The sequence below is a fragment of the Megascapheus bottae genome, chromosome 20 (genome assembly GCF_031878675.1).
Source record: "Megascapheus bottae isolate mThoBot1 chromosome 20, mThoBot2.hap1, whole genome shotgun sequence".
Classification (NCBI taxonomy): domain Eukaryota; kingdom Metazoa; phylum Chordata; class Mammalia; order Rodentia; family Geomyidae; genus Megascapheus; species Megascapheus bottae.
Genome location: NC_143528.1, coordinates 43,823,810 through 43,883,371, shown reverse-complemented (window position 1 = coordinate 43,883,371; position 59,562 = coordinate 43,823,810). Strand labels below are relative to the sequence as shown.

The 59,562-nt window shown below is 42.5% G+C and overlaps 2 protein-coding genes and 1 pseudogene across 5 annotated transcripts; 2 read left to right on the top strand and 1 right to left on the bottom strand.

Annotated features, from left to right (window-relative positions):
- Positions 1-3,144: 3,144 nt before the first annotated feature.
- On the top strand, positions 3,145-31,232 carry Fbxo25 (F-box protein 25). 4 transcript variants are annotated; one of them, XM_090353718.1, is made up of 11 exons: positions 3,145-3,242; positions 5,791-5,928; positions 9,414-9,514; positions 10,519-10,568; positions 13,153-13,245; positions 13,635-13,728; positions 14,892-15,076; positions 19,875-20,054; positions 24,864-25,007; positions 29,233-29,259; positions 30,128-31,232. In XM_090353718.1, the coding sequence occupies exons 2-11, from the start codon at positions 5,795-5,797 to the stop codon at positions 30,215-30,217; spliced, it is 1,098 nt and encodes a 365-aa protein (XP_090209844.1). In that variant the 5' UTR covers positions 3,145-3,242; positions 5,791-5,794; the 3' UTR covers positions 30,218-31,232. The 4 variants fall into 4 exon arrangements, with proteins under 4 accessions (XP_090209844.1, XP_090209843.1, XP_090209845.1 ...); XM_090353717.1 differs by having other exon boundaries at positions 19,872-20,054; XM_090353719.1 differs by lacking the exon at positions 29,233-29,259 and having other exon boundaries at positions 19,872-20,054.
- Positions 15,242-18,536, top strand: LOC150049524 (small ribosomal subunit protein eS24 pseudogene; annotated as a pseudogene).
- A 7,578-nt stretch (positions 31,233-38,810) lies between the features above and the next one.
- Positions 38,811-53,214, bottom strand: Tdrp (testis development related protein). Its single transcript, XM_090353716.1, has 3 exons — positions 52,998-53,214; positions 44,093-44,196; positions 38,811-41,748 (listed from the first exon to the last, which is right to left on the bottom strand). Exons 1-3 carry the CDS (start codon positions 53,109-53,111, stop codon positions 41,391-41,393), a joined length of 576 nt encoding a protein of 191 aa, XP_090209842.1. The 5' UTR covers positions 53,112-53,214; the 3' UTR covers positions 38,811-41,390.
- Positions 53,215-59,562: the final 6,348 nt, after the last annotated feature.

The window sequence follows — 59,562 nt, the reverse complement described above, 5'->3', positions numbered from 1 at the left end:
TTGTGGCTCAAGGGGTAGGGGCGGTAGCCTTGAGCTGAAGAGCTCAGGGACAGTGTCTAGGCCCAGAGTTTAAGCCCCATGACCCACCAAAAAAAAGGGGCAGGGAGTTTGACCTAGTGGTAGAGTGCTTGCCTACCATGCACAAAGACCGGGCTTTGATTCCTCCGGACCACATAGATAGGGGGGGTGGGCCGGGGCCTACCGGCTAGCAAATTGGGGTTCCTGAAATAGGGGGCAGGGACTGGAAAAAATAGAAGAGAGACAAACACATCGGGTCCAGGAGGTCTGCAGCCCAGGCAAAAAACTGCAGCGCCTCAAAGCTTATATCCCTCCTTGAGACCAGGGGCACTGCCAGGTGTTACATCCAGATGGTTAATCAGGGAACTGTTGGGGGGTTACATTCATATGGTAAATCTCAGATCAATTGAACAGGAGAAGGCCAAAAACAATAAGACAATCAAGCAATTATCTGATGCAAATCAAAGTACAGTTTGATTCCACTCTTGCTCCCGACGGGGGGGGGGGGGGGGGGTGGGGGGGGGGGGAAGCTGAAAGTGGTGCTGAGACTCAAGTGGTAGAGCTCTAGCCTTGAGAAAGTCCAAGGACAGTGCTCAGGCCCTAAGTTCAAGCCCAGGACTGCAAAAAAAAAAAAAAAAGAATGTGAAAAGAAGACTAGCTTGCATTCTCCTGCTGTCTTCCTGCCTCCTCCTTCTTTCCCACATTCTGACCTCATCCATATTTGTACAATTTATACTCTGGAAAAGGAATAAGAAAATCTTAAAGAATGTTATGCAAGGGCCAGGAGTGTAGCCTCATGGTAGTGTGCTCGCCTAGCTTGGCAAGAAAGCCCTGGGGTCAATTCCTTGGTACCACATACTCAGAAAAAGATGGAAGTGGTGCTGTGGCTGGGCAGAGCACTTACCTTGAGCAAAATGTGTCTAAGGACAGTGGATTATTTAAGGAGGAAAACCTATGGATGTGCCACTTCACACAATTCCACAAATGGTGTTTACATGCCACACTAGCATTTCCCACGTAAACAGCAGAGGGCACCCTAGGACTTGGGGGCACGACCACAGAGCCCCAATCTGGCTCTGTGGGATAACATCCACAGGTTCCTACTGATAAGTTTCTTGTCTGCCTTCTCATTAAATCATTAAAAATCATTCTACAGAAGGTCATTTAGCACAGGGAAGGGCACAAAAAATTGCAGAAATACCTAGAAGTGGAATGACAGCGTCATAGTTAAGACATCTGCTGTTTGATGATTCTTCTACAATGGCTTCTCCTACAGTGGCTTCTCATTTTGTGTGCCCACAATGTATACAAAACAACTCTCTGTCTGAACTGAGAATAGGGAAATGAAATGAACATAAAATTCATTAACAATGGACTTGGTTAGCATGTGTGAGGAGCCTGGGTCCCATACCCAACCCAAATATAGTAAGTAGTTCAGAATATGGAAATGGTAGATAAATGTAAACCTATTGTGCATTTTCTGTCTCTCTGTCTCTGCCTCCTCTTCCCTCCCCCTCCCCCCTCCCCCCTCTCCCTCCCTCCCCCTCCCTCCCTCCCTCCCTCCCTCCCTCTCCCTCCTCTCTCTCTCTCTCCTCTCTCTTCTCTTCTCTCTCTCCTTCCTCTCTCTCCCCTCTCTCATCTTCTCCGGCTCTCTCTCTCTCTCTCTCTCTCTCTCCTCTCTCTCTCTCTCTCTCTCTTCTCTCTCTCTCTCTCTCTCTCTCCTCTCCTCTCTCTCTCTCTCTCTCTCTTTCTCTCTCCCTCTCTCTCTCTCTCTCTCTCTCTCTCCTCTCTCTCTCCCCTCTCTCCTCTCTCTCTCCTCTCCTCCTCTCTCTCTCTCTCTCTCTCTCTCTCTCTCTCTCTCTCTCTCTCTCTCTCTCTCTCTCTCTCTCTCTCTCTCTCTCTCATCCTGGGGCCTGAGCACCACCCTTAAGCTTTCTTAAGGCTAGTGCTCTACCTCTTATGGCACAGCACTATTTATTTCTAGCTTTTCTGTTTATGTGGTAGGGGGAATTAAACCCAGGGTTTTGTGCATCGCAATTTATCCATGCTTCCAGCCTGGCAGAATAATTTCTAACAGAACAATGAAAAGCTATAAAATTAGATTAAAAGTAATATATTCGGTGCTCCTCAATTTACACTGCATGAAGCCATACTCATACAACTATTCTGTTTCATTTTCAGTACAGTCCACATATATTCATGATATTCAACAATTTTTAGTAAAATATGGTTAGATTTTTTAAAACCAAATTATAGGTTCATGTCCAATATTTTGAGCATGTTTACGATATTTGGTAAGTTAGGTGTATTAAGTGTATTTTTGACTTACGATAGCTTCAAATTTCAATGGTTTATCGGGAGAAATCAAACTACAAACACTTGAGAACCGTCTGTGTTTTATGGCCCCCATGTGATGTGATCTTGCCTTAGCAATATGGAACAAAATTCCAGAAGCAGTTGATCTGTAGTCTTAATTATGCTTGCGAATACCTTCGCCCCATTCAATAAACAAAGCACGATTGTCTAAACTGGAGTTGTACTACAGCTCACGATATATATGTTGGCATTATTTTAGTGTATTAAACGTCTAAACATTAGATAAAGGTCCTCACATTTACGAAGTAAACCAGTCACTTAAACGCAGCAGATGGCAGAACTGAGCACGTTTGCACATTTGCATCCGTTACCTCATGCCCACGGCCATCCCTTCCGCGTGGTGCCGGCGAGGGGCCTGCACAGGCATCTGCACCGCCCCGCTCTGAGACCCGAGGTGGCCTGGCTGCCTCTGACCTCCCCCCCCCCACGCTCGGGCCCCTCAGGAAGCATCCCGGCCCGCGGGGTGCTACTCGGACGTCACTCGGGTCGGTGGGGTGGGGGCGGGGATGGGTGGACGGCCGGGCGAGCGCTAGGACGCCCGTCTGTCTCTCCGCTCCTAAGCGGGCGTCTGCGCGCGAGCCACAAGGCGCTTCCGCGTTGGCAGCCACAGCCGTGCGGGGCAGCCTCGGCGTCCCGGGAGGGGCGTTCACTGCGCACGCGCCAGCCAGACCGGGTAGCAACACAGCCACGCGGCGCCACTCCAGCCAATCAGCGAGGGAGGGGGCGGGGCTTTCCCGGCGCGCCCGGGGGCGGCGGGGCACTTCCGGCAATAATCCACACCGCCGGTCTGGCGCGCGCGCGAGGCCCTTGCCCTTCAGGTGGGGCCGCCAGGTGACCGGGGCCGTCAGGTGAGAAGGCCCTCGGGCTGGCCAGGTGGGAGCGGCGGCGGGCGTCCCTCGGGGGAAGGGCCGGCGGGATGTGGGCGTGCGGCGGGCCTGCCCGCGGGGCCTGCCCGCGGGGCCTCGGCCTAAGGCGGCTCCGCGTCCCCGCCCGCCCGCCCGCCGCCCCCCGCGTCTTCCCCTCCCCTCCCGGGACGGCCAGCCGGCTCCCTCCCGCCAGCGCCTCGCCTGCCCCGGGGGAGGGGCGGGGGACAGGGGGGCGCGGCTCCCACGGGAGGCTCCCGTTAACCTTTCTTCCCGCAGGGTCCGCTCCAGTTCCGGGCCCGTCCAGTCTCCCTTCCAGCCAGCCCGCCGCCGGAGACCTGTCTTCTCCACCAGGCCTTCTTTCCTTTCCCTCCCCTACTCCATTTTCTCCTCACCCCTTTGCATGTTTTCCTTTCCCTTGAAACATCTGTAACTGTCTCCTTGAAGTAAATCCCATGTCTGACTTGCAGCTTGCGATTTGCAGCTTTGAGTGTCCTTTCCCCACACAAACCCACTCGCAGAGGCCCCTGTTGCTTCAGATACTGGAAATGATGTAAGAAAAGGAGGGCAACAAGGAAAACTCATTGCTTAGCAGATTGAAGACCGATGATTATTTCCTTTTCCAGACAAATTTTCCCTCAAATTTTATAATAAAAATATAAGGACGTGGAACTATGGCTCTAAGTGGTAGAGTGGTGCCAGCATTGAGCTGCAGAGCTCAGGGACAGCGCCCAGGCTCAGAGTTCAAGCTCCAGAGCCGACAAAACAAACAAAAAAATTATAGTTAAAAGAGAAACGTAATTTCCAGACAAACTTTTTTCTGTATTTGAAGCTTTCCTGCCATTATTTTTGTTGTTGTTTTAAGTAGCATAGATCATGCCTCATGCCCACAGTTTTTATTTTGAACTTCAACTGTTGTTTAGTACTTTTGATTTCATATCTTTTCATCTAACATAAAAAACCAATAGTAAAACACATATAAGAGTAAAAAAAATCCTTAAAACTTTATGGCATTGCTTTAATAAAGTGTTCAAGGACTACAATAAACAAAGACGTTATGAGCATGGATTCTGGAGTACAAGTACATACTCTGGATTTTCTAAACCTGTAAAATGAGATAATTCCTATTTTGTAGAATAACCAGGCATTAATAAAGGTTTTTCATTGCTATTTTTAATACTAATTAAAAGATTAAAGGAAGGTTTAGGTTCTTTCATGGCCAGGAGTTTCAAAATGAAATGAATGTCATAAAGTCCTTGTATAGTACACAATATGTCCTTCCTGCCATGTAGAGTAGAAACAAAGCAAAATATAGTTACAATGTAGTTTAGCTCCATATGATCTTTGACATTACTTTTAGCATACAATGTACCTAAAAATTGTACTTTATAAAACATATGTAGTAACTCACTAGGCTCCCCTTGTGAGTTTTATTACGTTTATTAATTTTGAAGAGTAATTTTCCAGTATTCTGTACTTAAATGTTTGTAACAAAACTAATTTAATAATAACACTTTCATAAAATACTGCGAAATCATGTCTTTCAGCAGATTTTTCTTTTACAGTGTAGCAAGCCATCCTTGTGAAAGTAACATTGTTTTCTGATTTATAAAATCAGATACTCACTTTGGAACTATTTTTGAAAACTTGAGACATGGGCTTTTTAAATTGCAATTTTTTGGTTGCTTGTTTTCTTTATTTGGTTTGGTTTACTTTTTTCAGATAAGATATTTAAGCATATCCTAGGCTAATCTTGAACTTTCAACTCTTGTTTTACTCTGCTTTGTGCTGGGATTATAGGCATGCACCTTCACACCTCATGCCATTGTTTTTTTAGTTACTTTTTAAATCTGCTCTTAGGGTCTGTGCCATTGTTTATGGACTTCATGGCTTATATTTTCAATCATAAACCATTGTGACCCCAGATCATGCCATAGCAAGTCTAGTAAATATACCCATTGGCAAACCACCCCTTTCTCCTTATAGAAAAATATAGGATGGTAGCTGACTTATTTCCATGTTCCATTAGCATTTCACTCTTGCCACTCATTATGTCTGACAAAATCACTTGTCTAAGACCCTTTCTTGACCCCGCCTGCTCTTAGAATGAAACCCACTTCCATTATCTCATGCAGCCATTGTACCTTCTCCCAGTTTGACTGTGAGTGACAATCTATGCTATCACTCATGCCAACTTCCCTGGAATGGGTCCACACTAGCCTGGTGCAGATGGTATTGCACCTGACTGCTATTCCCTCACCTTTGCAGGTGTGAGCTCAGGAGTCCCCTGGGATGATACACACATTATTGAATTTGAAAATCCACCTGATCACTTTAGTACTGTATAGCTGAAGTACTGTTATTGTCACTGCTTTGTCACAATGGCTACCTAGCATGAAATGATGAGTAGGCATTTAAATGTTAAGTAATAATTTGTTCTTTATAATCAAAGAGCAAATGGAACTCCTCTCTCTGTGTATGTATGTACATACATACACACAAAACACGTTTAATCTAAACTAACTTTTTACAGAACAATGCCATTTCTGGGTCAGGATTGGAGATCTCCTGGATGGAGCTGGATTAAAACTGAGGATGGTTGGAAAAGATGTGACTCCTGCAGCCCTGAGCTTGGAAGCGAGAATAGACAATATACTGTCAATCACAGCATGTAAGTATTGGCCAGGCAGAGCCTACCACCTGCTTACTTAGCTAGCACTTGTAGTCTTCTGCTTTTCAAGTAACAGCAGAGCTACATAACTTCTAATTTTGCTGAGAATTGCCCACACAGAAGGTTGGCATGAGAAAAATGTGTTATTTTGCCAAGGAATGAATGTAGATTGCTTAGCATCTACACATGAATTTTTTTTATTATTTAAAACATAGGAATTGCTGTTAACTGGATATGAGACCATGAAAAGACAGGTTAGGGAACAAGTGTGAAGGACCAAAGTTTCTGTTTTATATTCAGAATGTGCATTGATATAGTGACTTTGCTCAGTGATAAGTGACACACTGCCATTCTGAGTCTGCAGCCTTACCTTCATAGTCCTATCATTGTTACCCACCACATCTGCATTCTGATTGGTAGAACACTTAAAGTATTTCTGCACTTTGTAAACACAACCTACAGTTAATCAATCATGACTGCCATTACCTTATTGGCTGGAGGTGCTGAGTGCAAGATGTAAGGCTGTAGTCTGTCTTACCTGTGGACACATGTACTGATAGTCTTGAAATGGCATGTGTGCAAGAATATAGAGAGCTGCGGTATAATTACCAGCAATTCTGCTCAGTGTTGATAATGTGGAGGCTTACTGCTGTCTAGGGTCATCATTCTCTGGAGTGTCATGGGTCTAACATTGATTTTATTGCACACTTTTATGAAACATTTCATAAATGTACACAACTCTGACATTGGGTAGTATCGTCATCAGGGTCCTTCTCGGATGTTTGGGAGGGGGATGAAATGGCGATGGAGCCCACAAATAATCCTGGGAACACAGACTCCAGAGACCAGACTCAAGCTGCAGATCTAACTTTATTTAAAAAATGTGGTCACTTATATACTGCACATCATCCAATGGCAGCCACCTCATACCACAAGCAGCAAATAGGGCCTTCCTGTTGGAACTATCAGCCAATGGTGTCGTGAGACACGCACCCTTTCCAGGAGCTCCTGGTTACAGCAGAAGTGCCCTTAGGTTCCAGACTGCCCACCTCACTGGGCATTCCCAGGGGTGTACATGCCTGAAGGCACAGGGTCACCAGGTGTTCCCAGGGATGTACGTTGTCTGGTGGCACAGAGTCACAGAAGCAGAGAGCAATCTAGGCTTCTAAGCCACCAGCTAGGAGGCCCCACAGGGTAGCATTAGACCAAAGATTAATGTTTGCAGTATTTAGAGATAATTTTATGTTAAGTCGAAGGATAGGTTATAAAATGACAGCTTAAAAGAAGCTTTAATTGAAATAGTGTTGCAGCTAGTTTCTATGTATGACAATTTTCCTTTCCCTTACATAGGATTGGAGAATACAATCCGAACATGTTAGTAGCTCAGGGTCTCAAGTGTCTTTGCTGAAAACTCACCCATCTACCCTCTTCTGACTTACAAACAAATCCTTTGAAATAGTCATCACTGTGCAGGGTGGGAAGGCATTATATTTTTACTAAGACAGCAAGTATTGTACACTAAGACAGCAAGTATTGTACACTAACCACACTGCCTGTACTGGGATGGAAGAAAGGAGCCATTTTGCACTATGGTCGTTGTTGTTCTGCAGGGTTTGAGGTCATGAGGCTTGAACTCTGGGCCTCAACACTATCCCTGAGCTCTTCAGTTCAAGGCAAGCATTCTACCACTTGAGCTACAGCACAACTTCTGGTTTTCTGGGCTTAATTGGAGTTAAGAGTCTCATGGACTTTAGTGCCCGGGCTGGCTTTGAACTGCAGTCCTCAGATCTCAGCCCCCTGAGTAGCTAGGATTACAGGTGTGAGCGACCAGCACCTGGAATTTTCACTGTCTTTTTGAGCCAAGTGATAGGTATTTTGTTCAGGACACTGAAGGATATTTTAAAAAGAAAAACAAAAAGGAAAGTGTAGACATGAAAGGTGGTTGACTGAAAGTTTACATAAATGCAAAATAGACTTGTGTAAATAGTACGTACTATTTTTTAACACATACATATTGAAAATAGACTTGTGTAAATAATATGTACTATTTATTAATACATACATATTGAATTGTAATTTTGAAAGTATTTCTTCTTTTCCACTTGTGCATACCTTTATAGTATAAAAACCACTACAAAAAATTACGATTTTTCTTTTTTAAAATACTTCGTAAAAAGAGCAATTAAGTTTAATAGTTTCTACAAAGTAGCCATTTTCCATTATTTATGTGGAACTGTCCAGGGCCTAAATCTCAAGTCCTATGCATCCCATGGAGCCTGTACAAGTCCAGGCAGTCCACCAGTACAGAGATGGACCCTATAGCCAGTGGTGGATCTCCAACTAGGCCTACAGAAGACATGTTCACTGCAGGTAGCCTGCTCAGAGTTCAGCTGAGAGCAGTACAAGTCTGCTTCTACAGGGTGGAAACAACTGAATGTGTACTGCCTCCTTTGGGCAGAGTAGAAGTGTCCAAGAACATTCACCTGTCTTGTCATTTGCCTCACACTGGCCATGCAAGATGTTTCCCCCTGATTAGTGGAGCAGATCAGCCAACCTTGTTTTCTTTCTTCTTTTTTTTTTCTTTGTTGGTTTTAGGACTTGAACTTGGGTCCTGGACTCTGTCCCTGAGCCCTTTTGCTTATGGTTAATGCTGTACTACTTTGAGCCATAGCGCTACTTCCCATTTTCTCCATTTAATTGGAAATAAGAATATCATGGACTTTCCTGTCCATATTGGCTTCAAACAGTGATCCTCTGATCTCAGTATCCTCAATTGCTAGAAATAGAGGTGTGAGCCACCAGGCACCCAGTTCCTGTTTATGGATTTTTCTTATAATAAGAGACTTCATTTTAAAAAAGGAAAAGTATTTGAGGTTTTATTACTTTGCCTATGAATTCCTAATCTTATTTAAAAAATTAGAAAACTTTACATATGTTCAAATGGTAAAAATATAAGCTTCCTTCATCAGGTTCCATTAAGTGCCTTAACTATTTGATTGACAATTATTTTGAGAAATTAGCTGAAATTAGCTGAAATTGAATATTTGAAAATATGGAGGATCATGGAAATGTTAAAGTGCTTGCTCAGCTTTGGATCAGGGATTCTTATTGTCCGATGTCATTGAGTAACATATTGACACTAGAATTTTTCCCCCAGAGCTTTTTATAGTTTTGCTTACACTCTCCATGTTTTGGGAAAGCATTTTGTTGTCTTTTGATGTTTGACTGAGCAAGTTGTAATCATTGGGAAGTCTATAGGACTTTTTGGGGTAAGATTCTCAAAAGAATGAGGATAAGCTCAAAATTCTCAAAATGAAAAAACATATAAGTTACCTTTGGGAATTAAGCTTGTGATCTCTGAAAATTGACTCACACTTTCTAATGTAGCATTTTTTTACATAAAATATTTATTAGATTCTCTAACAAAAGCCAAATGAAGTTCTCCCTGGGGAAAAATGTTTTACAAAAGTATGTTTTTATTTTAGTATATTAAATAGTGGAGAAGAAATATTCAATAATGAAGAATGTGAATATGCATCCAAAAAAAGGAAAAAGGACCATTCTGGAAATGATACAAATGCTCAAAGTAAGACCATTTTCACTAATAATCCTGTATTTTCGTTGTGGAATATGTCAGTATGCTAAATTGTTTTGCTAGTGCTATTTTATGATATAAAAGGAGATGCAGGTATTTAAATAATCACCATGTCCAGTATTGCCCACTGTGTTAATGATCACATTTTTTCCAACTAAACCATTTGAACTGGTAAGATGTTCACAAACAGGAGACCTACAGCTCTGTCAATTTGTCCTCTGAATGGCCAAATGCTATTCTGAACTCAGTCTATTCCTGAGAGGGATGAGGACTTAGGACTTATATATATATATAAGCAGGAGTCAGGGGAGGAGCTAAAGATCGGTATGCAAGATGTCATGCAGGTTGAAGGGCATAGAGTAGGGGCTCTCACAGATGCCTACTGCAGTGTGGATTAATAACATCTAAAAAGGTGTGAAGAAGGCAAGGTCACATGGAGAACCTTTGTGATCAGGAAGCATGGACTCTCATAAAGGGCAGTTAAAAGAGCAGAAGTTTGTATTAGAGCAACTAAAATGCACATATCCATTTAATTGAATTTTTGGAGTATTTATGTTTTGATATGACTGTGGTCATTAATAATTTCTTCTAAGTTAACTAATAATTTTCTTCTAAGTTAACTAAGACAGGGTACTTTTTTTTACTTAAAAAATCATCTTTACTTACACAAAGAAATTTCATTTCAACATGTTAGTTGGTACATATGATGCATTTTGAGCAATGTAACTCCTTCCATTGTTCTCCCCCCATCTCTCCCAACCACAAAGGTTGACATGTTATTTTCTTAAATAATTTTCTCAAGTGGTAGTGTGGCAGCTCTTCTTTACTGCTATCAGGAAAGAAAGCATTTCTTTTTACATTTAACTAACCAAAAGCATCTCTCACTGATAAAATAAGTCCTAATTTTTATTAGCATATTCAATTATTGACATTCTTTTAAATCTTCATTTCGAGATGATCTCTCATATTTTAAAATTATCTTACTTTTATTCTAGGTTTTTATCGTGAAAAATGGATCTATGTCCATAAAGAAAGCACAAAAGAAGTAAGTGTTAGTAGAAATAAGAGCATATTTAAATAAGAGTATACCATATAGTTCCTTTTGGTTATATCATGTTAAATCATTTCTTTTGCAATATCAGATCTGTGGTTCACACTGTAACAGATAAATATATGTAAGAGCTTTTGAAGCAATGAGTACAATTGTGATGGCATGTGTTTGAGTATGTAGTTATGTTGTGCGCATGTATATGGTATATGCTGTTGATGTTTGTGTTTGAGTATGTAGTTAAGTTGTGTGCGTGTGTATGGTATATGCTATTGATGTTTGAGGTATGATATGTGTGACACTGGTATGTGTGTCTTATGTGATACATGCATTTAATGTATGGTATGTGTGGCAAATGGTATCTGTAGTATGTTTATGTAGAGTTTTGTGCATGTTGCTGTGTGCTGTATGTGGCATGCACATGTGTATGGCGCATGGCATGTGCATATATGGGGCATGTGTGGTTTTTATGTGCATATGTGTAGTGTGCTTATGGTATGTGTGTACATATGTGCTGTTTGGTATCATATTTGCATGTATATATAATATGAATAGCTGTGATGTTTTGTATCTGTGGTGTATTTGTGCATGCGATGCACACATATGTATTATGTGTTATATGTGTAGTGCAGGCATATGTATATTTGCATATCTGCCATGTGCATGATATGCATGTGTATGGTATATGTAGATGGAATTGTGTGGGTAGTGCTTTGTGGATATGCGTGGTATATACTTGCATTTGGTATATAGTATATATGATGTGTTTATATGTATGCTTATGAGCACTGTATATGGCATATGTTGTACATATATATGCACTGTATGTCCCCTACACATCTCCGAGACAGCAGGTCTACTTTAGAAGAGTAGACATTCCTAGAGGGGTGATATGTGTCATTTAGCATGAGCTGGAGCTGTTAGTATGGGTTTTCTTTACTTGGTATCATGTATTTTGGAGTATCTTTGAGCCCCTAATTTCATGTTGAGTGTGGGTTATAGGAAACTGTTTATTGGGGTTGGGCTTGCCTACAGAACAGTTTAAATAGTCTCTGTCATTGATTTTCCACCTGCTTAAAGCACTCTTTTGATGGCTTTGATCAGACAAACCATTCTGTTACCCATTTTTGTATTCTTTTTATAGCTGTGAAAATACATATTTGCTGCATTTCACAGCTATTAGAGAAAATAACTCAGGGAGCTATTGTTCATTACATATTTATTAGATTAGGATAAGTTAAATACTCCAGGAACATTAATAATTTATATCCTTAAACAAGCCCATTTTTCTAGAAGGGATTACATTCTAAGAAAGAAAACTTACTCAACCCTAGTTGGTAATGGATAATATGGTGAATGGAGTGTAACATTACTCTGATTCTTGCCATACACTCTTAAGTCACTATTGAAAGATTGACAAAACTTAGTGTATAAAAAGGAAAAGCAGCAAAGCTTGAGCTTATAAAAGACTATTCATTACTTCATCTATTCTGTGTCATCACGCAGATTGGCTGGTATAAACAACATGAGAAATTCAATGAAAAATTGAAGAAATGTCCCATGAATCCTTGGGACAAAGCACTGATGGGCTCAGTAAAGTCGTATAACTATTACTGGTCTGCATTCCATCAGAGCCATTCTGCTTGCACCTGGTATAGACCAGCTGGACAAGGGAGGCAGACGCATTTAAGTGATACACTCCAGTCAGATCCAGTTCTCGGTTTGAGATGATGGCTACCTTGACTATCAGAGAAGAAATTAAACTGAGTCTTGACTGGGATGATTTCAGATTGCCTCAGTATCCTTTGCTTCCCCACAAACCCAGATGCACACCCACGCCCTGTACATAGCAGTCACTTACTTAATGGGAGTGTTGATGTTTCATGTGAGCATGTGATGTTTCTGCACACATTAGGACTGTTCTTTAGGTTAAACATTAGGACCAGGCAAGTCTCCCTAATTTATCTATGGAGGCTAGCACTGCTACCCTTCTTTCCCTGATCAGTCCTACTCACCTGTTTGAAATTCATGGAATTATTTTCTACTCAGTCTCCTATTGATTGCCTATCAGATTAACTGGCCCTTCAACTCTGCCTTGAAAATCTGTTTATAGAGTGTAGTATTTCAAGTGCAGAAGCTAGGTCCCGAGACTGAAGTGTAGGGATATATTGGAGAAGGAATACCTCCAAGGTAGGACAGCAAAATCTTTCATAGTTGATCCTTGGACTTGTGCCTTTCATTAGTAGCTATAGTACAGACCCTCAGCAGAGAAATTCTTCCCAGTATGTATATAACACCAGCATCCCTGGCCTTGTGTTTACTCCACATCAACTCCAGCAGAAGAAACACAACTTCTCTGTTGTTACAACAGCAGTAGTATAAAAAAATGTCAATGTACCATGTCTCATTTACACATAAATGGCTGAAATCTAGTATTACTGTAATATTACTGGCACAATCTAGAGGTAAATCTTCAGAATGGAAACAGATGCCCTTTGCCCTTTATCAGAACTGTAGGAAGTGTTCACATAACCTAATTGACGTCACTGTCAACTTTCAAGGCTCCTCCACTTCCTTTCAGAGACATGGCTACTGTACCCTGGGAGAAGCCTTCAATCGGCTGGACTTCTCCAGTGCTATTCAGGATATCCGAAGGTTTACTTATGTGGTCAAAGTAAGTATTTGATTTAAAAAAAAAAACAAAACTTTAAAGACCCTTGAGAAATGTTTGTGTCTGTGACTGTGTATATTAGTTATAAGTGTGTTTCATTGCAACAAAACCTGTTTTACTTTTCTATTATCCATTTATTTCATTTCTGGGCTTTACCATGAGATTTTACATATGCATGTACATATGCACGTCAGATTTACCTCTTGCTATCTCTTTCACTGCCCTGCTACAGCCTTATTCAGTATCTTTATTCCACCTTTTTATGTAGATATATGTATTTGAATGTTATTACTCTGCCATCCTTTTTTCCCCCTCTCATTCCCCTCATCCCCCCAAACATAGTAAATAGATTTATACACTGCTTACCTTTTGTTTTTCGTCATTCCTTTAAGCTACTACAACTCATTGCAAAATCCCAGTTAACTTCATTGAGTGGTGTGGCACAGAAGAATTACTTCAACATTTTGGATAAAATCGTTCAAAAGGGTAAGTTGATCACTGGAATTTTGACTAATTTAAATCTAAATTGAAAATTTGGCTTATCTTCTCTCCCCCTCTTCTCCTCCTGGTATATATGCAGTCAAAAATAATAATGTGAGTTCTATAACAACAACAGGCTCCAGGAAGATGAATCTTCCAGTTCTAGAGTCTTTGTGTATCTGCCATTTACTTTTGCATACAGAGGGCTCACCATGACAGAAGAGAGAGCCAATCCTAGAGACACTCCCTCCTAAAAGCCATTTTGCCGGTCACATTCATTGGAGCTAGGTAGTTCTACAGTTTTGCAAGATTATGTGTATTCACTTAAACATCCAGTAAACAAATTATGTAATTTAGTCCAGTGATTGTAGTTCATGCCTGTAATTTCAGCAACTTGTGAGGATAAGATCTGGAGAAATACCATTTGACACCAGCCTTAGTAGACAGGTCTGAAACATTCTACCTCCCAAATAACCAACAGAAAGCAAATCTAGAGACACTGGTGGCTCAAATGGTAGAGTACTAGCTGGACAATCAAGCCATGCAAGGGCAGGGCCCTGGGTACAAGTTCGGGTACTTCCAAAAGAAAAAGAAAAAAATTATTTAATAAGCTTACATTAATAAATAAGTGACTATTAGTAAACTAAATTTTGCACACTTAACTTACACACATAGAATTTTTAGCATGTATAAACCATTTACAAGTATTCTCTTTATGACAAATTCAAAAGAAAACATGTACTAACAAATTTAAAGGAAAATCATAGATACAACAAAAATTTTCCATCAGGTAAAATTAAAGGTTTGAACCTCTCATCATTATTTGTAAAACCTAAAAACTAAAGCCACTTTGGGGTTGTAGTGAAATTAGATCCTTGCTTTTCCCTGAGGTAAAACAAATATAACTCATATTTACCTGTTTTTAAAATTTATTATTATTATTATTAGCAATCCTGGGATTTGAATTTAGGGCCTTGCACTTGCTATGAAAGTGTTCTATCACTTGAGCTATCCTTCTAACCCAAAAGTTAGGATTATCATCCATGTAAATGTGTGTCACAATTTCCCTTTTTAATATTCCATTACATATGGGGACAGCATTTTGTGCATCTATCAGTAGACACTTGTGAAACTCTTTCAATCCACAGTTTCCTTTTTCTTTATTCCAGTTCTTGATGACCACCAGAATCCTCGCCTAATAAAAGACCTTCTCCAAGACCTGAGCTCTACCCTCTGCATCCTTGTAAGAGGAGTAGGAAAGTCAGTGTTGGTAGGAAACATCAATATTTGGATTTGCCGCTTAGAAACTGTTCTTAGTTGGCAGCAGCAGCTACAGAATCTTCAGATGACAAAGGTATGGATTTCTTTCTTTTTTCAAATATTTCTTATGCTCAGTCAGCTTGCAGTGAATTGTACAATGTGACACTTCAGTGTACAGTGTATAATATGTCAGGGTAATTAGCATGGCCCAACTTGGACATTCATTATTTCTTTGTGTTAAGTACATTCAAAGTCTTCTACTGTCTTTTTGGAAATACTAAATTAATTATCAATCATAGTTTCTCTACTATACTTTGCAACAGTAGAAATTATTCCTCGTGTCCAACTACGTCTGTGAACACATCAACCATCCTTCTTCATTCCTCTCTCTCCATACCTTCCCCAGGCTCTGATAACCACTATTCTACTCTCTACTTTGAGATGATCTTTTTAGCTTCTACAGAAGTGAGGTAATGCTATATTTGTCTTTCTGTGCCTGGCTTCTCTAACTTAATATAATATTGAAAGTAATTAAAGTAAAAAAGAACACTTCTGGAGGTATCATACCACCAGACTTCAAATTATACTACAGAGCCATAGTACAAGAAAAAAAAGTTGATATAAGCACAGAAATAGACCTAATGACCAAGGGAACAGTATAGAAGATCCAGCAATAAAACCACACATCTACCTACAGTCAGCTAATTTTTGACAGCGCATCCAAAAATTTTTAATGGAGAAAAGACAACTTCTTTAATAAATAGTTCTGGGAAAATTTAAATAGATTCTACTTGCAAGAGACTGAAACTGGACCTCTATCTCTGATCCTGTACAAAAATTAACTCCAGATGTATGGAAAAACTCAAAGCAAAATCTGAAACTTTAAACTCTAAGGAAACCTAGAGAAAACCCCATAAGTCATAGCACAGGTAAATAGTTTCTTAATAGGACTCCAGTTGCCCAGAGGATGGTAGCAAAAATGAGGGTAATCAAATTAAAGAAGTTTTATCCAGCAGCCATCACCAGAACCAAGAGACAGCCCACAGAATGGAAGAAGCTCTTCACCGGCTATTCAACAGATAAAGAATAAATATGTAGCATATATGAAAAGGTTAAAAAAAAGCAAAGAAAAATCCAGCTAATAAATGGACAATCAACAAATATTGCAGTGCTCAGGATACTCTGTGGAAGTCTTCTTGACTCAGAGTAAGGAAGCTTGGTTTCAAAAGAAATTGCAGGAGGTGGTAAACCAGTCTTAAATTTGTAGCAAGTTCTGATGAAGATCAGTCACTGCTTCTTCTGTGATCTTTTCAGGTGAATATAGGATCTAAAACATATCTCCATGATCTAGGAAGACTTTCCTTAAGCAGGATGGTAGAAGGAAAAGGTGATAACCCTACTGGCATCAACTAAGTAGTTATATGACGTGGCAATGGGTGTGAACTAAGCTTTATAGGAGAGATTAATAGGAAGGTAGAATGTGCTACATGGGAAAAAAAATTAGTTTACATTGGGATAGAGATGGGGCAAGTAAAGTGAGGAGAGTTGAATAGGGGAGTTGGGTTAGGTATATACATGCATGCACATACATACACAAAAGACTCAAGGCAAGTCGCACAAAAGAAATTGATGTTCATGTTCACATGAGTAATTTACTAGGTAAGGAAGAAGAGTTGGGAATAAGGGAGCATGAATGAAAGTAAGTATGAGTGCAAAGAAATGTACTTGTATAAAAGGAAGGTATATGTGGGGAAGAAGATAAAAAATAGGATTTGAAAGAGAATACTACAAGTCCGGTATTAGGATTCATGTATGATGACTTTAGAGATGAGAAAGAGAGAGAAGCACAATACAAAGTTAAAGGGAGAGTGGAAAATGTCTGTAATAAAAAGTAAAAGTTAAGGGATACACGCATGGGGCCGAGAGTTTGGCCTAGTGGACCAAGGACAGTGCTCAGTCCCTGAGCTCAAGCCCAGGACTGGCAAAAAAAAAAAAAAAAGAGAGAGAGAGATACATAGCTTACGGAAAAGCAGCTCTCTGGCAGTCTGAAGGTCTGCCACCATCATGAATGGCACAGTAACTATCTTGACCAGTAGGTTCATGACCAACCGACTACTTCAGAGGAAGCAGATGGTTATTGATGTCCTTCACCCTGAAAAGGCAACAGTGCCCAAGACAGAAATAAAAAAAAAAACCTTGTCAAAATGTACAAGACCACACCTGATGTCATCTTTGTATTTGGATTCAGACCCCATTTTGGTGGTGGAAAGACAATTGGCTTTGGCATGATTTATGATTCCTTGAATTATACAAAGCAAAACGAACCCAAACACAGACCTACAAGACATGCCTATATGAAAAGAAAAAGACCTCAAGAAAACATTGAAAGGAACACATAAACAGAATGGAAAAAGTCAGAAGTACTGCAAAGGCCAGTGTTGGAGCTGGCAAAAAGCCAAAGGAGTGAATATCCTACAGTGACTTGACCCGCAGTGATGATGGATTTTTCACAGAGGGATTAATAAACTATAAAAACTTGAAGAAAAGAAAAGCACACAGTTAAGCTCAGAAAACAAAACAAAAACAACTTACATAAAAATATGAATTTTCCCATTGTTCTTTTAAATATATCAATTTATATATAGATTTCTCTGCATGGTACAAGAGACTGCTTAGTTCTAGATGTAAGGATTTATTTTTTCCATCAGCAGATCTTACATTGAGTCCAGACTGGCCCTTCATAGTTTTAGCTGCCACTGACAGCTGGTACCTCTGAGGCTGATGTCTGTATTGGTTGACACTGGAGGATACTGGCTGCTTCACTGCCAGTTTTCTGGAGAGGCTGCCTTTAATGACGTATTTTGCATACTTTTTCAACTGCCTCTTCATTTTCTTCTGCTGCACAAACTATGGTCACCAGCTTAAGGTTGCTGGGTCCCAGGCTTCTAAGATGGCAGTGTAGCTTCTAACAGCTTGAACTTTTCTGCTGGTTCCTGTTGGAATTTCTGCCCTCTCTTCACAAACCCATTTTAGCTGATTTATAACCAACTTCTGTGGCATTCCACATGACACTGTAAAATGTTAAGTGCTGATTGTTCCTGGTCTCAGGGATCCCAGAGAAATGTCTTCAAGATGCAGGCTCTGTCAGTATCTGGGATACAGGAGAACACAGAATGTGTTAGTTCTCTAGTTTAGCCTCTCACAGGAAATTAACCACTGTCTCCTAGGGCCAAGGTTTGTCACATGTATATGCTTTTCCTTCAGCCAAAGTTGACAATCCCTCAATGGGATCATCTGATTTTTACTTGGTGTTTCTTTATTTTGTTTCCCTACCCAGAGAGCCAGGAGCCAGCTCCAAATCATCACAGCTTTTTGTGTGCTGTGATTATGTTTCTATGATTTTCTGTCTCTCTGCTACTTCCTCTTTAGCTTCTTCTTTCTTCTACTTCCTCAGAACCTGGCCTTTTTAGCATCACTGGACTCATCTCTTTCATAGCAATAGTGACAGTCATTTCCTATTTACCATCTTGCTCTACTTCCGTAATCAGGGAACATTCTTCATCCCATGTTCATACTGTAGATAGATAGATTTATTTCTGAGACCACCATTCTTTTGTGGTGGCCTATGTGTCTGTTTTAAGCCATGAGTATGATGTTTTGTTATTACTGCCTTACTACTTCAGTTCAACTTATGGCTTTAAACAGCCTTCACGACTCTTGCCTTGTCCTGGAACATTGACCCTGTCTTCACTGAGGGCCTGATAAAGTGTATTTATTCTTTGTCTTGCAGGAGGAAGGAATAGTTAATATGGCTGAAGTCATGTCAGTCAGCAGTTAGGAGTCAGTGAGGTGCTGGTGAAGTATATGTAGTCTCAGGTTTGTGAGTTGACTGGGGATGGAGATAGAATTGTACATCTCGTGGCTGTGATTAACAGTGAGACATGGATTACTTCAGAAATGCTGGGGGAGTAGATCTTATTGCTCAAGGTGATGAATGTGTTACTGAGCAGGGTGATGGTGACCATGTCACTGTGTGCATGTGTATCATATGTACTGCTATACACCATAAATAATTACAGCTTTTGTCAGTTGCTGCAATAAAAATTTAAATTAGGGGCCTAGTGGTAGAGTGTTTGCCTAGGATGCACAAAGACCAGGGTTCGATTCGTCGGTACCACATACATAGAAAAAGCCAGAGGTGGTACTATAGCTCAAGTGATAGAGCTCTAGCCTTGAGAAGTCCAAGGACAGTGCTCAGACCCTGAGTTCAAGCTCCAGGACTGACAAAAAAATAACATTGAACATAAAATATTAAAATGTATAAAACAAATAAGCATATAATATGAACATAAAATATTTAAATATGTAAGCATGTTAAATATGTGAGAATATTTAAAGATTAAAATTAAAAATAGATATAAGTAAAGCGAGAAGGAGTTTAAAGATGATAGGCACCACCCCACCCCCCCTCCTTCCCAAATCCTGATCTTCTACCCTTGGTTGGGCTGAAGCATAGTATTCATGCTGTCCTGTATCTGGTAGTGAGGCCAGATCTGGGGCTCTTGCATTAACCCAGCAAGGCCTCATCCATGTCCCTCACTCACTACACATATCTTTATTGCCCTCATGAAGCATGGCTGATTGAATCAACTGATCCAAATGTTAGAGCCCACCATTTTCCAGGTATCTTTCTAAACAGGATAGTACAGCTTTTGCTTCCTTGCATTGGAGTGGAGGTGGCACATGTGTAGCCTTCCAAGCTTGGGCAAATCACCATCTGTATATAAGCCTTGAGGTCAGGGCACCTTTACTGTAGCAATACTGTGAAGTGTGTGTTTCAGGCTGGCCATCAGGTGTTTGAGTGATACACTACCTGTGTTTCCTTTCAGCAGGTGAATACTGGCCTCACACTCAGTGACCTGCCTTTGCACATGCTAAACAACATCTTGTACCGCTTCTCAGATGGGTGGGACATTGTCACCCTGGGTCAGGTAACACCTACCCTGTACATGCTGAGTGAGGACAGGAGGCTATGGAAGAAGCTGTGTCAGTACCACTTTGCTGAGAAGCAGGTGAGTGTCCTGCATTGCTTTGGGGTGCAGAGCTGACAGGTCTCATGAATGCTCTAGACCAATGAGTGCTTCACTTCCAGAGGCACCAGATAGTCCTAGACTCCTGAGGTTGCTTCAGTTCTCTCTTTTCTTTTCTAAAAGTTGCAAGGCTTTTCATATTCAGAAACAACTGTGATTCTAGAAATAGCCTAGAATCAATTAGCACAGCCAGAGTGGAGTCCTGTCCAACTTCCTAGTGACAGGATTGCCAAGGTTCCTTTACCTGACAAGTTAATTCCAGCTCTGTTCTCTCTGCCAGTGGTGGTCCTAGAATAGTCTGGCTCTACGCCCTTGGAAGCACCATCTCCAAGATCCTCCAGACCACATGCTGCCCACTGGTGACTTTCCTGGGTCTGCACTCTCCTCCTCCAAGGAGAGATGATGATATCCTTGTTCTTTCTACTTCTTTTCAGAGCCTGGTGTCCCTTACCATGCTTAGAGCCAGGGAGGGCAGATGGCATGTCACATACCTCATAGACATAGGTCTGATTGATCTGTAGGAACACTGTGAAGGTGTGGATGGAATTGTTTCACAGTCATGGTGAGCATGGCTGTGAACAGGTTTAGACACAGGAGAGCATTGTTTGTGTGAAGAGGGAAATGAAGTAGAAGCTGAACCATGCCAAGGGTCCTTGTCCTCATCTAGTGAGCTCAAAACAGACAACAGAGCATTTGGAACATTGGGCGACTTTTTACATTTTTTTCTTTTTGTTGGTCATGGGGCTTGAACTCAGTCTGGGTGTTGTCCCTGAGCTCTTCAGCTCAAGGCTACTTCCCTACCCCTTGAGCCACAGCACCACTTCCAGTTTTCAGATGATTAATTGGAGATAAGAGTTTCATGGACTTTTATGCCCAGACTGGCTTTGGACTGTGATCCTCAGATCTCAGCTTCTTAAGTAGCTAGGATTACAGATATGAGCCACTGCACCTGGCAATTTTTTAAATTTATTATTATTATTATTATTATTATTATTATTATTATTATTATTATAAAGGTGATGTACAGGGCCGGGAGTTTGGCCTAGTGGTAGAGTGCTTGCCTAGCATGCACAAAGACCCGGGTTCGATGCCTCGGTACCACATACGTAGCAAAAAGCCAGAAGCGGTGCTGTGGCCCAAGTGGTAGATCCCTAGCCTTGAGAAAATCCAGGGACACTGCTCAGGCCGTGAGCCCAAGCCCAGGACTGGCAAAAAAAAAGGTGATGTACAGAGGAGTTGCAGGTATGTGTAATGAGTACATTTCTTTTTAGACAATGTCACACTTTCCCTCACTCTCTCCCAGTTTATCGCTCCATTGTACTACTTTTAAAAGACCCTCTGATGTTGCTTAAGTAATAGACTATCATGAGCACAAGGAGGCTCATTGAGTACTATGCCAGAAAAGGAAGAGTGGTGAATAAGGAAATTTATAGCACCAGCTAGAAAGACCAAAAGGAGCAGCAAGATCTGCCCAGAGATGGTGAGGTAAGAAAAGAGGGTCCCAAGCAGAGATACAAAGAGAAACCTCCAAGGACCCAGAATATGTACATGAAAGCTTGGGGAGAAAAGTATCCCATAGGCATAGAGAAAGGCCCTGTCAGAGGGATGGAAGAAAAAGACAAAGGATATAGTCCATTGTGCTTTGCAGATGTTAAGACCTGAAAACTTTTACATGAGCTTTTAGAGGAAAAGAAAAAGAATTAAGGTACTCATCGGAACAGGAAATAACTTTCCAAATGCATTCTTGGACATGTGGGCCATCCCTCTCCCCACACTCTTCCCCAGTGTCTGGTAACTATTATTCTGTACTCTATCTCTCTGAAATCAACTGTGTGTTCAAATTCTAAATTGGTATTGGAAATGGTGGATGCCTTGAATAATCTCTTGGGAAGAGGATTTAGAACTGAAGAAAGGGGGATGAATAAAAGTAGGACTGAGATAGGTCATTTGAATCACATATGCCTAGAACCTCCCTCCAAGGGCATCTACAGGAAGAAGAGCCAGAGCTGTGACTCATAGTCTGAGCTCAGACTAGACTGTGTATAAAGTGCTAGCAGATATCAAACTCTAACGGCATCTTAAAGGTGTCTATTGATATTTGTGAAGTCTTGAAACTCTTTTAAGGCACACTCTAAAGAAGCTAAATACTTGCTCTGCACCAACATTTAATGTCCAACTAGAAGCTAGACTACAAGTTGGAGTTAGCACTGACAGATGTATACTTTCAATGCATATTTGTTTTAACTGAACTACAAAATAGCATCCAAAAGATAATAATCACCCTTTTTTAGGGCTTGGTGACTAACAGACCCTGAAAAAAAGAAACATCTTAGAAACAATTTCTATGGAAACTACCAGCTTAGGCAGCCTCTCACAGTGAAAGCATAAGTGGCATCTACAGTGTAAAGTGACTGACTCAAGCTCCTGGTGTGGATATGAGATCCCAATTCAGGAAGATCACAAATAGATATTTAGGAGAAAATCATTGAGCATTCTTCCTTGAGGACAATAATAGGGCACAAAATTAAGAGAAATGAAACAAGGCAAAATTGCTTCTTTTTTCATATATTTTTATTGTAATTAATAGAAGGGTTACATGATATTTGCCAGATAGATGGTACATTAATTCCCATACATTGATATACCCTTTCACATGTCTTGGTCCCCATTTCCCCCCCACACCCCCACCCCTCATCTTGTTTTCCCCCCTTCCCTATCCAATTTCAAATAACCAAATACAAATATATACGATATATCAGGTAACAAAGTGAGATACTGTAACAATATGAGATAACCAAGGGACAGCAAGAGAGATGAGAGATAACATAGTACCTTAAGAACAACAATCATTCATTATATGGCTTATGTTTCTATATCCTAGAGATCCTTTCACAAAATTGCTTCTGTGTCTAAGAACTAATGTCTCAACAATGCTTGACAGATACAGAAATTTCTGTAGCCTAACCTATAACTAGTCCTCTTTATTTTTTCTTTTCTTCCTTCCTTTCTTCCTTTCTTCTTTCCTTTCTTTCTTTCTTGCAAATCTTGGGCCTTGAACTCAGGGACTGAGCACTGTCCTTGTACTTTTTCAAGGCTAGAACTCCACCACTTGAGTCACAGCACCACTTCTGGCTTTTTTCTATGTATGTGGTACTGAGAAATCAAACCTGGGTCTTAGTGCATGATTGGAAAGCGCTCCACCATTTGGCCAAACTCCCAGCCCTTTTCCTTCCTTTCCTTTTCCTTTTCCTTTCCTTTCCTTTCCTTTCCTTTCCTTTCCTTTCCTTTCCTTTCCTTTCCTTTCCTTTCCTTTCCTTTCCTTTCCTTTCCTTTCCTTTCCTTTCCTTTTCTTTCTTTCTTTCTTTCTTTCTTTCTTTCTTTCTTTCTTTCTTTCTTTCTTTCTTTCTTTCTTTCTTTCTTTTCCCCCTAGTCTGAGACTGGGACTTGAATGTGGTGCCTAGCACTTGGGTAGCATTCTGCTACCTGAACCACACCTCCACTCCCAGGTCCTCTGTATTTCTCAAACTGTCCTCTTTTAAGATTTTATTTGAAACAAGAATTCTTCATTGAGTATATCATAATTTCCAAACAAAGTCCTCTAAAGGCATGACTGAATATGAGTGTTTTATTTATAAAAAGCAAAACACACTTTGCAGCAGCAAAACTCATCAAGGGCATAATTTTGCAAATAAGAAAGGTATTAAAACAGTTTCAGTCTCTATGTACAACGTATACATAACACTTACTTAGCTGTATGCGTTACTAGCCCGTCACCAGATTTTGTTGCAGTTCTTACAGCCAAATGTAGGGCATGATTATTGCCTTACAAGGAACCCCATACCCTTCCCCAGCCCTAGCATTCCCTTATCTACTGTCCATGTCTAGACTGCTCTGGATGTTTGACATGAATCAAACAAGAAACTCCACTTACAGTTTTATGACTGGCTTGTCACCTTAGCAAAAATGTCCATCAGGCAGGATATGATAATATGAAGGAGAACTCCATTCATTTTAGGGCCAAATGAAAGTCTACTCTGTAGATACTCCATGTCTTATTTATCTATTCATTATTTAGGCATTTGGTTTGCTTCCAGTTGTACTTCTACCTGTTACGAGTATTGTTACTTGGAACATGTATTGATATGCTTGTGAATAGAATAATTTTCTCTCAGGTGGTTTCCTAGGCCTGGAAATTCAGGTCAAATGGTGACTGTGTTTAGCCTTTTGGTGAATTGCCAACAGTTTCCCACAATAGCTGCACCATTTTGTACTTCCTGCAGCAGTACAAGGTCCCAATTCTCATTGCCTTCCGGTGCAGGTACTGTTGTCTGACTTTGTGATTACAGCTATCCTCATGGTACAAAATGGCATCTCAGTACCCTCCCTAACAACCAAAGTGGCATCTCAACATCCTCTCTGACAGACGGTTGTTGTCTCCTCATGAAGTCATTAGCTGTGTCACTGTCTTCTTAGGAGAAATACCTTTTCAAGTGCATTGTTCATTACATAGCTTACACAAATCCTTTATCAAGCATATGATACCTTTTAGTAATTTTAAATATTACAGACCTTATTCCAGAGCTGAGTCTTCAGCCCTATCTCCCAGCTACTTGCTATTACATAACTACTGTATGATATATTTCACTAGTCCCTTATTGACTTAATCCAAGTAAGTTTAACTTCAAATAATAATTGCTTCATGTACTACACTGTCTTAAAAAACACAACTAAGTACCTAGTATGTGCTTTGAAAATTATCTTCTGATTCTGAACAGAATTTTGTTTGTTTAGTTTTGTAGACATTTGATCCTTTCAGAAAAAGGTCATATTGAATGGAAGTTGATGTATTTTACACTTCAGAAATACTACCCAACTAAAGAACAGTATGGAGACACTTTGCATTTCTGCCGGCACTGCAGTATTCTCTTTTGGAAGGTAATGCTTTTAAGTATACTCTTGGAATTACAGGATTGGAATGTGGTGAAACTGATTTTCCACCTGCATTTCAAGTGGAAAGGGAAAGGTAAGAATGGAAAACATTGTTTTTAATAAGAAACTTAGATACATTTTACCAAATCTTAGAAAAGGCAGCACAAGCCCATAAAAAAATGCATACTTGTGCTTTGAGTCAGCAGTGAGGAAAACTAGATGTTATATTCCTGGTTGTAAATGTACTAAGGAGACGTGAAAGGACAAATGAGCCTCCTGATGTCTATTCTTGGGAGGAGCTCTGGAAACCATATACCCTCTTCTGTCACCAGAGGAAGACTCATTTCCTCATCTTCACAAGCTTGGTCTCTGGTAGCCCATCTGGACAAATGGCCTGTTATCTAAAGGGGATAGGACAAGCCTTGATCTTCTTTTTCTCAAAGCTGAGTTTTTAGAGCAAAAGGGTCCTAAGGAAACATAGACTTGAATCACTTTACTCATTAGAGGCTCAAAACATAACAAGACTTGGGCAGTGGAGGATCACATCTATAACCCTCACTACTCAGGAGGCTCATATCTGAGAATCAAGGTTCAAAACCAGCCCAAGGAGACAGACTCTCAGAAAAATTTTACCTCTAGTTAACCAGCAAAAAAAAAAGCCAGATGTGGAGGCATGACTCAGGTGGTAGAGCAACTTTGGAGGAAAAAGCCAAGCAGGAATCAGAGGCCCTGTATGCAAGCCTCGGTACCAACACACACACACACATAGAGAAACTTTGAAGGAAAAAGCCAAGCAGGAGTCAGAGGCCCTGTATGCAAGCCTCGGTACCAACACACACACACACACACACACACACACACACACACACACACACACGTAGAGCAACTTTGGAGGAAAAAGCCAAGCAGGAATCAGAGGCCCTGTATGCAAGCCTCGGTACCAACACACACACACACACACACACACACACACACACGTAGAGCAACTTTGAAGGAAAAAGCCAAGCAGGAGTCAGAGGCCCTGTATGCAAGCCTTGGTACCAACACACACACACACACATACGTTGAGCAACTTTGAAGGAAAAAGCCAAGCAGGAGTCAGAGGCCCTGTATGCAAGCCTCGGTACCAACACACACACACACACACACACACACACACACACACGTAGAGCAACTTTGAAGGAAAAAGCCAAGCAGGAGTCAGAGGCCCTGTATGCAAGCCTCGGTACCAACACACACACACACACACACACACACACACACACACACACACACACGTAGAGCAACTTTGAAGGAAAAAGCCAAGCAGGAGTCAGAGGCCCTGTATGCAAGCCTCGGTACCAACACACACACACACACACACACACACACACACACACACACACACACACACACACACGTAGAGCAACTTTGAAGGAAAAAGCCAAGCAGGAGTCAGAGGCCCTGTATGCAAGCCTTGGTACCAACACACACACACACACACACACACACACACACACACACCACTGACCAGTGCTATCATTAGTTATTTTTTAAGGTTAATCCTTAAGTGAGAAACTTAGCAACTTAGCAGTGTCTTTCTCCAAAGGATAAGCTGGGAGCCCTTCTTCCTGTCACTTGTTATGTTTCTGATCTCACTACCTGCTATGTCTCTGGTGACTACATGCTTCCCATAGTCAACATGAACCAGAGTATAACATTTGTTTGACAATTTATTTTGTGGGCTTATTAATAGGAATGTACCCTCTAATGTATTCCATGGTTTATCTGACATTTAAGACCTCACTATGGGAGAAATGTTGGGTGAAAATCTCTGTGCCCAAACTGCCACTGGAAAGGGCCCCTTCATGGCTGCCCCAAGTCCACAGGAGGCTCAGTTTCTCAAGGAGCCAGCTTCCTTAGCTTCTAGGTTTGAGGACATGAAGCTTTTGTCAGGTAGAAATCATAGATGTTTTTTATTTTTGGTTATTTATTTTGCTTTACATTATTCCTAATTTGTCATCTAATGAGTCATAGGGCAAACTGTAGATTGTTGGAAATGAGACAACAGCTTTTAATTCTTTTCATTGCAAACTCCAGTACATTATAATGGTGTGACTGTTTTATTTTTAGACTCCCAAAGAGATAACTGAAGATATTGAGGTTTTCTTATGTCTTCAATATCAGAGTTAGGCAACATTGAAAGTAGTAGCTGCTGGTACCTCCAGCAAAATATAGGAGACCATTTCTCATATCTAATTTTACTATTTTGTGCCAGGGTGTGGCCCTTTTCTTTCTCAAAATGTTTTAGGTATATGAAGTATCTTTACAGCAGTGGTTATTCAAAATGTTCTCTCTAAAGCATCTTATGTCCAAATTAATTCTAAATTCTTCAGTGTGATGATGGATAGATGCACAAGAGATGGCCTTTCTCTACTCCTTCTCCTAGTTATGGGGCTGAAAACACAGACAGATGCCTATGGACAAAGGAGGCTCCATGTGTGGAGCCAGCTTCCACCCACTTTGATATCTATTCCCTTGGGACTAAGCTGTTTTCAGCAGCTCCTTCTAGAACTAGTACTTTTCTGAATTCTTCAAGGCCCTGAGAACATAGCACCTGTCTTCCATCGTAGAGTCAAAGCACATGATATACTGTAATGTCTAGTTTTAATTAATACTTCTAAGCAGATTATTTTATTCTGTAGAGATATTTGAAAGTAATGATTCTTTCATGAGGAAAAATGCTGTTCATGTAATAGAAAACTTTCTGTTTTGTATGTGATGTAAATATTTTTCTTAGAACAATGCCCAAGAATATTAGAGCACTCTCTCTGCCAGGTACAAAACACAAACACATGCTTTCTCCTCAGTTTCTGTGTTGTTTGGCAGTATAAGAATATGCTGCTTAAGTCTCCTGAAATGTGTAAGCTCTGATTTTGTTTTCAGTAGAAATGTTTTGAGCTTTCCTGAAGAATCAGCCTGAAAATTCTTGTATGTAGTGACCCATTATATGATCATGTGAAAAAAATCAGAACAAGTCCTTCCTAATGAAGAATCTACTGGGTCTAAGATACACCTAATGCCTGGAGAGTGAGTGGTACTGCACATGGCAGGTTATTAAAGCCAGAGAGAGTCAACATGACATTGCTTCTTCACTCACCAGCCTTCCAAAAGTTCAATACCGTCTTTTTTAAGTTTAAAGAAGGTTATGTCTCTATACATACAATAAAATTCAAGTTAAAAAAATAATGGTTAATAAGTTAAACAAGTTTAATATATTGTAATAAAAGCTATTATCTTACCAATAAAAACAAATTACTTTTTCTTTCCTACCTTAACTCCTGAAGCATTCAGATACTTTTCCTCTGCTGCATTATGCCCCCTGATGCTATCTCATGGCATAGGCCTGTGTAGGAAGCACAAACATGAGTCTGTCAAGCCCAAACCATCACCTCTCTCTTACCCCAGAAGGCTCTAGGACAGTCAAGCCTATTAAGAAGTAGGGGAAAGGTAGCTAGGTCTCACCTGGCCCCAGATGTGGTTGGTAGCCACAGCATCGCTCTGTAACATTCTGCTTGTACCAGGCCCACTGCCATGTTTGACAATGCCAACCTGTCATTGTGTAGCTCCTTCATCTACTCCCAAGCTGGTTTTTCTTCTGCTCCAGCTTCACTGTATTGGAGTGCTTATTAATTTTCTACCTGCTTCTAAATACCAGGTCCGTGGCCCCTCTCCTCCTTGCTCCCTGCTCCCCTGGCCAGGCCACTGTGCATGTTTCCATCCTAGTCCTTGGTCTTCAACTATACAGAACCTATCAGAACCTCTGGATTCATAGGGTAAGCTAGGAAAACCAGGACTAGGTCATAGCTTTTCATATCCCTTTCCTGTGTTAGTACGTCAGTTGCTTAAAGAGAGGGCTAGACACCTAGCAGTGATCCTGAGGCCCGATGGGCATTAGGAGTCAGTGTGGTTTCCTGACTTGTCTATCTGAGAAACTTAAAGGAAATGGGAATATTTTTTTCTGACTTGACATTGTCTTTAAGTCATATAAGATTTGGAGTATCTGGTGATGATGCGTGCTTTCGTTCTGTTTTATAGCAGCCCGATTTCGTTACCTGGAATTTACTTATTTTCACAGACAATATACCTCAAACATAAATACCTCATTACATCTGGCTCTTTCTAATGGTGATTTTCCCTTTTTCCTCCATTGGCTGCATTACTTGCTGATTCTTTCTTCACGATCTCAAAGGACTACCATCTTGCTTGGTTGTTGAAGGTACTTCCTATCATGCATGCTGTTCCACTTTGTGCATTATCCTTACCCTGAAGATAACAGTCTTATATGGGTCTCAGTGCCCACTGGCAGTGGCAGACTTGTCCCTGAAAGCTGACATAGGCGTCACACACAGCTTCAGCATGTTCTGGAAGGGGCCAGAAGACAGTGTGGGCCACTCAGCCTACCAAGATTCTATCAGTTCTTTTTTCTCGTCACAGCTATAAAAATATCAATTCTGCTCCTTAATTGTGAGTGCTACCAGTTCCCTTGCACCTACTCTAGGGAACTGTCCCTAGATGGGACGATTGGGGTCCCATCTGCCCTGTCTCTAGACAGTCTCCACATCTACTCCCTGGATCTGTGCAACGAAGGAAACCATGTTATCTGGGACCAGGAGGCAGGATGCAGAAGGGTGGGCCCTAGCGATCCAGACACTGGCAGCTCCCGCATTTCACATAGACTGACTTTTTTTTGTGCCAGTCCTGGGGCTTAAACTCAGGGCTTGGGCACTGTCTTTGGCCACTTTTTGCTCAAGGCTAACATCCTGCCTCTTGAGCCACAAAACCACTTCTGGATTTTTCTGAGTATGTGATACCAAGGAATCAAATCCAGGGCTTCATGCATGCTAGGCAAACACTCTAACACTAGGCTACACTCCCTAGGCTAACTCTTGATACTGCCGCCTGTTCCATCTGAATGGGTCCCTGGGGGTTACTGGATAGTGGGGCTGCCCATGTAACTATTCCCAGCCAAGGTATCTGTATAGTGTGAGGCCAGGATCCTCTGAATGAAATGCTGGCAATCGCTCTGGAAACTTGACTGATACTGGTGACAATGCGTCCTAACCTGCCTCCTTCCCTTCCCACAGGACTCAGGTCACCCCTGCACTGCTGCTGACCCCGACAGCTGCTTCACACCTGTGTCACCACAGCACTTCATCGACCTCTTCAAGTTTTAACAGCCACTTTCAGCCCTGTTGCCTGAACTCGTACCTTGTATTTGCTGTGCATAGCTGGTAGTAAGTGTTCTCTGTGACCAAAAACAACGACGGAGTCTTTGTCTAGCAGCGACTTTGAGGTCTATGCTTCTAGAAAGAACTAGAAAGAAGATTGGAAATTCCCTTTGCAAATGTACAGTATAAATGCACTGTTAGATATTTCCATCTTTCAAAAATTGAGACACTGCAGACTTTGTACTTTCAGAAAACTTTTCTTCTAAGCATATTAAAATTTGCAATTTTGTATATTTATAGGTATAGATCAAAAAAAGATTTTGGATTTTCAGCTCCATATTCTATGCTGAACTGACCCAAACAACCAAGAATATGCTTCTTGTCAAGTTCTAATATCCCTTCTTAAAGTAATTGAGATGGAGAACTAAACACCTAACTTGTAAATACATTGTGTAGAATATTTATTTTTCCTAAGGTACATTTTCACAGCTGCATTAGCTGTACCCACATGTGCCCTCGTTGAGTTCCCAACTAATGTAGGGAAATGGTGGGCACATTCCAGTCCCTTGGCGTGTAGAAGACTGTGCATCCTCCATAGTCAGCAGTTCCTTCCAGGTGCCTCTGCCGTAGACCTCTGCCAAGGAAGGTCTAGGCCTGACTGGTGTAGGAAACACAATAAACCATGTTTATCTATTGATGCAGTTTCATCAGGTGTGAATCTTAATGAAAAATGTGTTGTCCTTAAAGTATTATTTTATTTTTAAATAGTGCATGTCCATCTTAGAAAATTTTGAAAATAAAATGCATAAAATAAAATTAAAATCACATTTACTTCTGTCACACAGAGGTAGTATGCTTGCTAGAAAGGATATGAAAAACTATTCTTCAGCTGCCATAGTATTCAAATGTGTGCTTTTTATTTTTCAGTAGATGGGGAAACCTAATCATCATTACTTTAATATTTTCTTCTAAGCATATTAAAATTTGTAGCCACCTGTCTAAAAATAAATATGAAAACTGTTTTGGATTTTCAGCTTCACATTCTGTGCAGACTGCTGTAATGGCTGTAACTGGCTCTTTATTGTCAGATTAGTTCACAGGCTGGCTTTGAACCACAATCCTCAGTTCTCAGGCTCCTGAGTAGCTAGGATTACAGGCGTGAGCCACCATGCCAGGCTAACCTTATCAACTGGGCTGTGCAATAACAAATAACAGCACTAATCTGTAGAACCAACAGATTGTCTCAGAAAAAAAGAAAAACAATACTGACAGAATAGGAAGAGTCCCGGTCATAACCATTCTATCCATAGGCACATCTGCAGAGTCCAGCAGCTCTGACAAATCCTAAATGTGTGTTGGTGTGCCTCTGTGGATGAACATTAGTGACACATGTAAGAGGGCTTACTTTATGTTACTGCAAAAGCCGGAGAGGGGAGGGAACAGAGGCTTTGATAATTCAGGCAGCACTGGAACATTTAATAGGTCAGCTGGTACCAGGCCCACTCAAAGTCAGTACTGAACACAGATTGTTAGAGGGCCTTTAAAAAGCCAGAACAATCATTCTCACTGGGTCACACTCAACCTTGCTACATTTATATATTTGTCCTAAAGAGGAGATTTCTAGACTCTGAGAGCAAGATCAGAAAGCGAGAAACTCCCTGCCTTTCGTGACTTCTATGGAACAGGGCATTGGTGACTGCTGTCACTTGTCCCACCTTACCTAATCAAAGACATGTGAATCCAAAGGCCAAGTGCTCTTCTTTCAGTAGCATGTTAGGGTAGACTTGCTGCCAGCGTGGCCCACAGCTCCTTGTGTCTGCATGTGCATGGTGTGGACTAATCAGAGCCACACACACAGCCAAGTCTGTATGGCTGTGGTTAAGGACCTGGTTATATACTTTTTGGTTCATATGCTTCTTTTAGAATCAAACTCTCATAATGATTTCTGTTTTTTTTTTATCTTGTAACCTTGCTGGAATTGCTGTAGATTCCTCAGGATTTATTGTGTACAAAACCTAGCCATTTCCTAGCCATCTCACTTCTCACTCTCAGTCTAGGTACCTGGTACTTTTTTTCTTACTCAGCTGCTCTGGTAAGAACCTTAACACTATGCTGAGTAGACATATTGAGAGCTGACTCTTTGCATTGGTGTATATTAGCTATATGTCAGATTTTCATTGCTATTATGCTCTCTTTCTCCTATTTCTAGTTTATGAAAAGCTTTTACTATGAAAAGGTGCAGGATTTTACCAAGTTATTTTTTTCCTACATCCAGTTGTATAGTCACATGATCTTGTTCTCAATTGTTAGTCACATCAATTGACTTGGGCATTGGAAGCATCTTCACTTCCTTGGGATAAATCAGTGTGCTATTCAGTTATGTTTGCTGGTATTTAGTTGGATATTGATATAAATATCTTCACCAGGGACCTAAGTGTGTATTTATTGTAATGTCTCCCTCTGGTCTGTGAGCCAGAATAATGGCATTCTATGGAATCAACTTGGACATATCCCTAAGTTTTGTGCAGATCTGAAAACGTTCAGCTTATTTCTTTAAATGTTAGCTTTTCTTTGTTGTGAGGTCAGGCTCACTCTTGCTGTTTCATCATGGTTCCGCCTTGGAAGGAATTTTTTCAGGATCTGCTCATGGTACCTTTTTCTCATTTCATTTCTCTAACATCCCCTTCTGATTTCCATCATCTGAGTCTTTGTCATTCTAACCATAGGTTTGGTTTTGTTAATATAAACTTCAAATGTTGGAAGTGGCATTGTGGCTCAGAATGGTAGAACAGTAACTTGAGTGAAAAAGTCCTAGAACAGCCAGGAGTTTGGCCTAGTGGTAGAGTGCTTGCCTAGCATGCATGAAGACCTGGGTTCGATTCCTCGGTACCCCACATACGTAGCAAAAAGCCGGAAGTGGTGCTGAGACTCAAGTGGTTGAGCTCTAGCCTTGAGAAAGTCCAAGGACAGTGCTCAAGCCCTGAGCTCAAGCCCAGGACTGGCAAAAAAAAAAAAAAAAAAAAAAAAAAAAACCTTCGGGGCCGGGAGTTTGGCCTAGTGGTAGAATGCTTGCCTAGCATGCATGAAGACTCGGGTTCGATTCCTCGGTACCACATACATAGAAAAAAGCCAGAAGTGGTGCTGAGGCTCAAGTGGTAGAGCTCTGACCTTGAGAAAGTCCAAGGACAGTGCTCAGGCCCCGAGCTCAAGCCCAGGACTGGCAAAAAAAAAAAAAAAAGTTCTAGAACAGTGGCCAGGTCCTGAGTTTAAGCCCCCGTGATGAACAACAACAACAAAAAAGTAAACATCAACTATTGATTTTGGTTATTTTGTTGCTTCTCCATGCTGCTCTCATCTATAGTAGTTCTTCCATGCAGCTGGCTTTGAGCTATTCTTTAAGGTATGAATGTAAATTGATGATCTGAGATCTTTGATTGTTTTTACAGCAACTCACTTTGACCATTGCTTTCACTACATTCCCTTATGTTTTCAGTTATCACTAGATTCTTTCTGGTTTCCCTTGTGATCTCTTCTCTAAGCCATTGGCTGGGAGTATATTAATTTCCAAATACTTAGGGATTTTTCACTTTCTACCGTTTATGTCAATCCACGGTGACCAAAAATTTCATTATTTCAGTCTTTTGAAATGTATTGAGACTTTTTTGACCTAACATTGTCAGGAGACTGTTCCATGCACACCTGAAAAAAATGCATACTGTGCCTCATGCCCACAGAATGGTGCATGCTGGTTCCTGACAATTAATTGTCTCCATGACAAAGAGCTCCCTCTCTCACTGTAAAACCATGCATTGCTTTTCACTTCTGTCAGCATTTTGCTTCGTGCATTTGGAGTGCTCAGCTGTCTGGGGACCATTTACACTACCTAGATAGAAGTCATGATTAGGCAAGGAGGATATCTAGTAGCTTTTTGTAATTCTCAGGTTGTGGCAGCAGAGGGTAGCAAGCACCAATCTGCTGTCAGCAGTGCTTTTTAGTGTTACAGCTCTCATGTGGGCCTTAGATGCTGGAACCCTTAGTGCTACAGTGACACATGTTACAGCTATATGGCCTGATATGTCTGAATACTCAGCCCTTGACAATTGCGGCTAGTGTTACATTTGGCCTCAGATATTGAGAACCTGGGTGTTTGAGGCTTCTCTCCAGACCTCTTTTTTTTTTTTTTTTTTTTTTTTTGCCAGTCCTCGGCTTGAGCTCAGGGCCTAAGCACTGACTTTGGACTTTCTCAAGGTTAGAGCTCTACCACTTGAGCCTCAGCACCACTTCCAGCTTTTTTTCTATGTATGTGGTACCAAGGAATCGAACCAGGGTCTTCATGCATACTAGGCAAGCACTCTACCACTAGACCAAACTCCCAGCCCCAAAATTTGTATGGCATGTGCTCTATAGAACTCTTCTATCAACCAAAGCAAGCTATTTCTATTTTCTGGCTCTTTTACAGCCTTCTCCTTTCTTCAGCCTTGGCTCTCTACCTTTTCTCCTCTTCTACTTCCACTGTTCCTCATTGTCTCTGTTGCTTCTGTCCTCTCATGTTATTATTTATTATTTTTAATATTTTTGCCAGTCCTGGGGCTGGGAACTGTCCTTGGACACTTTTTGTTCAAAGCTAGCCTTCTGTCACTTGAGCCATAGCACCACTTCTAGCTTTTTCTGATTATGTGGTACCAAAGAATGGAACCCAGGGCTTCGTGCATGCTAGACAAGCACTCTACCACTAGGCCACACTCCCAGCTTTATTATTTATTGATGTGGCCATTTTCTGTAACTCTTCACCCTGCCTCTATTACTGTTGTTGTCCCCCTCTCCTTTCATATTACCAGATTAGCTCACTGTACAAATAAACAATCAAAAGTAGGCAAAAAAAGAATAATTAAGAGAAACCTTTTTATAAGCTTGATGTTCAACACCATGGGCAGCACAGATGGCGTCTCCTGGCTAGTGAGCCAGAAAAGGGGTGTAGGAATGGTTTGCTTACCCCAATCACTGCATGCAAGGAAGGACTGTATTTACACCAATCATATGCCTCCTGCTGGGCCACTGGAGGAAATAGTCCCTTCCCCTGGTTTCATGGATCCATGTTCACTGAGTACAGCACAGCTTCTGACCACAAAGGGTCAAGCACGGTCACAGCTGAGAATGTGCTTTTAGGAACCAGAAGGGTGCTTCAACTTCAAGCATCTGTATTTGCTGCATAGCTTCTTCAAGGTGTCCATGGACTGCTAGAGCACCAGAGAAGGGTATGACAGCTCTCACTTGAAGAGTTAAGTCACCCCAACACCTCACAGTTTGGCTTAAAGGGGAAAAAACAAAACCACTACTAGAGTTTATTAGAAAAAAAAGCTTATATTATTACTAGTGCTTAGCTTCTTGCTTAGTACTCCAGAGAGAAATGGGTTCCTTTAATCTGCCTCATATGTATATGATTTGTTTTAAAGATTTCTATGACATGAAGGCGAAATTTATTTCATATTAGTAGATAAAACACAACATGGTGGGCCAGGAGTTTGGCCTAGAGTGCTTGCCTAGCATGCACAAAGACCCAGCTTCCATTCCTTGGTACCACATACATAGGAAAAAAAAAACAAAACAAAACATGCCATGGAATTGATTTGTTCAAGTAGGAAGAACAAGAGTTGTTTTTTAAAGAAGTTACTTCTGAAAAAGAACTCGTTGGGTATTTTTGCTGTTGTGTTTTGGTTTTTAGTTTTTGGTTTTTGAGTCTTGGGGTTTAAACTCCGGGACTGGGCACTGTCCTGAGCTCTTCAGCTCAAGGCTACCACCTTATCCTTGAGCCACAGCCCCACTTCCCATTTTCTAGTGGTTAATAGGAGGTAAGAGTCTCAAGTTTTTCAGTGTCCATGCTGGCTTTGAACCTTGACCTCAGATCTCAGCCTTCTGAGTAGCTAGGATTACAGGGGTGAGCCACTGCGCCCGGCTAGAAGTTTTTTTATCTTTCTTTTTTTTTTTTTTTTTTTGTCCTGGGTTTGAACACAGGGCCTGAGCACTGTCCTTGGACTTTTCTCAAGGCTAGAGCTCTACCACCTAAGCCTCAGTACGACTTCTGGCTTTTTTCTATGTATGTGGCACCGAAGAATTGAACCCGGGTCTTAGTGCATGCTAGGCAAACACTCTAAGAGTAGGCCCAGTTTTTTTTTCTTTGAAAGCAAGTATTTCATTTCCTTTACCCCATTTAGATTGATCCACTTTTCTGGCATATCGTCTCAACTTCGTAATTTTTAAAATCACAGAAACATTTCCCTAAAACTACAATACAGAATTTACCTTTTTAAAAATATTTGTGGTAAATATAATTCCAAAGGGACTTTATACCACTAAAATGAAAAAAAGAAGATAAAATTCCTTCCAGATTTATTAATCACCATTTGAAAATATCTCATTGGAAACTAAAAAGCCTGGACGAAATACACATTTCCAAATATATAAATCTGTGCCTTGAAGCTGGAGCCTCACAGAAGGATACTTCCATGACCTGGAGCTGATGACACTACCTCATACAGCATGGCATGGGGGAGTCCCAGCAAGCAACAAGTTTCAAGAAAGTGTAGGACATCTATGAACCTCAGAAAGATGCTAACCCCACACGGGTGAGAAAAAGATCTATGCTTTCAGGGTGGACTATCAGCAAGAGGTCTCCATCTACTTCTCAGCCATTACAGTAAGAGGAAAGGGTGAGCTGCAAGGTCACAGACCCTAGCTGTCCATGCTTACATCCAACAGAGCACATCAAGCCTGGAGGGCAGGACAGGCACTGTTCATAGGCTGGTGGTCCCCCTGTCCCTCCCTCCCTTTTTCTCCAGCACGCTTTGTGCAGACAGCAGAAATTCAACAGTGGAAAGCTGCAGCTGGAAGGCCTCCCTATTTTCATACCATATGCTCCCTAAAACACTTCAGGGTCATGTGAAAAAAAAAAAGTAGCTTTTCTTAGCCACCAAGGTAGCTTTTAACAGCTTCATCAGCCTTCAGGTTCACAGTCTCTTCTTCCAATGCCTTTGAAAAAGCCCCACACTAGACATAGCATACTCCGAGACTTCAATGCTGGGCCCGTCCACAGCAAGCCTCATGGGCTGAACTGAGTGGCCTCTGAGCATAACCTGGCTCCTTCCACTCCTCCATTTCCTAAAAAAGCTAACAACTGCCAGAAACTACATTGCTGTTTTCCTATTAGCTGAAATTGTTAATTTTCACTCCAGTGTTATACTCCCTTCATAGTGTGAATTCAGATACTTTATAAGAGAAGAGTCCGTCTGTAAACAGAGTGCATCCACCTAGCTTTCTCTAACAGCTACCACCAGGAAGACAAAGTGGCTCTGCTAGGCCCTGGGCTGTGAGCAATATCCAAATGCCACAGCCATAGAACAAGGTAGCCAGGTTGAGGGGCTGGGCAACTGTAGATAATCACCAGATAGAAATTGAGCAGCAGTTCTGTTAAGTTTTACAGGGAACCTAGTGTATGCAAGGCAACTGGCTTGACATGAGCCAAATTTAACTAGCAATGTGTGGCATTTCAGCTACATGGTGTGAACATCTCTGACCCAACATCAACCTTGGGGAAAGTCCCGCGGTGAACCAACCAGACCTGGAACTGACCACAGTGACCTCGGGAAAGGCAGACCATTGCTCCAGGAACAAAGGTGTGTGGTGGCCTCACGTTTTTGTTGGATACTATTCTTCAGGTCAGTCTTTCACACTGATGAAGTAATTTCAGGAGTATTTTGAACATTTTTTTAAGATAAAATCAAATCTCAGCTGAAGGAATGGCCTCACAGGCAGACAACAAGTAAACAATGAGTTCACAGCTAAAAGCCCCATTGGAAGAGGGGACAGAAATGGCCACTGCCAATGAGGACAGCAGGAAGCTCAGACAAGTCCATCAGTGAGGACCTGAAAATTTGGGCCTGCATTATAATGAAAATCCAAGAAAGGGCATGGAGAAAGTTTGACTAGGACCAAGGAGAAGTTGAGTGGCACAGTGGGCCAGTGAGAAAAGGCTCTTGTGGCCCTGTTCTTCCTCCTCAAAGTATCTGTTCCCAGAAAGACAGAGGTCCAGTTAGTATAGTTGTTGGTCCTTTCTCAAGAGTTCCCTGTCTCTCAAAAGGCCTGTATCCAAGGGGTGGATAGCTTTTTAAAAGACAATTAAGCTAGAAGCCTGTCTGTGGCTCACACCTGTAATCCTAAATATTCAGGCTGAAAATTGAACTGCTAGCAAAGTCCATAACATGAAACCTCCAAATAACCAGCAAAATGCTGGATTGGAGGTATAGCTTAAAGGCCCTAAACTCAAGCAACAGCACTCCAAACCCCCAACAAAGATAATACTTGTATAAAAAATATAACGCAGTATGTTTTGGTTTTATGTTTCTCAGCTGAGGCTAAAGGAAACAACTGGCTTGTAGACTAATATCTGCAAAAACAGTGGCAGACCCAGGTGTTCAGTACATCTAGCCACCTACTCAATAGATAAGCTGTGAGTACAAGAAGGCATGGAAGCAGTGGCTCCTTAACCACAGCTCAGGAAGCAGCTCGAATAGGCAAAAGACACACTGGGACAACCTGAGGTGGAACTGTTTATTTATGAAAATGTTAATATATTCTCTGCATCTTAAAATGAGGTTTACAAGGTCAGGAAAGTGCCACTAGCATTGAATGATAAATCACTGAAAGCAGATGCCAGTAATCACACAAACTGATTAAAAAGACAGAAGCAGTAGTATTTCCGTTTTTGAGTCCTCAACCTTAAGAAGTAACCGTCCCTCCTGAAGCCATCTGCATTCCTGTGCAGACATAGAAAGCAGTGCAGGATGCAGCTACAGAAACCCCATGTTCTTGCCACTCAGTCCAGGCACGTCCAATACTGCATGTGAACACTTTGCCGTCCTCTCAGGACATTTTCCCTAAACGCAAACCAATAAATATTCACACTAAAACAGTTACTTTAATCAAAACGGAAGAGTCACCCTTTCAATAATATTGGTAGATGAAAAAAAAAAATCCAATCTGCCACGCCCATTCCAGCAGCAGTCTGGCTCTATCTTCTGCATTGGCCAGTTGGGGTGGGGGGGGGGGCTGGTCCTGGGGCTTGAATTCAGAGCCTGGACACTGCCCTTCAGCTTTTTTGTTTGTTTTGTTCAAGTCTAGTACTTTACCACTTGGTTCACAGTGCCACTTCCTGGTGGTTAATTGGAGATAGGAGTCTCACAGAAAGCCCAGCACTGGTGGCTCATGCCTGTTATCCTAGCTACTACCAGAAGACTGAGACATCCAAGGATCACAGTTTGAAGCCAATCCAGGGAGAAAAAGCTATGAGACCTTTATCTCCAATAAACTACCCAAAAAGGTGGAGCTGTAACTCAAGTGGTAGAGTGCTAGAAGGCTCAAAGACAGCACCCATTCCTGAGTTCAAATCCCAGGAGTGGCAAAAAAAAAAAGAAAAGAAAGAAGAAAGAAAAAGAAAGAAAGAAAGAAAGGAAGGAAGAAAAGAAAGGAAGAAAAGGAAGAGAAGGAATCTGAGTCTTAGGTAATGGCATAGTGGACACCATGGGATATCTCCTGGTGGAAGACATCTGTGTGCAGCACTGTCTCTTTTAGGGAGACTGGGATCTGCAGCCATGCCCTCCAAACTTGCCTGAGAATATAGATATGATTCCCTAACTCAGTTCCTATACTACAAATGATAAACTTTCCTCTGTGTTATCAAACAAAAGAAAATCTACACAATTCCATAACCTCAGGATTCTAAAAACAATTTATTTGAACACCATTGAAAGCTTGTTCCCCTTCTCAAGACTCAGTGAATGAACTGTTTGTTCTATTTTAAAAAGGCAATGGACACACTGAAAGGACCAGGAGATGGAGAGAGGTAGAGGTGGATGGGTGAGCAGATGGGTGGATGGATAAAACAGAAGCACAAGTAGCTATAGATGACAGGTGGATTTGTCTCTTGTTCTATTAAAGATAGACTTCAACCCACTATGTTGCATATTATACCCCCAGTAGAACCAAGGGTCAGGTAGGACAAAGGACAGGGCACAGTGGGCACACTGGAAAAGTCAAGGACAGGAGAGTTTTGCTTCTAATTCCCCTGGGAGAGGGAATGCACAGCATAATAGGAGGCTTTTGTTTTTAAACAAAACGAAAAATAATATACCTCTTCTGTCAAGCCATTCTTAAGAAATATTTGTACCACCTGCTGCTAAGCACCACCTGACATGGGGCCTAACATATGGCATAAGGATGCCAAGGATGTTTCTAAAGAAATAGGCAGAGCAAGTAGCCATGAGTCCTGCCTGTGGGAAAAAAAGGACTTCTCACTGACCAATTTAAGGTCAATCACAAAATGATATTTCAGATAGAAAAACTAAACATCTGGGAATATAGAGGCACTTCAGTATTTTATATAGTTTTAACTCTGCAGTGAATAAGCTAGTGGTTTCTAAATCTTTTTAAATTATCAAGTAACTAAAATTTATCCTCATTATATAGCATTTCTTTATAATACATAAACTAAAACAAGAACAAAATTTTTGAAGAAAATAAAGATCAGTGTTAAAAGATCAAGAGAAGAAAAACTAAAATCCCCACAAGGGCACATGGGAGGCAGCTTCTTAGCAGCCCCAGGCCTAAGTCCCTGTTCCACTGAAGGAGGCCTCTGCTCCCCAGTATGTAATCTGTTCACATGTTCTTCAGTAGGAAAAGTTCAACTTCCAGGTTACACAGATACATGGAACTAACGTGGCCTTTGGAAGATGCATCCTGTACTCTGGAAGCAGGGAGGACACCGCTGCTGCCACATGTGCAAGTCAAGCAGCGTCTGGGCCACATGCAGGGAGAAGATAACAGGTCCTGAAAGACGGCGACTGAGGCCAGTCGCCACTTTGTAGAAACATCACATTTTTTCTCTATCTCACTGGACAGCATTAAAGATGCCCATGTCCAGTCTCAGCAGATATGGACACATCCAGGGTAAGGCAACCAAATGCCACCAGGAGCCACAGCCTATGTGGTCTCCAGTGTGACTCACAGGCACTCAGTGGACTTCTAGAATGCAGGAGGGCTGGATAACTTAATGGTGTGCTAGCAGAGGGCCATGGGGCCCAGCAAACCCTAAACTAAAGGCAAGGCAAGAGTAATACAGGTCCTCCACTCACTCCACCTCCTCTACCACATCCGTCAGTTGGCCCTTGCTGTGCCGCCGAATGCTGACCAACTTTCCTGCTGACCGGAGGCTCCATCGGGAGCTGCTGGCTGAGCTGGACAGGCTGGTGTACTTGGTAGAGGCCTTGGTGTCACCTTCCCAGCCAGGCCAGGGTGAGTAGCCACTTCCCAAGTCAGGGTGAGTGGCATCCACATCAGCCACCAAGTCTTCAGACCCAAGTCGGGGAGGTTCCCAACCTTCCATCTCATCTGGCTTTCGAGACTGGTTGTTCTGTTTTAAAACCAAACTGTCCCAAAATCCAGATTTCTTCTCTGCCTTCAACTCTTCTTTTAGTCGTAAATTAGTTCTGTAGGAAGTGAAAGGGTTTACTGCTGGTCATATTGTGATCTTAATAAATGTATTGATTTTATAAAGCTTTCCTAGAAATTGTAATTGCTTTGAAACTAACACAAGCCTATGTGTAAGTTTTAAATAAATATTACAATTATTAGAGAAGTAAGGAAAAACTTAATTAGCTACTATACTCCACTGCTTCACAATCCCATTCACCATAAGCCAGCTCTCAGGAGTTGACTGCTTGAGGCCAAAGGAAGGATGTTGCTTGCTGGTATTGAAGAAAAGTGGACTTGCATGGTTTTATTTTTCTATGCAGCATAAGCATATTTGTAATTGTGTCTTGAATGTCAGTGCCCATTAATATGAGGAAACTGACCATGTTTGTGACTTTCAAGAGGCTGTGAAAATTTCAGCAGTTTGCTTAGATAAATCTGTAAATAGAAATTAATACAGAGAGAAGGAGAGGAGTGAGCAGAGAGGAGAGGAGAGGGGAGGAGAAAGACAAAGAAAGACAGAAAAAGAAAAAAAGAAAGAAGGAAAGGAAGAAAGGGGAGGGAGGGAGAGGGAAGGGAGGGAAACATGCAAACTTGGTATCTAGATTAGAGAATAAGCGGGGGAACATTCATCAAATGGATTTCCTATATGTTTACTTCTGTGCTAAGCTAATCTCAATCATTTACTAGATAATTTGCGTTACTAAAATAAAGGCGAGGTGGCTCACGTCTGTAATCCTAGCTACTCAGGAGGCTGAGATCTGAGGATCATGATATAAAGCCAGCCCAGGCACTAAAAGTCTGTGAGACTCTTTATCTCTAATTAACCACTAAAAATAACTGGAAATGGTGCTGTTTCTCAATGAGTAGTAACATAGCCTTGAGCTGAAGAGCTCAGGGACAATGCTCAGGCCCAGGGGTAGGGCAGTAACCTTGAGCTGAAGAGCTCAAGGACAGTGCCCAGGCCCGGGCCCAGAGTTCAAGCCCCAAGACCAAAAAAAAAAAAATCTAGAATATCTCCTTCATAAAAAGGAAATGAACAGAAGGCATGCATGCACAGGACAGTGATCTATGCTAACTTCCCATGAACATTACTCAAGACACTTTTTGGGACACTGGGGTCTGGCTGATGACTGCCAGGTCACCCAGTAGCTGCAACGTCCCCTTATAACACTGTCATCCCAGACTAAGAGCGAAGATAAAGTCACAGGTCCCCATGGCATGGCATGGCACAGCACAGCAGAGAAGAGCAGGACCCTGTGCCTACCTGAGAGTAGCAGAGCAGACATGGTGGTGAAGAGTTTTACCAGAAGAAAATGTCATCACCAAGACCCCCTGAAAATACCAGCAGGCAGGCAGAGTACAGGCCTAAATCAGTGTTGTAACTTTTTTTTTGTTGGTGATGGGGTCTGAACTCAGAGCCTAGGCACTATCCCTGAGCTTTTCAGCTCAAGGCTAGTGCTTTACTACTTGAGCTACAGCACCACTTCTGGTTCTCATGAGATAAGACCCTCATGGAATTTTTGTACCAGGGCTGGCTTTGAACCTTGATCCACAAAACTCAGCCTCCTGAGTAGCTAGGATTTCAGGCATGAACCACTGGCGCCTGGAATGATTTTTTAAAATACTTTTAGGGGCCAGGAGCATGGCCTAGTGGTAGAGTGCTTGCCTAGCATGCACGAAGACCCTGGTTTGATTACTCAGTACCACATACACAGAAAAGTGGTACTGTGGCTCAAGTGATAGAGCGCTAGCCTTGAGAAAGCCCAGGGACAGTGCCCAGACCCTGTGTTCAATTCCCAGGACTGGCAATAAATAAACAAATAAATAAATAAATCCTCAGAAATTTCGTTCTGGTTTTCTTCAAATTTTTATGGATGATGTGGGCTAACCCTGGAGCTTTTCACATGATAGGCAAGTGATATACTCAGTGTATCCTCAGCCTTAATCATTTGCATTTTGACAGTGCCTTTCTTTGTATTGTATATGTTTCTTAATATTTCTTAGCATGATAGACTGCTTTAAGGCTAGTAAGTTCAATTTACAATTTCAAGTTTTGTTTGTTTTTGCTGTTCTATAGCATTTCAAAATGTATGTCACTTGCATAGCCTTTTACCAAAAGTATGTTTTATTTTCTCTAGTGCCCAGAGCATTCGAAATATGTACTCATTTCCTATGTACTCACAGAGGAAGGAAACAAAAGTGGTTCCACAGGCCCACTAAAATCTGAGCAGCATTAGTCCTCCCCGACCAGGGCTAAAGGGTTACCATGCAGTCACCCTTTCCACACCCCCCAACATAGCAGCCTCTCTACTTCATGGTGGCTTCCTCCCCTCTTGAGACCGATGGCTTATGACTTACTCTTTGGATCTGGGAGATTTGCCTCTCTCGAGCAGATGCTGTTCGTCGTCTTTACTAAACAGAGAAGTTACTTCTTTCCAGCCTCGGAAACCTGCTCCCTGAACCTAATGAAAGGTTGAGAGAAATGTCAAACTGGCATAGTGAATCTATGGGACAATAGTTGTGAGAGTCACTCTCACGTGACTGTGCCTGGGTATGGACACAATTTTCAGCACTGGCATGTACCTAGTTGAGGGAATGTGTGACACATACAGGCTAAGTGGTGAATGCACACGACAGACACCATACTTCTCCATGGAAGGTTCTTTGTGAAGTTCCTGGTGTTTGGGCCTGGGGCATGTGACAGGAACCAACATCTTCACCCAGCCACAATGGACTAGCACAGATGCTCATGACCAGGGATCTACTCCCACTCTTGCCTTCTCCATCTACTCGTATCCAACACTTGGCCTTAAGAAAATCCTTATTGGGAACTTTTCAGTATCTCACAGACTTCCACAAGGTCTGGAAGAGTTTGTTCTCCTCTATTCCTGTGCTCTTCTTCAGCAAGGAAATGCTCCGCCCACCAAGCTGGTTTGCATATCTTGTGTGACATCAAATCTGCTTAGCTAGAAGGGTCTCACAGAGTTCATTAAATTTACATTCTGCCAGGTTTAGGTGGCAGGAGGAACAGATGTCAGGCAATGAGGCTTGATGAAGGTTCGTGGCCTACCTGCGAGCTAAGCCTGCATGGCACAGCCCCAGGAAACATGAGGGGTGGAACAGTGAACACTGAAAGTGTTTCTGGGGGACATTTGACTCTGAAGCCCAAGCTGAGTAAGTGTTCTAAGCTCCTTGAGTGCATCTACTAAAAACAGTTGGAATGTCTTCAAACCTGTGATGAACTGAGATAGTGATGACATACAACAAACCAGAAGTGAATTCAGCCACAGATCCTAATGAGGACAAACTCTACCCAATACAAAAGCAATGAAGTACCACCAGTAGCCCTTTCAGTGCTGTTCTTTGCCCCTCTGTAGGCACCCACGTGCCTGAAGGCCAATTTGTGAACTAAGAACACACAGTCCACATTGGTGATCAATAGCTTCCCTTCCTCCCTTCTCACAATTCATAGCCCGTACCTTGTCCTCTAATGCTGTGGAAAGTTCAGGATGCATCTCAGAGCTCTGATAAGCCACACCCCACTCTCCATCCTATCTGGGACACTTGAGTTTACAGAACTGTATACCCTTTATCCAGGGGACATCCTTTGCTCACTGTTGAAAGCAAGGCAACTCCTTCCTGCTTAGCTTGTCTTAATCTCCCCACAATTTATCCAGCATGGACAATATAAAACTGTTTTTCTTTTCTGGTAACTCTTCAGTTGCAAAAAGGAATCTGTGCTCCATGTAGAAACCCATACAATCCTGTATAATATAATCCTATATGGTGTCTATAATACAATCCTGTAGAAATGCTTACAATCCTAGCTATTCAGGAGGCTGAGATCTGAGGATTGAGCTTCAAGACCAGCCCAGGCAGAAAGATCCAGATTTTTTTTTTGCCAGTTCTGGGGCTTGAACTTAGGGTCTGAGTACTGTCCCTGAGCTTTTTTTGCTCAAGGCTAGCATTCTACCACTTTGAGCCACAGCACCACTTCTGGCTTTTTCAGTATAGGTGGTAGCGAGGAATTGCACCCAGGACTTGATGCATGCTAGGTGAACACTCTATTATTAAAGCTACATTACCAGCCCCAGAAGAATCTTACCTCCAATTAACTAGCAAAAGCTGGAGTCACGTGGCTGAATGTCAGACTTGAGTTAAGAAGCCAAGCAACAGTGAAAGACCCTATAACTGGACACCAGGAGATGCTGGGAGGAAGTCAACACCATGCAAACCTCAGTAAACTATGTTGGAGAGGGGGCACCAAGGGTCTGGTGTCATGTATACCCTCATCATGCATACCCCACATACACTTTTAACTGTATACAACCCAGGTACACCCTAACTGTATACCCTCCATGTACACCCCATGTACACTAACTGTACATACCGCATGTACACTCTAACTGTAAACACATCATGATCTCTCACCTCACACACCCCCATGTACATCCTCACTGAACATACCCCATGTATACCTTACCCCCTTACACACCCCACATACGCACACACTCCAAGTACACTCTTGCTGAACACACCCTTTGTATATCCACACTACCCACCACATATTAGTCATTTGATCACTGTCACATGTCTAATTGAGCGCTATAGTGTCATAGTGCTGTGCCTCCCTCCAGTTATGTGTGCAGTGCTAACATATCCAACAGCCTACTTTTATGGTACCTAGAGGACATGGACAACATGAAGCTATGAAGACCTTTGGCTTGATGGGTCTAACATGCAGAAAGTTTCACCTGCCCTATATAACCTGGCTGTCAAGGTCCCGTGGTTCTGCCACCAATGAGGGACACAGCCCGACCCAGCTGACCCGTTACATGACCACCTCACAGGAGGACTCCTCTAACATCCTTCACAGCACAGGTGGGTGAAGGTCTGGAGAAGGTTCCACTGCCTCTGTCATACACATAGGTCCACGTGTACACTGAAATGATATTTTCTTCTGTTCCTTCAGTTTGTCTCTTATTTATCAGTAATGCAGCAGCAAGATTATGTGAGTTATGAAACAAGTAGTAAGGGGAGGTAGGAGGTAGGCACACAGAGTGCAAGGGTCTCAAACAACTTCCCTCAGCGAACAAGGTGAGAAGCAAGGGATCCATTTACATGTTGTCCAGAGGCAACTCCAGCTCTGCCACAGTACCCATCCCACCACCCATGTGGACATGTCTTCATGGCACCAGGGTAAGCATCACTGCAGACAGACTGCCAGCTCAAAATCGGAGTTAACTGGCTTCGTCTCTATCATTTATTTCAAAGCAGTCAGTGCACACTGTACTCACAAACAGGACAAGACAATCATTAGGACAGGCAGACTTGGTTCTTTGCTTACACACATACAATCCACACAGAATTTGGAAGTTCTCCTCTCAGTCATTTCCCATTTTACAGAGTTCTACCTTAGGTCCTTTTGAAGTAACTGAAATAAATAGCCAGCTGCTTACTTAGAGTAGTGAGGAAAAGTTATTTCAATATCTAGTGTGTGCATGCGTGTACTGAGGCTTGAACTCAGAGCCTCTTGCTCTTATCTGGCCTTGTACTTTGCCGATTGAGCCACACCTGGAGTTTTGGCTGGTTAAATAGAGAAATGAGTCTCACAAACTTTTCTTCACTGGCTTGCTTCAAACTGAGATCCTCAGATCTCCATCTTCTGAATATGATTACAGGTGTGAGCCACCAGTACTGGGCCACTTACCAATTTTTTAAACAAAGAATTTTACATAAAAATTAACCTTTGGCACTGAGTTATATTGTGCTTTCTTGTTTCTTTTTTGCCAGTCATCCTGGGGCTTGAACTCAGGGCCTGAGCACTATCCCTAAGCTTCTTTTCCTCAAGGCTAGCACTCTACCACTTGAGCCACATTGCCACTTTTGGCAATTTTCTGTTTATGTGGTACTGAGGAATTGAATCCAGGACTACATGCATGCTAGGCTAGCACTCTAACCACTAAGACACATATTATGCTTTCTTAAAAAGAAAATTAACCTTTTGAGCTGGGCGAGGTAGCCTGTGACCCTAGCTACTTAAGAGGCTGAGATCTTAGGATTGTGGTTCAAAGCCAGCCAGGGCACTAAAGACCATGAGACTCTGATCTCCAGTTAATTGCTAGAAAATGGAAAGTGGGACTGTGACTCAGGTAAGGCAATAGCTAAAAAAGCTACTAAAGTAGCTGAAGAAGGCTGAAGAGCTCAGGGACAGCGCCCAGGCCCAGAGTTCAAGCCCCATGACCTACCTCACACACACACAGTAACAAAAAAAAAAAGAAAGAAAATAAATAAATTAACCTTTGGGAGGGTACCTCTGGTGGCTCATGTCTGCAATACTAGCTACTCAAGAGGCTGGGATCTGAGAATCATTGTTCCAAGACAAGTTGGGCAGGAAAGTTTGTGAGACTCATCTCCAGGTATTCACTAAAAACCTGGTGCTCAAGTGGCAGAGTGCTAGCATTGAGCAAAAAAGCTCAGGGACAATGCTCAGGACTAAGTTCAAGCCCCAGTACTAACACCAAAAACAGACAATGAACAATAACTCTTTGTAAATAATGACTTGATACACAATTTATGCAACCAATGCATGTTATAACCCTCACATAGTCTTGTATGCCTGATGAAAACAAACACATATTAATCAGTTTGGAATTACTAATGCAATCTAAAATAAAAAAAAATACACTGCCTGCCTATTTAGCAAATGGATGTACAAACCTGAAACAGGTGTACAGCTGTCCTTGTACAAATACTCTTTTGTTCAGTAGGCACCTGAGAAGGATTAATTGCATAAGCACATTACCTGCTCTACACAGACCACATGTACTGCAGTCATGGAGCACTAAGTCCATTTTAATAGCCAGGTCATTATGCTAGCCCTCCTGTAAAGCTGGGCTGGAGAGGTCCTCCACAAGAATGTTCCTTTAAACTACTTAAAAGAAAAGATGCTTAAAATGCCTCTTATTAAAACAAACACTGGAAGAGCAATCCCACTGAAGAGAGTCCATTATTTTTACCAATCAAGACCTAAAGTACCCACAGGACAAGCTAAAATTAAGTTATTAGAATTTCTTAATGGGAAATTTTACCTTTGCATTCCATTGCTCTGTTTCCTAAAAATAACTTGGGAAATGGTCCCAAGTCCATATGTCCATCCACTGTTTCCATTTCCAGGCCCTGCATATCTTTATTGTTGTGGGTGTCTGTCCCTCCTAGGACCCATCCACTCTTGTTGTTGTGGGTGTCTGTCTTTCCTAGACCCTGCACATCTTCATTGTTGTGGGTCTCTGTCTCTCCTAGGCCCCGCCCATTTTTGTTATGGGTTTCTATCCCTCCCAAGCTTTCATCCATTCCTTCACTTTAAGGAAAAAACAAGTCATTATTGCATAGGTCTCTGTATTTCACAGCTGCCCTTTTGTGTACGTGGTGTTCCTGGGGATTGAACTCAGGGCTTGGGCACTGTCTCTGACCGGTTTTACTCAAGTAGAGCCATAGCTCTACTTCCTGCAAGCACAGTGGGAGGAGACAGGACCAAAACACAATGCATATTGGAAATGTACCACAGACAAAAAATAAAAAATAAGAAACCTCTATTGAGTTTGAGTCATATATTTTGGTAAAGTCTACTTGTTATTGAAATTATCATCATCCAACAAAATGGAAAGCTTTGGGAAAAAATCATATTAAGTAAGCCAGACCCAAAGGTATAGAGGCTCGCTAATGGTTTCCTTCATTTGTAATAATTAGTACACATCTAGGACTCTCCTAGCAGATCACAATAGTTCAAAAGCTGTACACATAAGGTCATATATGATGAGACTAAATGAAATGAACTCTAGGATATGAAAACAAGAGGTTTATCTTTGTGATTATTGTTCTTAATGTACTACGTTATTTCTTTTTCTCTTTTTTCCCCCTTATGGTTAATCTCATGTGGTTACTGTATCTGATTTTGTTACCTGATATATTATATATACATTTGCTTGTTTATTTGAAATAGGGAAGGGAAAAGGGGAGAACAAGATAATTGGGAGGGGGTGGGAGGAGGGAAATGGGACCAAAAACATGAGAATGGGGGGCCGGGAGTGTGACCTAGTGGTAGAGTGCTTGCCTAGCATGCACAAAGACCGGGGTTTAATTCCTTGGTTCCACATGCATAGAAAACGCCGGAAGTGGTGCTGTGGCTCAAGTGACAGAGTGCTAGCTTTGAGGAAAAAGCCCAAGGACAGTGCTTAGGCCCTGAGTTCAAGCCCCAGGACTGGCACTGGCACACTGGCACACATGCACACACGCGCATACACATACACACAACAGACATGAGAAAGGCTATCAATGTGTGAGAAGTAATGCACCCACTACCTGACTAATGTAACTGTAACCACTCTATACATTACCCCAACAGTAAAACTAAACAATAAAAAGAAATTAAAAACAGAAATTATCATCATCCAGCCACCACAAAAAACACACTGTAGGAAAGCAGCCAAATTGAGGAAAGACTTGAGTGTCATCAGGCTCCACAGTGAGGGGAAGATGTGTGAGCCCTACAGCTGGAGCCGGACATCTACATGAAAAAGAGGAGTCACAGTGCACTGAGGTACAGAGGGATGGGAGGAGGCACTGACAGCCACAGCCTCCATTGCCCACTGCCCCGGGCAAACCTAGGGCCAGCACTTCAGGCTCACTAACTTTCAGTCATTACAGAAACAGGCCTGGCTGATTTCAGTAAAAGATAAAACTAGAGAGGAAAAAGGATCTGGGTTTCCCGGATTTAAAAAAATAAATTGAAACTGCTGGAAGATGATGGGTTAGAGGAAGCAGGAGGAGTTTGTGGTATCTCAAAGGTAGACACAGAGAACAGGAGGATGGAACCCATGCAGGACAGCAGCTAAGGGGTCCCAAAGGGTTGGATAAGTAAAGACCCTCAGACAAGCACACCAAAAGTGGAGGGAAAGGACTATGAGCTCTCACCAGTGAAACCCCTTAAGAGCATCCTGGAGCTCAAAGCTACTAGCAGACCAGAGCTCCTGATCCTGAGGCCCAACTCCTGTCACCCAGATGCATGTGAGCAGAGCAACAAACAAGGCAGTCTCAGCCTTACACTGTGCTCTTTTCCCTTGCTGTTGTTTCCTGTACTCTTCTGATTTTTGTGCATTTGTCTAAATACTACATCAACGGCTGTGTTTAACAGAGTAAACCACACACTAGTTATTCCAAACAGCAGTTTACACACTTGGTCTTGGTGGAGACTTCTCCTGCATATGGCACATGGGTTGTTTCATTTTGTTGTTTCCACATGAGTGGCATAGCACCGCTCAGGTTCTAAAATCAGGTCCTACAGCCATGAGCAAGGGACTGCCCAACATCTCTACATACAACAATGCCTCTGCCTAACAGGAACAGGTCCCTCACCAACACGGCTCTACCTGACAGGAACAAGACCCATCCTACATTTCTACACGCAAAGGCCAAAGGCAGTCCTCAGTACAACTACATGGACAGGAACAGGCCTTATCCCCAGCATGGAGAACGGTTCTACACCCACAAATACACACATACACACACACAGCTCACAGAGTAAGACCAGCTACCACCCTGGGCATTCCTACTATCCCTGAATGATCCACCAGTGAAAGCTAAATGTCCCATTTCCTACCCCAACACACGTGGCCTCCATGTGCCCAAAGCACTGTTTTCTCCACTGATCTCCTTCTCAATAATGATCCCCAAGAACCAGCTTGCATTCTAACTGCTCCTCATTCAATAAGAAGGGAGGTACACAGGGAAGGCTGAAGGGTGCATAATTCTTTATTCTCACTGTGCCCTACTGCAGGTCACTCACTACCTTCCGTGGAATCATTTACCTCCCACAGTAACACCTGTCAATATAGTCCAAGTAACCACCCCAAAACTGGAAGTGGAACTGCAGCTCAGGAACACTAACCTTGAGTAAAAAGCTCAGGAAGACTTCCCAGGCTCTGAGTTCAAGCCCCAAGATCAGCGTCATGGGAAAAAAATGTTGAAGTACAGATGACAATCTTATAAACAAAAGTTGTTACAAATGTGTCACCAATGACTGAAGATAGGTAGGTTATGTGGTTATTCAATCTCCCGTTTATCTAATTTTTCCTGATGTCAGAAACGTTTCAAAACAAGGGGAAAAGGGGCTCTACGTTAAAATTTTAATAGTTCACCTGGAAACAACATTATGAATCAACCAATGTTAGTTACAACTTCTTCAGTTTAACTTTGTAACCACATGTAACTTTTTATTAGTACAATAACAACTTAGTTTTGAATAACTACAAAATTTTGTGACTTAAAAAAGCACTAAAATCATTTAGTGATGACTAAAGGCTATCGTGAAAGTAAGTTCTCAAAGAAAAGGTAACCTCATTTAGATGATTAAGATAATCAACTTCACTAAGAGTCTACAATGACCCCTAAGAGTGTAGAATGGCCCCGAATTCCGGAAAGGAATGTCTTAAGGATAACAGCTTCGTCCCTAAGAGAAACTGTTTTGCTCCAAAGGGTGAAGAAACTATTTTCAAGTCCGGAGAAGAAAAAGATCGTCAGAGCCTTTCCTGATGGCTTTCCGAAGATTTAACACAGAAAGAAAGTGTATGCTCCTCACTTTAACAAAGAAAAGAAGAAAGCTGAGTTTCTGACCTAAATTTCACTGCGCATGAAAGGGGCCACTGCGCTGGGGAGGGGAGGAGGGGAGGAGGGGAGGAGGGGGAGGGCTCGCCCGCCCACAGGATCCACCTGGGATTCCTTTTAATTAAAAAATTCTACACATTCCAAACACATCTCCACACTTGTCCGGCCAAGGCTTTTCCAGTGGAAGAGCGCTGCCTCCTTCCTCCAGAAAAATCAATCGCTCACGGAGAGGAAATGCGTGCTGTGCAAGCCAATGCGCGGCCCCGAGCGTGCGCGGCTCGCGGCAGGCGCCGGGACGCGGCAGGCGCCGGGACGCGGCGGGCCCGGACGCCGCGGGGCCCGGACGCGGCGGGGCCCGGCCCGGCAGCACCTGGCGCCGAGCGGCCGCGGGCGCGCGCCAGGCCCGGGCCCACCGGGTCACCCCGCAGACCGAGGCGAGCCCCGTCCCCGCACCCGAGGCACCGGAGGAAGCCGCCCCGCGCCCCGAGAGCTCTGGGTCGAGGGGCCGACACCGCGCCCGGGACCTGGCGGGACGAGCGGCCGCCCGCCGACGCCCCCGGCCGCCCGGCCTCACCTGAGCGCCCACCGCTCGCTCCCTCACCTGCGCCGGGGTTGCGGCCGCGGTCCCCGGCGGCGGCGCCCCCCGCGGGCCCTCCCCCTCCTCCTCCTCGGGAGGTTCGTCCAGAAGCACCCGGCTCCGGCTCAGCTTCCACATCGCGGCGGGTCGAGGGGACCGGGCGTGACACTAGCGGACGCGGGCCGGCGAGCCCGACGGCACACCCCAGGTGGCGGGGGCGGGAGCAGCGGCCTGCTCCCCGACAACCCGTCCTCCGCTGGCTCCGCCCCCCGCGACTCCGCCCTCCCCCGAGCTGGCCACTCAGAAACGCGTCTGCCTGGCCCCGCCCCAATCGCCCCGCCCCGCCTCCTGACCCCGCCCCCTCGCAGCCCCTCCTCCCCTGAGCCCGACGCCCCACCGCTCGGTGCTCCCGCCTTGCCCCGCCCACACCCCCGCCTCTCCGCCGGGCCCCACCCCTCCTGACTCCACCCCTTCGGCAGCCTCCCCAGCCCTCCGAGGAGCCTCGCCCCTGCGCCCCTCCCCCGCTTCCCTGTCCAGGTCCACAACCCCTCCCCACCCCCCTGCACTGCTCTCTTTTGCCCCAGGCCACCCTAGGTGCAAGCCCTGCGTCTTCACCTGACCAAGCCGGTCCGCCCCAGCCCTCACGAGTCCCAGTCAGAGGACTCTGTGCTCCTGCTCCCCTGGGGGTCCCTCACCCTCCTCAGACCCGCAGGCTGGCCGGCGGACGTGGCCCTTCTGGGGTCACAGGACAGTGTTTCGAGGGGGGCATGTGGTGCTGGCCGCTGGAGCCGCAGTCAGGCACCCTGAAGGGTCTGCACCCATGAGGAACGGAGACGCACCAGACAGGGGCTCCGGCCACTGGCCAGGAGGAGGCGGGGAAGACCACTCCTTGCCAGACAGCTCACTCGCTGGTGCGGAGCCTGGATGGACGGATGATGGACGGGGTGTCCCCTCAAAGGAGAAAGGGGAAGTTTGTAGATATGCATCTCCGTGTCCTAGGCCTAAGAGACAAACCTGGAGGTCCTACATGTGGCATGGAGGTGAGTCCTGAGCTTTGATGTTTATAACTGTGGACCTTTTTTCTGAGATTCTTCCAGGCTTTGCCAGGCTGTCGTAGACCCATCATCTAGACAGGATGCACGGCTGCCTCCCTCTGCCTCCTGATGCAGAATCTGGTGTCACTCAGCCTGGTAGGGCTCCAGGTGGACAGAAGGGCTCTTCAGTGATGGTTATGAGTCTGCCAGTGTCACGAACGTCAGAAGCTTCACACGATCCAAAGTACAAAAGGACACAGGCCCAGTCTTACCAGAAACTACTGAAAAAAATGACAACCCCACCTTAGAGGGAAATTGTAAAGGAGCTCTCCCCACATACCTGCAAGCACAGTAAACACTGCCAAAGGCTATGCAAGTCCAGGAAGAGCATGGCTAACTGCTACCTGCCACCAGTTAGCTGTAGATATAGTTTGAACTTTTGGAAGGTGATTTGTTAATTTGTCAAAATTTTTCTATATGCATACATTTCCCACCCAGCAAATTACCTCCTACAGAAAAACTTTACTTGATACACTTCCTTACTGCTTATATTTTCACACTACACATCATTTAGAAAATGTAAAGACTTTCTAACCATCATGACTCACTTCTATTAAAAGTAATTATAAATAAAGCACACTTAGGGGTTTTCCAGAAGTGACTAGCAGCAAAATTCTTTTAATAAGAAGGAACCTTGAGGGTGGGAGTTTGGCCTAGTGTTAGAGCGCTTGGCTAGTATGCACAAAGACCTGGGTTCAATTCCTTGGTACCACATACATAGAAAAAGCCAGAAGTGGGGCTGTGGCTCAAGTGGTAGAGCTTTACTCTTGAGAAAACCCAAAGAGCAGTGATCAGACTCTGAGTTCAAGCCACACAACTGGTCCAAAAAAAAAAAAAAAAAAAAAAAAAAAAGGAGCCTTTGAGAGAGTCCACCACTAAGTAATAACCTGACCCAAGGCTTGGGGAGGGATGGAAGAAGATCTGGGAAGAGGAGCTGAGTGGGAAAACCAAACATAAATATCAGCAGGCAACCCACAGAACAAGGCAGAGACAGCAACCCACCATCTCCTACCCTTTCTGAAAATGATCTGAACACACTAAACTAAACAATACAAAGTCTAATAAAAGCACAGGACACATACTAAACACTGTGTCATCCAGTGCCAGTAAACTTAGGAACGTCTTCACATGCTATTTAAGAACACTGCAAGTTTACATAGTATGTATGCACCTTTTCAAGCAAGTTCAGACAAGACTAGCCTAGCTGGGACAGTTTAGGGATTGTAGCCCACAATGAAAGGACAGCCACCAGGGTGCTGATAAAATAAACACAGTGCAAGCACAAACAGGACACAAAACAAAGCTAGGGTCCAAACACAGCCCATTCAAAGATGCTGTAAGTAAAACATGGAAACTGACCCACAATACTCCAAAGAGCAATGTGAATCCTCTTTCCTGGGCAAGGTAGCACAGGATTTTCCCTCAGGCATACTTCCATTCTTAGACACTGTCAGAATCTGCACAGTAAGTAAACTAAACCCTTGCAAATCTTAGCAAATGTGGAGGAAATGAATTTGATGTAGTTCATTTAGTCTCTCTGTTTTATATGACATTATTATTATTATTATTATTATTATTATTATTATTATTTTGTGGGTCATGGGCGCTGTCCCTGAGCTCTTCAGCTCAAGGCTACCACCCTACCCTTGAGCCAAGCCCCACTTCCCGTTTTCTAGATGATAATTGGAGATAAGCGTCTCAGGTCCTTTTGTGCCCGGGCTGGCTTTGAACCTTGATTCTCAGATCTCAGCCTCCTGAGTAGCTAGGATTACAGGCGTGAGCCAGCATGCCCGGCTAATTTTTTTGTTTTTTTTTATGACTTATTATTAAGCTATATTATAGTTGAAGTGTATAAGAGGTATACTTGATATGATTAAGTGACATAAAAACACAATCCTTACCCATAGAAATTCATTTCTGAATCCAGTCTTTGCCAAAGGAACTTTCATTTCCTAAACCTTCAGAGGAAGCTGCTAATTTTAGGTTGAGCTGTACTTACTGGATAATTTGGTCCTTGAAAACTTCACTGGGGCAGAAATATTTTACCCGATAAAAATAAAACATGTCACCTCTTTCAGAATTTAAAATTAAGAAGGCTCAACTTAGAGAAATGAGAGTAAGATCAAGGTCTAGAGTTTCTGGATCCTTTTCTAAATGATGTGTGGTGTGAAAATATAAGTGCTATGGAAGCATATCAGGTAAACACTGAAGTGAAGTTTCTAGCAACTAAAGCTATTTCAAAATGAAATGATCTTCCTGGGGAAGCAGTCTGTGTCATATTTCCTACTTTGGGCTCTTGTTACTCCACTGAATTGGTCCTGCTAGACCCGGGGCTCATTCCTGCGCTCATAGGAGCCAGAAGGGCAGGTGTCCCACAGGGATGAGCTTCTGGTCATGTCCTCCCAAGACAAGTGGCCACCCCATTCATATGGTCCATTCATGTCTCATGTTGGAGAAAAATGATGTGTGATATCTGGAGGATGAAATCTGTCAGCTTTACGGTCAGTGCACTTAGTGACAAGCCTTTACTTCTGACAGCAAAATGTGTATTTAATATCTCTTCCCCCAAACTTCTCCCCACAACACTCACTAGGTATAACCTTATATATGTTACATACCTAGTATGCTTTATATAGAAATGTGCTCAAATGTGTTTCAATTTTTTTGGACTGCCTCCCTATAAAATTTTGCTGATTTATTCCTCTAATTTTTAATATTAAAGTCCCATTACAGCTGGGTGGCTCACACCTGTAACCCTAACTACTCCAGAGGCTGAGATATGAGAATCCCAGGTCAAAGGCAGCCCAGGCAAGAAAGTCTGTGAGCCTCTTATTATGAATTAATTACAGAAAAGGCCAGAAGTGGCCCTGTGGCTCAAATGGTAGAACACCAGTCTTAAGCAAAAGGAGCCTAGGGACAGTGCCCAGTCTCAGAGTTCAAGCCCCAAGACTGGGGGAAAAATTACAACCTGCTGATATCCAAATGTATACATAGTGATAGCATATATAAGCTCATATTTCTGCAATTTGAAATAATGCATACTATATATTTTAATAATAACTGCTTCTATATTTAAATAAAATTTGTTTTTTCACTTTTCCACAGTTCAATGATAAAGAGCACTTGTCTAGCATGAGAAGGTCCTTGGCTACATCCCAAGTTGAGAGGATAATTATTCGGCAAATATGAAGTGGTCCCCCTTTACCACCATTTAAGTTAGCTGTTGTCAGAAATATTGCATGGATAGTTTCAGAAATAAACAATCTATACATTTTAAATAATGTTTCATACAGTATACCACATGTTTTATTATTCACTACTGTTAATCTCTGTCTATGCACTATGTCTAGCTTATAAATTAAGCATGATTGGAGGTATATTGCAATAGCAGTTCCAAAGAAAGAGATATGGTAAAGGTCAGAAAAATATGTCTTACATAAGGCCGTTACAGACAACACTCCAATACATCTTTAGCCATCTTCAAGATATAGTTCTTAGGTTAAATAGGGAGAAATTGGGAAGGTGGTAAGAAAAGGATACACAGTTAAAACAGTCCCATGTCACAGGTATGGCCTCATTGACTATTAATAATCTTAGTCTTTGTCCTTGGAGAAGTTGTTATCCACTGGAGAAGAGGAGCAGGAACAAGCTTCCTGGAGGGTGGTCTACTGAGCACTTGACTGTTTTCTTTAAGATGATAAGAAGATGACCTTGCTGTTTAAGGAATAAATAGTTTACCCCCTATTACAAGATGATTATGGGTGAATTTTGTTCTCCTGGAGCCCAGGATGGTTACACAGTGACTGAAACAGAGGATAGCTCAGATCAAAGGGCACAAACGTGTGGGTGGAGCTGAGTGTTCAGGTTTTAGTTAATGAACAAGGCCAAGAAATAGAGATCTTTTAGTAAAGCACTACCCTAGCATGGCTGAGGCCCTGGGTTCACCCACAGTTCAAAATATAAACTAACAGTTCGTTTCATAAGTCTAGTTATACAGGAAAACATTTTTTACACAGGATTTGGGTTTATCTGTGATTTCAGACATTCCCCCTCCTTCATGGAGAAGGGGAACCAGTCATTTTAGCTCTTGTCATACTATAACTGGAGTTCTAGGCCACAATTTATCCACTCACCCCAAAACACTGAGTTAAGAGAGTAGAGGCAGAGCCGGGAGTTTGGCCTCGTGGTAGAGTGTTTGCCTAGGAGGCACAAGATCTGGGTTTGATTACTCAGTACCACATACATAGAAAAAGCTGAAAGTGATGCTGTGGCTCACATGGTAGGGTTTATCCTTGAGAGAACCCAAGAACAGAGCTCAGACCCTGAGCTAAAGCCCAGGACTGGCAAAAAATAAAATTAAAATTAAAATTAAAATTAAAAAAGAGAGTAGAGGCAAAGGGCAGGGAAATGGAGCTGGTTACATGCAATGACCAGCCATGAATAGAGGCAAGGGAAGTAGTTCAGTCCTCTTTTGGTACGGATATGAGTTTTAGTTTTAAACAGGAAAAAAAATTGGGGCAGGGGATGAGAGGTATGCATAAACAGTCCCAGGCAAAATGTAGCCTGGTTGATCATTATCTCAGTTCTGGTTCTATGAGGGGATGGATTAAAGAGAGGTTATGGCTGTCCTCTTTGAGGGAAACAATCTGGTTCCGAGGAGGTGATTGCTCATGGACAGGACAGCCTCCTCAGGATAGGTACATGTGCTCATTGGAGAGGTATTCTGTGCTGCTAGGCTCTACTGCTCCTTTCCTAGCGGGTAGATTCCTTATTTTGTCATAAAGATGTTGTCAGTCCTGTCCTTCCTGGAAACCAAGGTGCTTTCTAAGGAATGATTTAGAGTAAGAGACAGATGCAAAATGAAAGCAGGGGGCCAAGCTTTGCTCTGGTTTTTAATTTGTGATCCAAGTAAAGACCAAGTGGTTTTTAGCAAAAACAGTGTTTAAGTACCTGTTACATTCCTAATGCAGGAATAGTGCTTCATAGGAGTACAGCTGAGAAAATAAAAAATCCTGAGATGCTGTCATTTTAATTACAGAAGGCCAGCCAGAGGATGGAAGAGCTAGAGAGAGGTTAGACATGGTATGATGCATGTTTTTTGTGTTCTGGAAAATGTTAGAGCTTCAAGTTCTTTCTATTCCTAAGCCCCTATTTTAGGTGCAGCCTCAACCAACCCAGAGAGCACAGTTGATTCTTCTTAAGGAAGGCTCCATAACCCAAAGATGGCCAGTTTTGTATATACCCCATTCCTGTCACCTATTGCCAATGTAGGTTCCCATACTACATAAGGATTCAGTGGAAATTTCCCACTGCTGCTGAGCCTCTCTGGGGAAGGCTACAGGAACTCACCCCAGGTCCCATTTCTTTCTGGTTAGCATCTGTTCCAGTTCAGTAAGTTCTTTTATTTCAGGTATCTCTTAGTCTCAAGCAGTAAATTGATGATCCATGGACATAAAACAATAAAGTGAAGTAAAAAGATAGCTTATTCAGAGTAA

Bases quoted from the DNA above. Each gene is read 5' to 3' on its own strand.
- Tdrp (XM_090353716.1), bottom strand. From the start codon at position 53,111: ATGTGGAAGCTGAGCCGGAGCCGGGTGCTTCTGGACGAACCTCCCGAG. The intron at 44,197-52,997 runs GTGAGGGAGCGA...ACCTTTCATTAG, and splicing joins CGGCCGCAACCCCGGCGCAG to GTTCAGGGAGCAGGTTTCCG. The intron at 41,749-44,092 runs GTAAGTCATAAG...CACTTCCTACAG, and splicing joins AAATCTCCCAGATCCAAAGA to AACTAATTTACGACTAAAAG.
- Fbxo25 (XM_090353717.1), top strand. From the start codon at position 5,795: ATGCCATTTCTGGGTCAGGATTGGAGATCTCCTGGATGGAGCTGGATT. The intron at 9,515-10,518 runs GTAAGACCATTT...CTTTTATTCTAG, and splicing joins AAATGATACAAATGCTCAAA to GTTTTTATCGTGAAAAATGG. The intron at 25,008-29,232 runs GTAATGCTTTTA...ACGATCTCAAAG, and splicing joins GCAGTATTCTCTTTTGGAAG to GACTACCATCTTGCTTGGTT.